The sequence below is a fragment of the Lithobates pipiens genome, unplaced genomic scaffold (assembly GCF_037356315.1).
Source record: "Lithobates pipiens isolate NorthernLeopardFrog02 unplaced genomic scaffold, aLitPip1_a1.2 Scaffold_18, whole genome shotgun sequence".
Taxonomy (NCBI): domain Eukaryota; kingdom Metazoa; phylum Chordata; class Amphibia; order Anura; family Ranidae; genus Lithobates; species Lithobates pipiens.
Window position 1 is genome coordinate 603,795,648 of NW_027507758.1, and position 72,089 is coordinate 603,867,736.

Consider the following 72,089-nt stretch of genomic DNA (forward strand, 5'->3'; position numbering starts at 1 on the left):
TTGGGACCCGGACGTACAAGGGCGGACGCCGATGGGGACCCGGACGTACAAGGGCGGACGCCGATGGGGACCCGGACGTACAAGGGCGGACGCCGATGGGGACCCGGACGTACAAGGGCGGACGCCGATGGGGACCCGGACTTACAAGGGCGGACACCAATGGGGACCCGGACGTAGAAGGAGGACGCCAATGGGGACCCGGACGTAGAAGGGGACGCCAATGGGGACCAAAGGGGGGGCACTGATGAGGTCCATGAGGGAAAGGATGCACGCCAAAGGGGACCTTGGCTTAAGGGAAGGGATGGCACCGATGAGGACTCTGACATAAGGGGATGCCCATGGGGCCCATAACACAAGGGGGGGGCACACACCAATGGGGATCTTGACATAAGGGGGCGGGGGGGTTAGGGGACACCAATAGGAACACTGACATAAGAGCAGACCAACTGCGATTTTCTTTTTAGTCCACCAATATTTTTAAAATATATCACGTGAGCCTCATACTGGAAAGTTTGGAGCCCCCTGCTATAGAATGAGATCTGCATCTTACCCCGCTGGCAGTACGGATGGGTTTTGCCTTTAACTTGGGCAGCAGAAGCTTCTGCGGCGGCACGGCGGCGATGATATCTACAAGCCGGGGCTGGGAGGACAGTCCATACTTGGCCGATGTTTTGGTCTTCAACCTGCGGAAAGAACAGCAAATATTTGAGAGCCGCACGCTATACAGGAGAGCCTTTTAAAGAGTTTTTTTTTTTATTAACTGCGGCGGCTGAACTCCACCGCGCTGTGTGTAGCTGGGGGGGTAAACACAGAAAGCACTTACAAGACGCTCTGCGCACAAATCCAATTACCCGGCATGGCGCTGGCCTCCATCAAAGCACACCACTTTGAACATGTGCCTTCTGATAGCCAGGCTCCAAAATCCATTGTGCTATATCAACTTCCAGCTGATTGGAAAAGTAAAAAAACACATCCCAGGCACCTTTTAGACATGCATGTTACAAGGAGGGAGCTGGGAACTGATGGTGTAGACTACGTTTTCTCAACTGGGGCATCACGATCATGGGACCTAATTTTATCAACATCATGAGTTGCCATGGTGTGGTTAGGTTGGCCGGCCACCAGCACCATAACAACCAATGACAGAGCCGGGCTGCATGGCATCATTTGTTGCTAGGGTGTTGACTGGCTGGCAGCCGGCCTGCTTAAACCATGGTAACGCATGGCATGGATTCAGGGCAGGCAGCATGCGGGCCACCCTCAACATATAAGAGGAAAGAGTGTGGATTCTCCAGAACTGCTCCACCTCCCGCCCTCTGCTGAACAGATTGAGCCAAAAAGTAGGGCACTGATGTGAAGAGAGGACTGTGTTATGGGGGTCACTGACTTAAGGGGGTGGCAACGGTGACGTAAATGGGTGGCAAAAGGGGTGGCACCTGTGACGTAAAGGGGGGGCTCTGACGTAAAGGGGGGGCCTCTGACATAAAGTGGGGGATCCTCTTGCTTTAAATTATTTCATCAAGGCAGTTGTGTTCACTGTCCCAGGCTCGTTTCCCATTGATAAGTAATATTTCCATTTTAGACTGGGGGCCTTAAGATTTTGCATTCTTTTAAAAGTGTGCCTTGACTGAAAAAAAGTTTGAGAAATGCTGGTGTAGACCAATCAGTTGCTTGATTATATTTGCAAACCTGTTTCTGGAACAGTTACCAAGCAACTGATCAGCACGGCTAAAGTCTGCACCATCCAGTAGCAAAGCAGGGAGAAACATGCTCATCTAAAGGGATGCCACAGATGCGTTTTTTTCACCCAGACTCATCAGTTGTCATTGCTTTCACTCTCTGCTCTCAGTGAATCTGAATGGGTGGCTATAAATGGAGATATTGAGAGAGCATGATAAATTGTAGACAGCTATAAATTAATTGGATTCAGATGGGGATCTCTAGAATGATTATACGATATAGATAAGGACTAAATATACACATAAAATTGAAGAAACAGGATGAAGAAATTGAGAATTGAAACTGCGTCACCATTTTGCATTCAACTGCACACCCCATTGCTGTGTCATCGGCAGCTCCTCCCCACAGAAAGAGGATTAGGAGCTGGTAGGCCAGGCTCCTGATCATGTGATCACTGTGGCAGCCAAACACATGATCAGGAAGCACAGAAACACCTTCCCCTTTAAAACGTTAAGATTTAATTTAATGGCCAGCAGATGGGGTTAAAAGGGGACTGAAGACTGGAAGCTGTGCAGGAAAACAGCAGACAAAGGACAAAGGGGTAGTCATTAGGATTGCCAGTGGTTTCTCTGGAGCTGATCCTTTCCACATTACTGAATTATAATGCCTTGTTCTGTATTGTGCGTGTGTGGAGGCAGCAAACTTGGTAGAGGCAGGACTTTGCTTCCAGGTATCAGAGCTGCCCCCCTTAAGATTTGCGATTTGATGACTGGTGGGGTAATGATAGTGGTGGGGGAAGCACGGATCTACAGAAATGATGAAGCAGAAGCAGGGAGATCCTTGCACTGCAGATCTTCAGGTACAACTTCCCCTCCAGCAAGGAGAACAGTGATCAGCACAGCGGCGGCACCACCAAACCTCACTCCAAATCTGGTGAGACTAGCAGATCCACAGAACAGTTGAAGCAGAAGCAGGGAAATCCTTGCACTGTAGTTCCTCGGGTACAGCTTCCTCTGCAGCAAGGAGAACAAGTGAGTATGATGATAGAGGGAGGGTGTGTTGCGCTTCCTTAAATACCAAGAGAAAAATAAATAAACAATAAATAAATAAACATAAACAATAAGCTTATGTGATAAAGAGTGACTGTCAATCGTTCACAAAGTATCAAAAAAACTGTGCAAAAAAGTGCATAGAAATGAACATCTGAAAAAAAAAAATATATATATATATAAGTATATTAATAGTGCATCATACCAGTGCCTATATAATAAAGGACAATAAAAAACGGGGGGGACTCCAACTATGCAGTGTAAAAAGTGGATTGCAATAGCTATATAAAATAGAGTGAATCGTCTAAGATAAAACAGAAAAAGGGGGGAAAAAATCTAACATCTAAAATAAAACTACAAACATTGTATATCAATAGCTTAGTGTAATAAATAGTCCAAAAAAATATCTATGAATGGTTTAAAAGTGCAAAGACCATAGAAACCAACAGTATGATCCTTAGTGAAAAGAAATAAAAATAGCAAAAAATTGTAACGACAAATGGTGAATCTCGATAGTGTCCCATACACAGTCCAATCGTGCAGATCTAAAATGTGATTTCACAACCAAACATAAAGTGCAAATGTGCCAAGGTAGCTCTCCTCCAAGCGGTATCCCGTGTTAATGTGGATAATCCTAAATAATTACCTCACAGCTGTAAGGTTACAGCGAGAAAGTAAATTTGCAGGGGAAATTCCAGGGGATCAGATGAGCTGTGACTGGGACTTCTGACAGTGCCACTCTTCCTTGTAGTTTTAGCCGACCAACAATGCTCAAAATAACAAGTAAAAGATATCCTCCATTGTGTAGTAGTTTTTAAAAGAACAATTTATTTGTAAAACAAACTATATCTACTCACAAACAGGAGCGAATAAACAGGCACACACAACTAGACGGATCGATAAAAGATACGAACGTCACTTCCGATTTCCTACGCGTTACGTCTCGAATGGACTTCAACTGGGATAATTCTAAACGGATCGGAAGAGCTTATATGGGAGTACTGGGCGGATCACGTCCGCCCATTATTTACGTAGTTAGAGTGTGTAAATCAAAATTAAATCAACCTGCATTAGCATAACTCAGGCATGAATTCGTAGGACAGGTAATTCGAATGCCGGAGATATGTACCGTTCTTTATCTCAACTCCCTCCGTACTTAACAATAAATTCGTTAAAAATTAAAAAAAATAATAGCGAGTGGGTACGGACAATCTAGGAAAAAAAGAAAGGCAGCACAACGACCGAATAAAGATTTAAGAGAAATATTATTTTATAATACGAATCCACCGTAAGACTATATGTCTAGGGTAACGATTCGCATCGTATAACGTATTTATGTCACTCTGTCGGACATACGATCACATCGTCGGCCATTTTATCGAAGTCCTAAATTGCCATCAAATATAATGGTCTTTATTCTAGTGACAGTGGCTGAATTAGGATCATCGCAAAGACAGCTATTAAAAAATTATAATTATTTTACTAATTAAAAACACAATCAAACAGCCCGGAATATAAAACCTATTACCTTTAATTATTCCTTTTAAAATTAGGGAATGGTTCAAAACGTTCGTATATATAACTAAATATTAATACGAGTAAAATGTCTTATACTAGTGTCTGTGTAAACAAAGTATTAGATAAAAAGTAGCAATTTAATTAAAAATTATTAAATTAAAAAATTCAATAAAAAGAGATGAGACCAATCACATAGAAAAAAGGGGGGGGGGGGGTTTTCAAGTTCAATTCAGAGGCCTAAAATTAAACGTATAGGGGAATTTCGGAAATGACGTATGTATTTACAGTGCAATTAGCATATAAAAATTCAATCATATTCCATAAATTAATCCTCTAAAATATAATTCCAAATTTTAAGACCAAGAATTAAAAAATTATTAAATTATTAATTTATTAAAATATATATCATAGTGTGTAATTGAGGCAAAAGATATGTAAAAGAGAAGATAAAAACGTTAAAAATTACTGATAAAACAGTTTAAGTCGAACTCAATATTTAATCCTCTGGGGCTGAAAGTGTCAAGCGTGAATATCCACTTCGATTCTATTTGGCTTAGGGTCCTCACTTTATGTCCACCCCTCCAATGTTTAGCATACGGGACAATGCCCCAAAATTTCAAATCCCTGGGGTCTTTTTTGTGATGAGTGGCAAAGTGCTTAGAAACACTATGTTTATCATACCCCTTTAGAATATTCTGTATGTGCTCCTTGAGTCTAATCCTTAAAAGTCTCTTTGTGCGGCCAACATATTGTAGGCCGCAGCTACATTCTAAAACGGAAACCGCACCTTCTGTATTATAGCATATGAAGTCTTTGACTTTATATGAATTACCAGTACTTGTGGACGAAAATTCAAAAACTTTTTCAGGTTTACTTGCTCTTGTGCATGCGTAGCACCTCTTACAGGGATAAAACCCCTTACCTGTGAAGAACGTATAGTTCGTCACAGGGGGATCTGGTATATTTTTTACCAGCATATCTCTCAAGGTTGGGGCACGCCTATAGGTAAAGTGCGGCCTAGGTGGTAAAACCTCATGCAGGTCCCTATCATTCAATAGAATGTGCCAATGTTTTTTTATTATATTTTCAATGCTTTTGTATTGGCTATTATAGTCAAGTATTAATGTCCCTTCTTTACATCTCTTATTTTTGTCCAGTTCTGTGGTTTTTTCTTTCTCTTTAAGAAGATTTTGACGATCGATCTTTTCGACTTCTGCTATTTTTTCCAGAATTATGTCCTTATCATAGCCTTTTTCACAGAATCTCTGTCCCATGGAATTAGCCTGATCCAAAAAAACTTCCTTTTTGCTACAATTTCTCCTCAGTCTCATAAATTGGCCTTTCGAAATGTTGAAGAGCCAATTATGATGGTGGCAACTTGTTACTGGGAGGTAGCTGTTTTTGTCTACGCTTTTGAAATGCGTTTTGGTCTGCAATTTACCTTCTTCCTGTAAAATTGTCAGATCCAAGAAAGTTATTTCTTTTTCATCTGTGTTCCATGTTAGTTTTATATTTAGATCATTAGAGTTCAATTTCTGTTTAAAATCATTTAGGCTAGCGCTGTTTCCTTTCCACAGAATTATTATGTCGTCGATATATCGTCTATACATTACCAACTCGGGTGGTATGTTAGAGAAAACTGTATTTTCCTCCCATTTTGCCATAAATAAACCGGCGACGCTGGGAGCAAATTTTGCTCCCATTGCGACGCCAGTCGCCTGATGATAAAACTTACGGTTGAACCAGAAATAATTATTCTTTAGGCAAAAATCGAGACACTTGACTATAAACTTCCTTTGGGAACAGGTAAATTGAGAGTGGGTTCTCAGACCCCATTTTACAGCTTCGCAGGCCTCATAGTGGGGGATTATCGTATAAAGGGAAGTTACATCTGCTTTCCCGTTTGTGTGATTTACACACTCTAACTACGTAAATAATGGGCGGACGTGATCCGCCCAGTACTCCCATATAAGCTCTTCCGATCCGTTTAGAATTATCCCAGTTGAAGTCCATTCGAGACGTAACGCGTAGGAAATCGGAAGTGACGTTCGTATCTTTTATCGATCCGTCTAGTTGTGTGTGCCTGTTTATTCGCTCCTGTTTGTGAGTAGATATAGTTTGTTTTACAAATAAATTGTTCTTTTAAAAACTACTACACAATGGAGGATATCTTTTACTTGTTATTTTGAGCATTGTTGGTCGGCTAAAACTACAAGGAAGAGTGGCACTGTCAGAAGTCCCAGTCACAGCTCATCTGATCCCCTGGAATTTCCCCTGCAAATTTACTTTCTCGCTGTAACCTTACAGCTGTGAGGTAATTATTTAGGATTATCCACATTAACACGGGATACCGCTTGGAGGAGAGCTACCTTGGCACATTTGCACTTTATGTTTGGTTGTGAAATCACATTTTAGATCTGCACGATTGGACTGTGTATGGGACACTATCGAGATTCACCATTTGTCGTTACAATTTTTTGCTATTTTTATTTCTTTTCACTAAGGATCATACTGTTGGTTTCTATGGTCTTTGCACTTTTAAACCATTCATAGATATTTTTTTGGACTATTTATTACACTAAGCTATTGATATACAATGTTTGTAGTTTTATTTTAGATGTTAGATTTTTTTCCCCCCTTTTTCTGTTTTATCTTAGACGATTCACTCTATTTTATATAGCTATTGCAATCCACTTTTTACACTGCATAGTTGGAGTCCCCCCGTTTTTTATTGTCCTTTATTATATAGGCACTGGTATGATGCACTATTAATATACTTATATATATATATATTTTTTTTTTCAGATGTTCATTTCTATGCACTTTTTTGCACAGTTTTTTTGATACTTTGTGAACGATTGACAGTCACTCTTTATCACATAAGCTTATTGTTTATGTTTATTTATTGTTTATTTATTTTTCTCTTGGTATTTAAGGAAGCGCAACACACCCTCCCTCTATCATTTCTATTTCTATTGAGAGTTCACTCATAACAGTGTCTGCTGCTCCGATTAGAACCTTTTTTTCACTCCACTTCCAAAATTGTTCTTTTTTTGCCATAGAGCGCAGGAGCCTTTTTACATACATACTACCTGACCTAAAACTTTTTACTCCCGCTGCAAATATGGAAGTTTTTTCTTTTTTAGAGAAAAGAACAATTAATTTGGAAGAAGTGTTCAATGCTACCAATATAGAAACTAAAAATAAAAATAACAATGTGGAACATCTGGTAAAAAAACTGAGGTACAACATGGAAAAGAGAGTTAGTCTATGGTGGGACACTACCACCTTTGAACAGTACCTGAAAGATGGTTTGGTCCCTAGACGTCTCAGGTGGGATATCCCACCTAATGACGGACTAATGGATCAGGACTCAGTAGATGAGTGGTTTAGGTTTTTTAATGAAAAAGGGCTAGAATTATTACGGTTTCTACTACATAGAAAACAGAAAAAAATAAAAATAGTAGAGCAAAATATAGAACAAATAAAAAGTGACCTAGAGATCTTCAAAGACTCTACAGAGTTTATTACTCTGACCACACAACTGAATAAGGATTTGATGAAAAAAGATAAGGAAGTACAAACTAGAAAAAGTAAAAAATATACTAGAGATATGGGAGATTTTAAAAACGACCAAGTTTTTAGATGGCAGAGCCAATTAGGACGTGTAGATCCTATCTCCACATACTCTACACCTGAGAGACCAATTAGACCTGAGGTAGCGGCATCTTTGGTGGAGACTGCCTCTGGGTCCCATAAACTACCTCCCCCTAATGTACAAACTAGGAATAAGATAAATGACCCCCCAAAGACAAATAAATTAAATGATGGGCACAATTTCCCGAAACAATCAACTCCCCAACATTTAGAGAGGAGACCGTCACAGAATCCCCATACTCCGAAAAAAGGGTGGAAGAAACCCCATTGGAAAAAAGCCAATAACAAGAGGCCTAACTATGGTGATAACTGGCAACAGCCTCCCTATGATCAATCTCGGGGTCCCTACCATCCACCATATATACGGCATCCGGCACCCCACTATGAGTATAATCGGAGAGAAAGGGATGACTGGGTACCACCCCAGGTGTACCAGCGACCATACGAGCAATACCCCGTCCCTACATACAATCAGTATGCACCTCTTAGAGATTATAGGGATGATGAAAGAGAGGATAACTACTATCAGACCTACTACCCTGATCCATATGAAAATAGGGCTTTTTTAGGGAGAGGTCCAGATCACCACCCCCCAAGGGCAAGAGATGTTCAAGTGGAGAGAGATGTAAGTCCAAAAAGAAGAGAGGCAGAAGAGCGGGAGCGCGAGAACAAGCGAAAAAGAGAATAAAAGGCGAAGGGGTATTCAATCTGAGTGGTATACCCCTAACATCAGAAGAAATGGCCGTATTAGATAGAGGTCTGAAATTTGCGCCTAAAAAGAACTTGGACAAGTTTCAGACATATGTGAATATTCAAAAATATATTAGAGGGCTCAATATCAAGAAATATTTGTGCAATAATCCGATTAAGATCCATGCCCCCCCTCCTAATGAGGTTATACATAGCACCTTAAGAAACAAGTCGGTTTTTAATCCTCAAATTAATAACAACAAATTTGTTGATGTTTTTAAAAAAATTGTTGTTGAGGACTTAAAGGCCCTAGAGGTTAAGAAACAAAAAGAACCAAATTTTATGAAATGCGGAATGAAACGGTTAAGCGAGCGGAAAGACATAGTAATACGCCCGGCCGATAAAGGAGGAGGAATTGTAATACTGTCGAAAATACAATACAATGAAAATATGGCAAATTTACTGAATGATCCTAAAACCTATACTCCATTAGCAAAAAATCCTGTTTTTAAAGGAAGGAAAGAGCTTGAAAAAGTTGTGCATCTAGGTTTAAAAAGATCGATTCTGAATAAAAAAGAGGCTCAGTTCCTTATACCCGAATCTGTAAGGACACCAATCATCTATTATTTGCCTAAAATCCATAAGGATAAAACTAACCCCCCTCCGAGGCCCATAGTAAATGGCATAGACTCGCTTACCACAAGAATAGGTTCTTACATAGATAATTTCTTACAACCAGTAGTTAAAAGGACGAAAGCATACCTCCAGGATACAAAGCACATTCTGCAGATTTTGGAAACTGTCTTGAATGATGGTCCATTTATCTTGACCACAGCAGATGTAACTTCCCTTTATACGATAATCCCCCACTATGAGGCCTGCGAAGCTGTAAAAGGGGGTCTGAGAACCCACTCTCAACTTGCCTGTTCCCAAAGGAAGTTTATAGTCAAGTGTCTCGATTTTTGCCTAAAGAATAATTATTTCTGGTTCAACCGTAAGTTTTATCATCAGGCGACTGGCGTCGCAATGGGAGCAAAATTTGCTCCCAGCGTCGCCGGTTTATTTATGGCAAAATGGGAGGAAAATACAGTTTTCTCTAACATACCACCCGAGTTGGTAATGTATAGACGATATATCGACGACATAATAATTCTGTGGAAAGGAAACAGCGCTAGCCTAAATGATTTTAAACAGAAATTGAACTCTAATGATCTAAATATAAAACTAACATGGAACACAGATGAAAAAGAAATAACTTTCTTGGATCTGACAATTTTACAGGAAGAAGGTAAATTGCAGACCAAAACGCATTTCAAAAGCGTAGACAAAAACAGCTACCTCCCAGTAACAAGTTGCCACCATCATAATTGGCTCTTCAACATTCCGAAAGGCCAATTTATGAGACTGAGGAGAAATTGTAGCAAAAAGGAAGTTTTTTTGGATCAGGCTAATTCCATGGGACAGAGATTCTGTGAAAAAGGCTATGATAAGGACATAATTCTGGAAAAAATAGCAGAAGTCGAAAAGATCGATCGTCGAAATCTTCTTAAAGAGAAAGAAAAAACCACAGAACTGGACAAAAATAAGAGATGTAAAGAAGGGACATTAATACTTGACTATAATAGCCAATACAAAAGCATTGAAAATATAATAAAAAAACATTGGCACATTCTATTGAATGATAGGGACCTGCATGAGGTTTTACCACCTAGGCCGCACTTTACCTATAGGCGTGCCCCAACCTTGAGAGATATGCTGGTAAAAAATATACCAGATCCCCCTGTGACGAACTATACGTTCTTCACAGGTAAGGGGTTTTATCCCTGTAAGAGGTGCTACGCATGCACAAGAGCAAGTAAACCTGAAAAAGTTTTTGAATTTTCGTCCACAAGTACTGGTAATTCATATAAAGTCAAAGACTTCATATGCTATAATACAGAAGGTGCGGTTTACGTTTTAGAATGTAGCTGCGGCCTACAATATGTTGGCCGCACAAAGAGACTTTTAAGGATTAGACTCAAGGAGCACATACAGAATATTCTAAAGGGGTATGATAAACATAGTGTTTCTAAGCACTTTGCCACTCATCACAAAAAAGACCCCAGGGATTTGAAATTTTGGGGCATTGTCCCGTATGCTAAACATTGGAGGGGTGGACATAAAGTGAGGACCCTAAGCCAAATAGAATCAAAGTGGATATTCACGCTTGACACTTTCAGCCCCAGAGGATTAAATATTGAGTTCGACTTAAACTGTTTTATCAGTAATTTTTAACGTTGTTATCTTCTCTTTTACATATCTTTTGCCTCAATTACACACTATGATATATATTTTAATAAATTAATAATTTAATAATTTTTTAATTCTTGGTCTTAAAATTTGGAATTGTATTTTAGAGGATGAATTTATGGAATATGATTGAATTTTTATATGCTAATTGCACTGTAAATACATACGTCATTTCCGAAATTCCCCTATACGTTTAATTTTAGGCCTCTGAATTGAACTTGAAACCCCCCCCCCCTTTTTTTCTATGTGATTGGTCTCATCTCTTTTTATTGAATTTTTTAATTTAATAATTTTTAATTAAATTGCTACTTTTTATCTAATACTTTGTTTACACAGACACTAGTATAAGACATTTTACTCGTATTAATATTTAGTTATATATACGAACGTTTTGAACCATTCCCTAATTTTAAAAGGAATAATTAAAGGTAATAGGTTTTATATTCCGGGATGTTTGATTGTGTTTTTAATTAGTAAAATAATTATAATTTTTTAATAGCTGTCTTTGCGATGATCCTAATTCAGCCACTGTCACTAGAATAAAGACCATTATATTTGATGGCAATTTAGGACTTCGATAAAATGGCCGACGATGTGATCGTATGTCCGACAGAGTGACATAAATACGTTATACGATGCGAATCGTTACCCTAGACATATAGTCTTACGGTGGATTCGTATTATAAAATAATATTTCTCTTAAATCTTTATTCGGTCGTTGTGCTGCCTTTCATTTTTTCCTAGATTGTCCGTACCCACTCGCTATTATTTTTTTTAATTTTTAACGAATTTATTGTTAAGTACGGAGGGAGTTGAGATAAAGAACGGTACATATCTCCGGCATTCGAATTACCTGTCCTACGAATTCATGCCTGAGTTATGCTAATGCAGGTTGATTTAATTTCCCGTTTGTGTGATTTACACACTCTAACTACGTAAATAATGGGCGGACGTGATCCGCCCAGTACTCCCATATAAGCTCTTCCGATCCGTTTAGAATTATCCCAGTTGAAGTCCATTCGAGACGTAACGCGTAGGAAATCGGAAGTGACGTTCGTATCTTTTATCGATCCGTCTAGTTGTGTGTGCCTGTTTATTCGCTCCTGTTTGTGAGTAGATATAGTTTGTTTTACAAATAAATTGTTCTTTTAAAAACTACTACACAATGGAGGATATCTTTTACTTGTTATTTTGAGCATTGTTGGTCGGCTAAAACTACAAGGAAGAGTGGCACTGTCAGAAGTCCCAGTCACAGCTCATCTGATCCCCTGGAATTTCCCCTGCAAATTTACTTTCTCGCTGTAACCTTACAGCTGTGAGGTAATTATTTAGGATTATCCACATTAACACGGGATACCGCTTGGAGGAGAGCTACCTTGGCACATTTGCACTTTATGTTTGGTTGTGAAATCACATTTTAGATCTGCACGATTGGACTGTGTATGGGACACTATCGAGATTCACCATTTGTCGTTACAATTTTTTGCTATTTTTATTTCTTTTCACTAAGGATCATACTGTTGGTTTCTATGGTCTTTGCACTTTTAAACCATTCATAGATATTTTTTTGGACTATTTATTACACTAAGCTATTGATATACAATGTTTGTAGTTTTATTTTAGATGTTAGATTTTTTCCCCCCTTTTTCTGTTTTATCTTAGACGATTCACTCTATTTTATATAGCTATTGCAATCCACTTTTTACACTGCATAGTTGGAGTCCCCCCCGTTTTTTATTGTCCTTTATTATATAGGCACTGGTATGATGCACTATTAATATACTTATATATATATATATATTTTTTTTTTTTCAGATGTTCATTTCTATGCACTTTTTTGCACAGTTTTTTTTATACTTTGTGAACGATTGACAGTCACTCTTTATCACATAAGCTTATTGTTTATGTTTATTTATTTATTGTTTATTTATTTTTCTCTTGGTATTTAAGGAAGCGCAACACACCCTCCCTCTATCATTTCTATTTCTATTGAGAGTTCACTCATAACAGTGTCTGCTGCTCCGATTAGAACCTTTTTTTCACTCCAGTTCCAAAATTGTTCTTTTTTTGCCATAGAGCGCAGGAGCCTTTTTACATACATAATAAGTGAGTATGATGGTAGTGCCCTCACCAATTCTCACTCCAAATCTGCGGAGACTAGCAATCAGAGGCAGCAGACACTGCAGCTCACAGCGGGACTGTTTCAGTGCTGTCAATCCAGAAAGCAGTGGGCGGACCTAGGCGTGTCCAGGTGCTGATTGAAAAGCTACATGTTTTTTGAATCAGCAATGAAAATGCTGATAGCCACACCCCCTGCAAAATCTTTGCCTCCTAATGTAGTTGCAAGCATATATGATGGGGGGCAACAACCCTGCTCTGAATTCAGGAGCAGTGCAGTATTGTTGCCACCCCATCACAGGAAGCTGCATGAGGTGGACTTTGTTGGCGGAGTAAATTTATACATCCAGAAAAAAAAAGACCAACGCATTTTTAGGTAAGTAGTAAGCGGACTGAATTTCCTGTTTAGCTTTTTCTTTCCCTTTACTATTATTTTCTTGTTTTTCTTTATAATTTTGATTTGTTTAGCCGTTGGCATTTAAACTTTTTTTGCATTTTTATTTTCTATTTAAAAAGGCCAGTCTCTTTAATTGGGCTGCAATTCCTCCTTTGATGTACCCTGAGAAATCAAGGCATGTCACAGAGCTGCCTCGTCTCTCTGGAGGTCGGATAACATTATAGGCTGGCAAGTCAATATTTACATGTGACTACAATGGGAACAGACCTGTCACCGGCTTTCCTTTCCTTCCACTCTCTACTGTTTGATGTTCTTCTTTATTTGTCCAAATGTAAATTACAGGACGATCGTATCTAGAAATCCCAACTAACTCAGCAGCCTCGGGGGAAGTTTAATAAAGTTGGCCTGTCATTTGTAGAAAACTTCACCACCTTCATAGACACATCATGGAGGTGGTTCTAGCAGGTTACACAATTAGCAGAGAGGGAGAGAGAGAGAGAGAGAGAGAGAGAGAGAGAGAGAGAGGGAGAGAGAGAAGAGAGAAAGGAGAAAATTCAACACTCCGCCATTAATGTCTAATCCACTGGCAACAAAAGTGAGTACACCCCTAATTGAAAATGTCCAAGTTGGGCCCAAAGTGTCACTATTTTGTGTAGCCACCATTATTTTCCAGCACTGCCTTAACCCTCTCGGGCATGGAGTTCACCAGAGCTTCACAGGTTGCCACTGGAGTCCTCTTCCACTCCTCCATGATGAAATCATGGAGCTGGTGAATGTTAGAGATCTTGCGCTCCACCAACTTCCATTTGAGGATGCCCCACAGATGCTCAATAGAGTTTAGGTCTGGAGACATGCTTGGCCAGTCCATCACCTTCACCCTCAGTCTTTTTAGCAAGGCAGTGGTGTGTTTGGGGTCATTATGTTAGAATACTGGCCTGTGGCCCAGTCTTCGAAGGGAGGGGGATCATGCTCTGCTTCAGTATGTCACAGTACATGTTGGCATTCATGGACCCTCTGAACGCCGACATGTTGTCCCGGAGAGACTTCCGGGTATCGCAAGCTCCGGCGCTGTGATTATCCGGAGCCGCGATGACGTCACTCCGCGCGGGAACTGCACAGTGCAACTAAAGCAACGGGATATAGCGCCATTGCTTCAGTTGTCTTAAGTGCGCATGTGCTGCATGACGTCGGCACATGCAAATACAGGGATATCTTCTAAATCGTGCAGGTTTAGGAGATATCCTTGTTCGCTACAGGTAAGCCTTAATATAGGCTTACCTGTAACATAAAGTTGCAAACAAGGGTTTGTAACCACTTTAATGGCTGTGTGTTGAGTTATTTTGAGGGGACAGCAAATTTACACTGTTATACAAGCTGTACACTCACTACTTTACATTGCAGCAAAGTGTCATTTCTTCAGTGTTGTCACATGAAAAGGTAGAAGAAAATATTTACAAAAATGTGTGGGGTGTACTCACTTTTGTGAGATAGTGTGTGAATATAATTTTTTTTTTTTATTATTTATATATTACTTCTTTTTTTTTTTTTTTTTTATTTACCTTTGGGGAGCTTATTCTTCTAACTATATTACATTACACACATTGCTTCTAGCAGGTTAGAATATTATCATTGAAATAAATAAATACAGTGTGAATGGGAAAAAAAAATGGCCACTTAATGGAGCATGCTTCCTATGATACTCTGCTAAATCTATTGGCTGTAAAGCAATATTTTCCCCATTCATATTTTCTCCTAATGTAATCTAATGTCCTGTGTCAACGGAATGTTGTTTTCAGGCTACATTCTCTGCAGATCGAATGTTTTTTCAACAAAACAATAACAGTGCGAATGGAGAAAAATTGCTGCATTATGGCCACTATTTGGAGCTGAGGAACTTGCCGATTTCCTATGATACTCAGCACCATCTAGTGGCCATAATGCAGTATTATTTTTCTCATTCACACTTCTTTTTCTTTTCTTTATGATTTCCTCTGTGAAAATGGGGCAAAATGTTTTGTGGCTATATTTTCTGCAGTTAAAATATTATTCATTAAATGAAAAATGTGAGAAAATAACAGCATTATTGGCACTAGGTGGTGCTGAGTTTTATCGGAATTATGCTCCTCGGCGATATCTAGGAGGCCATAATAAATTATATTTTCCCCATTCCCCAATTTTTTTAATGTATTCTGTGTGTATGGGGGCAAACATCAAATGTTTCTATATTCTTGGCAGGTCAAATGCTTTGTACCGAAAAACAAAAAATAAATGTGAATGAGGAACGTACTGCACTAGCCTAGATGGACGGTCGTTGGAGTGTCACAAAATAAGTAGTTTGGTGACCATAATGTAATTAATTAAAATCATTTTTTTTCCCCAATTAAATAAAAAAAAAATTCCCTTTATCAAAACTGAGTGATTTATTTATTTTTAATGTAATTAATTTAAATTTAAATTCTCTACAGGCATCTCCCCCCCAGGCTCTGGGGATCATTATTCCAGAGACCTGTTCTGCCATCATTCAGGTCCTGCAGAAGGACTATATGAAGGTAAGTGTTCTCCTTTAACATCAGATTCTATGTATTTAATGATTGCTAATGTCTTGCATTTCTTTTCTCATTCCCCAATTACCATAATTGCAATATTCTCTAATTCATATGCTCTGCCCCTTTGTCCTCATGCATATTTGCCTCACTAACTTCCCCACCATGCTCTTCTTGGCCCATAAAACTATAGTCTAGTCACTTACCAATGTCTTTTGTCAGCTCCATAGTATTGCTTTCCCCTAAACACCCCCTAAAATGTCTACAAGTATGGGGCTGGACTTCTCGTCTCAGACTTGTTAGAGCAGTCACCACTTATGTTGATGAAAAGCGCAAAGCACTCTTTATAATGTACAATCTGAACCTCACTGGGGTTGAAATACTAAATGAGTGGAGACATATATATATATATATATTCATTTTGGAAAGTGAATGTTCACCTTGTTAATGGAATAAGGAAACACGGTTTTCATTCACTAACCTCAGTCAGCATTTACTTTGATATGTCTTTTTTCCTTTTCTAAACCAAATCTGTCGTGTTGACATCTAATAAAGTGTTTGATAGTAGACTGATTGATGTGTATGTGACCATCCCACACACATACCTCTTAGAATATGAAGCATCAACTGCTATGTTGTAATAATCATCTTTAAGCCTTTACCATGTGCTAGCAGTTAGTTAGCACTGCAACTCTGGTTTATGCAGTGAACATCTTCCCTGATTAGGAAGGTTTAAATAGGTTGCTGGACATTTAGCCTGCATCTGATCAATATGTCTGTGTGACCATACTGTGGGGGGATAGCCCCATTGGGAATTACAACAGTAAAGTGAGGAGAAGGCTAGAACCTCTGTTCACGTGATCCCTGTTCTCATTTTTTGTCATCGATAGCTTGACCTATAAATACTACAATCCATCTCATATCCACGGGATCATAAATCCTCAAAGACACCAAGCCGCTCAACCACCCCTCTTCCAGGCCCACCATCCCACATTGCCTAAACTTACTCTTCTCACTTCACCCCTTTTATACTCTTCCCTTAATTCTTGACTCACAAGTGAACCACTCAATGGTTCCTTATTTATAAAGAACTTGAAGTACTGCTCAAAGCAAAACTACTAGTCAGTCCCTGCAGTCCAAAGCACAAAATGGGTACCGTTGTTCTGTCAGATAGTGTCCCCGGTCGGCTAGTGTCCGCTGTGTACTGCGCTTGTGCAGTACACAGGACAAGCAGATTTGAAAATAGCCAAAGATGAACGGTGCCTGCGCCGTGAGTCCAGGTTCTAGCCTCACCATCCAAGTGGACATTGAGTTAGAATAAAAAGAGCCGAGCGATGTGAGGCCGTGCCCGAAGCGTGTCGAGGGGCCCTCTAATATGTGCAGCCCTATGTCCACTTGGATGGCGGGGCTTGCACCTCGACTCACAGCGCAGGCACCGCTCATCTTCAGAGATTTTCCGAATCTCCTATTGCTCCGTACTGGGCAAGCGCTGCGTCTGTGCAGTACGCAGGGGACACTTTTTGATGGCCGGACTCTATATGTCACAACACCGGCATTTAAGCAAGTTCATTAATTCGTCACACTCGAAACATGTCAGAGGAGTGTAGTCAGGAGGGGCTAAGGCTGAAGCCACAACTTCACTCAATGGTTCCTGTTACATTAGGGAACTCGCCTCTACCAAAGGCTTTCTCAACTAGGGTTCCTCCAGAGGTTGCTAGCGGTTCCTTGAGCAATGAGCAATTTCTGCCTCTCAGATAAGTTCCCACCGACACCACTGATCTTTTTATGTGACCAGGGAAAAGTGTGAGGGCCGCTCAGGCTCGATAGGGAATCAGTATGTGTACAGTGCATCTGCAGCTGCTACTAGAGTGCTGACAGTGGATGGAGCCAGTCTTGACTCCTGCAAAGGTTCAAGAAAAGAAGGTTAATCCCTGGAAGTCGCATACCTGTGACGTCCTACTGCAATGAATATTATTACATTGTGTTTGTTTCCTTCCTATGCCTTTTAAATGATGGCCTTTTATTATCTTTATTAACTCAATTCTGGATACTAATCCCTTATAAGGTAGACAACCATGTTGGTTGTAGCTCAGATTAAAGCCACACAGACCACTACCTTATATATAGTCTGATGTTAGGACTCAAATTATTTTCGCGCACAGTTTGATCCCATTAGGGGTGCGTGAGATAATATGGAATTTACAGATTCATTATTACTCTAGTTTGTTACACCTTTTTTTGGTTTCTTATGAGATGTAGGTATGCGACTAATATGACTCCATATATACGCATGTGTTGTTTAAATCAATTTTATCCAGCTTGGAGTAATTTCATCTATATGATAGATATTTACAAGTGTGTTTTTTTTTGTTTAATTTTTATTTTATTGATCTATGCATTTCTATCTTATGCCAAATATCAATTCATATTGTTGCTTTATTTTCAAATTCTGTATTTCATAATTACAATGATATTCAGATTTATGTTTTACTATGTGTATGTAACATGCAATTTTTGTTTTATCAATAATAATCAATAAAAACATTGAAACATTATTATCTTTATTAGTTGTCCACTTATAAGTGTTTCTGAAGTGAGAATTTTGCTTTGCATAGCCAGCCATCTTTTATTAACTCCTCTGGGATGGGGGAACCCCTCATTATGGGCACAGTGGATGTACAGATCTGGAAATTCAGCACATGGATGGTGGGAACCCCTCATAATGGGCACAACAGATGTACAGATCTGGAAATTCAGCACAGGGATGGTGGGAACCACACATAATGGGCACAGGAGGTGTACAGACATTCAGTACAAGGATGGTGGGGACCACTTAGAATGGGCACAGCAGGTATGCAGACCTGGCAACTCAGCTTAGGGATTTTTTCACAAGGATGGTGGGAATCCCTCATAATGGGCACAGTACCCCTGATAATGGGCATAGCAGGTGTACAGACCCAGGAACTCAGCACAGGGATAATAGGAACCCCTCATGACAGGCACAGCACGTGTACAGACCTGGTAACTCAGCACAGGGATGGTGGAAACCCCTCATAATGGGCACAGTATGTGTACAGACCTTTAGTGTAAGGATGGTGGGAACCACTCAGAATGGGCAGAGCAGATATACAGACCTGCAAAGTCAGCTCAGGGAAGGTGGGAAATCCTCATAATAGGCATAGCAAGTGTACAGAATTGGGAACTCAGCACAGGGATGGTGGGAACCCCTCATAACAGGAGTACAGACCTGGAAATTTTGCACAGGGATGATGGGAACCCCTCATAATGGGCACAGCATGTGTGCAGACCTTTAGTGTAAGAATGGTGGGAACCACTCAGAATGGGCAAAGCAGATCTACAGACCTGGAACGTCAGCTCAGAGATGGTGGGAAACTCACATAATGGACACAGCAGGTGTACAGACCTAGAAATTTAGCACAGGGATGGTGAGAACAACTCACAAGGGGCACAGCAGTTATACAGACCCAGGAACTCAGTACAGGGATGGTGGGAACCCCTCATAATGGGCACAGCAGGTGTACAGACCTGGTAACTCAGCACAGGAATGGTGGGAACCCCTCATAATGGGCACAGCAGATATACAGACCAATGAATTCAGCACAGGGATGGTAGGAACCCCTCATAATGGGCTCAGCAGGTGTACAGATCTGGGAACATAGCTCAGGGATGGTGGGAACCCCTCATAATAGGCACAGCAGGTGAACAGATCTGCAAACTCATTATTGGGATGGTGGGAACCCCTCTTTATCAGGACAGCAGGTGTACAGACCTGGGGATTTAGCAGAGATCTCAAGAGATAGCGTCAGGAGTTGGGGCAACATTCACACTTTTGTGCACCTCATTGTAGCATTCATGTGTATTTGTTTGTAAAACAATGTAAACATAAAACATACAAAATATTAAAGTACAAGTAGTATAGTATGGCCAACGCAAAGTTATTCTGAGGATAACTGGTGAATAAATAACAAGGTTTATTACTCAGTAATCTTTACCTCATTACTCGTCACTTTTTCCCATGCCCACCTCCAGAACTTCTCCGGGACCTCTCCCATCCTCTGAAACTCTTTCCCTCAAACTGTCCGACTATCTCCTACTCTATTCCCCTTTATGTGATCCCTAAAGAGGCCTATCCTACTTCTCCATCAATATTCCCTAAAGTTATTATCTTTTGCATCTCACGTGAGCTTTGCTTTTAGATTGTAAGCTCTAACGGAGCAGGGACCTCTCATTCCTCTTGCACTGAATTGCATTGTAACTGTACTGTCTGCTTTCATATTGAAAAGCGCTGTACAAACTGTTGGCCCCATATAAATCCTGTATAATAACAATAATAATTGGGAATTAAAATTAAAATGAACAAAATCAAGATGCGAGTCTTCACTGAAAGGTAAATATTTTATGTCTATTAAAAACACAAAATATACAAAGTAACAGTACAAAATAAACAATATTTAAAAGATAAAACCATATTTAAACAATCCAAAAAACAAAACAAAAAACAGCTTCATCGATCTCTCCTTGGTGGGTTTCTTATTCAAGCTCCATTCACACTTGTTACTCCAAAGCTGCATGATTTCCATTGAAACTTTAGATAGGTGCGACTTTGGCTGTTGACTTTGCTGCACTACTGTCACATTGATACCATTAAAATGCAATTTTCATGCAACATTTCAGAGTTTACATCGCAGTCTATGGCACCCAAGTTGCATGAAGGGTCACAAAGTAGTGCAGGTACCTACTTTAAGTTGCATAGATTTGAACGGCTTCCACTGAAACACATGGGCTGCGACTTGAGGTGTCCAAAGTCCCATGACAAGTCTTACAAGTGTGAATGGAGTCTCACAGCTGTGTAAATTAATCAGAATTTGTAATTGAAATGACTGATTTGGGAGCACATGGCACTAAATAAATGGTACAGAGTAGTGCTTACTTACTAACAGGCCGAAACTGAAGTTCATTTCTGCTTGACACCAATGATATGGAATGCCAGTAAATGGAGTATAAGCATTTCACTATTTGCAATTCGCAAAGAAGGTCATAAAGTTACCTTAGAGACCATGCCTTATAATTGCTGGTTACTCAGTTCTAAAAGAAGGAAATATCTGAATACCTTAAATGTTATTATTAAAATGGTTTGTTTCACTCATTTACAGTACATTCCCCTTGTGGTTAGGGAGGAGAGATCTAACCCCTATCTTGACCAGTGGTCATTGATGCCTAGAGGGCCTGGCAAATTTAGCAGCGTCATGCGTCAGTTAACGTGACAATAAATATTTGACTAATTTGTCTTCCTAAATAATTTTTATATTTAATATATATATATATATCTCAATATTTTTGGTACATGTTTAATAATAACTCTTCTCTTATATTTTATTTTAATACTTTGATTGTATCTGACAATTACAGTATAAAACAGAGGCACACTGCAGTGCCATCTGTAGGTTGAAGGTTTATTTTATCAATGAATCCTTCAGCCTGATCACTATGTCACTAATGATAGACAACTAATTGCCAGTGACAGCAGAGTTTGAGAGGTAGCTCCGGGTACAATGTCCGCTGTTGGCTCTCAAAGTGTGCACCTTTATTAATGTACAGTGTTCCTGGCCCTTGGTATTGTGCTGATGAACAATAATATAGGGACTGCAGACGGAAAGGGGGTAAAAGAGCAAACTTTATTTAGATACAGCAGGGAAGTGACTAATCCTTATTAGCCTGTAATTGTCCCCCACTGGATGGGGTTCCTCGCACTTCCTGTCCAGTGAACAAGTGCCAAGGACGCACACAAGGTTATAATCTCGTCACAGCATCGAACCTGTACCCACTTTGCACAAAACTATAAAAAGAAACTGTTTTGCTGGAGTAACGCTTTCTGGTAGACATCTAATCCAGGACAGCAGACAAAACGTCTATATCAGGGTTCACTAAATGGCGGACCACGTTCGGTCCAGACCCGGACCGAGCAACAGTCCTATCCGGATCGCAGCCATGCTACTTTTCAGCCTGGGTGTTCTCCCTCGGGATCCCGCTATCATACTCACAGCAGGCAGGGGTGAGAGGTACTGAGAGAACACACACAGAACACACACAGATGCTATGTGCCTCTGCCCTGGTAGGACTGTGAAGGGGAGGCTGCAAATGAAAGGGGCACCGTGATGTAAAAGAGGATAAGGGGGCTATGATTGCAAGGGGCCCGGTAATGTGTAAAAGGGGCAAGGTAAGGTGTAAAAGGGGCACTGAAATGTGTAAAGGGGGCTTTGTGGTGTGTAAAGGAGGTACTATATAATGTGAAAGGGAATTGATACGGTTGAACTGCTTTAAAGGGGTGGCTGTGATGTAAAGTGGAGTGGAACTGTGATGTAAAGGGGAGGAGGGGTGATTTGAAGGGAGAGCTGAGGACAGTGTTGTAAAGAGGGCACTATGATGTAAAGGTTAGTCTGAAGACACTGATGTGCAGGGGGGACTGTTATGTTAAGGGCAACTGAGGACACTTTTGAAGTGCTTTAAAGGGGGACTGTGATGTAAAGGGGGACAGTGGACACTGGTGTAAAGGGGGGGGGGGGTTATGGACAGTGATGCAAAGAGGGTGCAGAGATATGAAGGATGGGCTGAAGACACGGATGTATGGGGGGCGGTGATGCAAAGGTGGGGCTGAGGGCGCTTTTGTAAAGAGGGGGACTGTGATTTGAAGGGTAGGCTGAAGACATTCATGTACGGAGGGACTGTGATGTGAAGGGGGGCTGAGGACACTGATGTAAAGAGGGGGACTGATGTGAAGGGTAGGCTGAAGACACTGATGTACAGGGGAGACTGATGTGAAGGGGGCTGAGGACACTAATGTAAAGAGGGGGACAGTGATGTGAAGGGTAGGCTGACGACACTGATGTACAGGGGGGACTGTCATGTAAAGGGGGGATGAGGGCACTTTTGTAAAGAGGGGGACTGTGATGTGAAGGGTAGGCTGAAGACATTCATGTACAGGGGAGACTGTGATGTGAAGGGTAGGCTGAAGACAATGATGTACAGGGGGGACTGTCATGTAAAAAGGGGGGGGGGATGAGGGCACTTTTGTAAAGAGGGGGACTGTCATGCGAAGGGTAGGTTGAAGACATTCAGTACAGGGGGGACTGTGATGTGAAGGGTAGGCTGAAGACACTGATGTACAGGGGGGATGTAAAAGGGGGCTGTGAAGTGTTATAGAGCAGACCTCTACTGGAAAATTTTACCAAGTGGTCCTCTGTAAATTTTAATTCAAGAGGCTTGGCCTACATCTTAAATGCAATTAAATAAATATAGTCCCATAAAAATGGCAGATCTGCTTCCAATTAATTTAGCACGCTCCTAATTTTCATTATGGATATTCCGTTACCATGTCAGAAAATTGCTTACCAGACAGGTCAAACCTGACTTTCATCAAGGTCTACAAAAAGCATAGCTCCACCAAAAACAGGCACCACTCATTCAGGTATTGTTATAGGGTATCCATCTCTACCCGTCTTGGATTTTTTTTCTGCCCCATTCTACAATTCTACAGTCTCCTCTACTCCCTGCACTTCTGTTCAGGCTTTGAGTAAAGCCTTGTACACAAGGACCGAAAAATTGGTCGAAATTAGCAGGAATCAGACAACTTTTACCCAGCGTACAGAGCCGTCTGTTCTACAGAAGCCGATCTCACGACAGAAGATCATTTTTATATTTAAGAATATATTTATGTTTATATATAGAGTTTTCTGGTACACAGTTAATAAAAACGCTTCTCTTATATTATATTTTAATACTTTGATTGTATATGACAATTACAGTATTGAACAGCAGCACACTGGTGCCATCTGTAAGGTGAAGGTTTATTTTGTTAATGAACTCTCCTTTCTGGGTGATTTTTTTTTTTTTACTGTTAAAGACCAATTCTGGCTCAAACCTTCTCATTTTGGGTAAGGAAGAGTCGTCAGGTTTTTATCTCCATCTCGCCAGGAAGTCCCATACCACAAAAAAAAACAACCCAAAAAATTGCTCCTACTCTAATAAAAAAGATTCCTTTACAACCCTTACTCACTTGTCCAATGATGACCGGACTTTTTAAAAAGTCAAAGCTTCTGAATGTGAAATGTGAGTTTTTGGTTGAAGACTTGAACATGTTCTTTAAACCTTAAAGTTAGTAGCAGTCGGTCACATTCTACTGGACTTTTTCTGTAATGTTGAAGACATTTCATAGCTTCTCCAAACCACTTGTTCAGTTCTACTGAGTGCCAGGAAAGCGTGTTTCTATTCACACAAGTAGCAGATAGGTTTCCGACCATGTCCCAGTTTGATGTAGAAGGCATATGTTGTGCCTCTTGTAAACCAGTTATCTTATCTGTCCTAAAAACCATGCACCTTTTCTTTAAAAGTGGATATCTACCCAAAAATTAAAAAGGAGTATGTGCATACTTAAGATGTAACAACCTTTCCTATAAACGTTATATTTCAAAGCTTTGTAATTTTCCTACTATTTGTTGATTCTCTTTATGCATTTAATTACGACAACATTACATTGCTTTAGAATAGTGGTCTCCAGATGTAGCCATTTGCTTGACTTTATCCTTCCCTTGAGGTATTATTACATCCACTGACACAAACACCACATTACTATTCCTCCCAATGACACCATTGATAGGGAACAATTCTTTCCACTGATACCATTGATGGGGCACTACTCCTCCCAATGAAACCAATGATGGGGCAGTACTTCTCCCACTGAAAACAACAATGGGGCACTATTCCTTCCTTGGACACCAATGATGGGGGACGGTTCCTTTTATGGACACCAAACATGGGTCACTAACCTACCACTAACACCAATGATAGGGAACAATCCTTCCCACTGACACCAACGATGGGGCACCATTCTTCTCAATTACACCAACAATGGGACAGTATTCCTACCAATGACACCAATAATGGGGCACCATTTCTCCCAATGACAACAATAGGACACCATTTCCCCCCCCAAGGACACCATTCCTCCCAATGGCACCAAAGATGTGGCATGGTTTACCTGCACTGACACCCGGACATCTTCTACTCCCACTGGCTAGACAGATTCTCCCCCCCCCCAGGTTTGAAGGGCGGTGAACTGGCCATGTGTTTAGAATGTTTGGAGACTCCTGCTTTAAACCAATGGTATAGTGCCTCAGCATTGTCGCCACCCAAAAGTACCTCCACCAAATGGTGCATTGTTGACGTCTGTGTTTTCCTCTAACAGACATGCATACTGATTTTGGTGGAAGCTTTGGCCCCTACAGCATCTACCTGGCTACACTTCTCTGTTACTTACAGAAAGACAACAAAATAACAAAAGCAAAATAAAAAAAAAACACCATAAAAATAAAATTACCCAATGCTTGTGCTTAAACCACATTAAATGAAATGAGGGGAGGCAGACCCCCCCCCCCCCCCCCCAAATGTGTATAATCCACACACTTGGCGAGTGTTAATGGAGGGAAGTCTAGATCGTGTCTGCATGCCATAAAAAGTGTAAGAAAACCAGCCAGTGTGTATCGTTCACAAGGTGAGGGCGCCCCCTGGGATACAATCATCTAGAGTGGATGATCCTCAAGGGGAGGAGCCTCGAGGTGACAGTCCTTTGACATCGGTGCCTCTGGGGGCAGAAAAAGGAACTTGGCTTTACTTTATGTTCTTCAGAAGAGCCGTGCGAGCGTTCACGAGGGCCTTAAAGGCATCTTCGCTTCCTGGTGCCACGCACTTGTCCGGGTGAAGGAGCACAGCCAGCTTGCGATATGCTTTATTCACTTCATCCCTGCAAAAAAAATATATATTCATAGCCCCATAAAAGCTTTACATTTTTTTTTTTTTTTTTTTTTACAAGAAACAACAAAGCAAGGAATGCCCATGCACTCAAGGTGATATATTTTCAGGTACCGGTGGATTCAACACCATGGGCTCTTATATCCTTTGAGGATCCCAGTGATGGGCTCTACCTGCCACATTTTCTGGCTATTTTCCCGCCCACCTTGAAATTCTGAGCATTTCTGTCCAGTCTTTTTGCATTCTCCAAAATACAGATTTACTATATGGCTGACACCGGACTATCACACCTACCATATGCCCGTAGTCGAAGCATTTTCGATTTTCACCTGGTCTTCCTTCTGTTTTCGCTGGATGCGGCGGCTTGAAAGGCTAAGCCGCGATGATGTCACACCCGCACATGGGCGTGGGAGATATGGCCACGGCACACAGCACCGAGGCAACAGCATGGGTATACCCTTCCATTAGAGCACATGCGCGGGTGACGTCACTGGCTGCTGCTCACTGGAATATCTCCTAAAAGTTGCAGGTTTTGGAGATATTTATTGAACCTACACGTAAGGTTTATTATAAGCTTACTTGTTGGTAAAAAAAAAAAAAAAGAAGAAGAAGGGCAGATCCCCCCCCCCCCCTATATATACACAGTATCTTACAGAAGTGAGTACACCACTCACATTTTTGTAAATATTTTCTTATATCTTTTCATGTGACAACACTGAAGAAATTACATTTTGCTACAATGTAAACTAGTGAGTGTACAGTTTGTATAAAAGTGTAAATTTGCTGTCCCCTCAAAATAACTCAACACACAGCCATTAATGTCTAAACTACTGGCAACAAAAGTGAGTACACCCCTAAGTGAAAATGTCCAAATTGGGCCCAATTAGCCATTTCTCTCCCCGGTTAGTGTTACAAAGTCTCAGGTGTGAATGGGGAGCAGGTGCGTTACACTTGGTGTTATCGCTCTCACTCTCTCATACTGGTCACTGGAAGTTCAACATGGCAAAGAACTCTGAGGATCTGTAAAAAAGAATTGTTGCTCTACATAAACGATGGCCTAGGCTATAAGAAGATTGCCAAGACCATGAGACTGAGCTGCAGCATGGTGGCCAAGACCATACAGCGGTATAACAGGTCAGGCTGCACTCAGAACAGGCCTCGTCGTGGTCGACCAGAGCAGTTGACTACACATGCTCAGCGTCATATCCAGAAGTTGTCTTTGGGAAATAGACGTTCCATTGATTTGGCCGCATTATTTAGCGCTATACTCATTTTTGTATATTAATAGCTGTGTGTGTTGAGCTATTTTGAGGGAACAGCAAATTTACAGTTAGTTATACAAGCTGTACACTCAATACTTTACATTGTAGCAAAGTGTAATTTCTTCAGTGTTGTTACATGAAAAGATATAAAAATATATACCAAAATGTGAGGGGTGTAACTCACTTCTGTGAGATACTGTACTAATATGTATGTATATATATATATATATATATATATATACATACATATATATACACATACATATATATATATATATATATATATATATATATATATATATATATATATATATATATATATATATATATATATATATATATATATATATATATATATATATATATACACACACACATACACACACACACAAAGCCCAATCCTGACCCAGTGCTATGCACAAGAGTACCAGCTCTCTTGCTCCTCATAGGTTCAGAGACAGCAGAGAGCGCCATTTGCTCCTGCTGCTGTCAATCACAGCCAGTGAGGAGGAAGCAGGGGACAAGACCAAGATACGCAAAGCTGGTTTAAGAGAGCAGCCCAACGAGTGCCCTCCCTAGCAAGTGGCAGGAAGAGCCTTGGGCAGCGGAGATGCCGGACTTCTGCTTAGGGCTCTGGCTGTCGCTCTGAACCCGATGTTTTCTCTTCGCTTCCTCACCCTCCTGCAATTCGAGAACATTCTTCCAGGCGCAGCCATTCCCGGGTGACGCCACTGTCCTAGCAACCAACCAGAGGCCGCAGCCATCACCATCCACTTAGTGGGAGAACCAAAGCAGTTGCCACGGAGCTATTCCAAGCAGTGTATCCTAATGAAAGAGCATGTGACTTCTCTGTAATTATGGGATCACATTGCATCTAGTAAGCGTGTATTCCCTCCGTATGGTGGTGATGTCACGAGGAACATAATCCTTGCGGGTGGTAAACAATTTGGAGATTTCAACACATCTATTTTGCCACTGAGGAGGAGGAATGGTTTATAAATCTTTTTTATGGTGCACGTTGGACTTTGATCAACATTGCACATTTGGACTTTTATGCTTTTTGCACTTTGAACTTACAACTTTAGGGCCCTGTTGCATGAGCTGTCCAAGCAGGTGCACCTGTCAATTTTTAAGGCCGACCCGACTGGACCCTATAGTCTCCCCTATGGAGCAGCGGTGACATGTCCACTGACATCCGTCGCTATCCAATCCACAAAATCCAGACGGACGGTGGTCCTATTTTCCATCAGGGTAGGGAAACCTCGGCTCTCCAGCCGTTTTGAAACTATAAATCCCATCATGCCTCTGCCTTTAGGAGTCATGCTTGTGATTGTTAGGGTCTTGCAATGTCTCATGGGACTTGTAGTTTCAAAACAGCTGGAGAGCCAAGGTTCCCTACCCCTTGAATATGATCAGATTCAAATGGGCAGGAGGTCAGTTTTCACTCGACAGAGGAGAATGGGGCTGGGTCCGTGTCTGCTTTGCACAGTGAGCGGAGACGTAACCCGTCATCATCCTGCTCAGTGGTGGATCAGCGAAGCGAAGCGATGCCCTGCTGAGCAAGCGGAATTCGTCCCACAGAGGTGCCCGTGTGAAAGGGGCCTTAGTGTGGGTAACTGTTCACATGGGATTCAATCAATTAATTTACATGTTAGCATGACTCTTAATTGTTTAGATAAGGTCTGAAAGAGATATGCCACCAATTCTGACCTTTCTATGAAGCATTTTCAGATAGAGAGATAAGCAATGATGGCCTCTATTCACCCTCAGAAAGTGAATTGATAACGGGGTCCATGTTGGGAAAAGTAATAGGGTTACTCCCCTCTATTGCTGATCCTTCTCTTTCCATGTGCTCTCCAGATGTGGTAGCTGCATTTTTTTTTTACCTAATTATTTTTACCCAGTGATCCTGCCAGTAACACACTTCCTGTCTTAGACTGGCAGTGCTTAGTCACTATACTGTATCAGGACAAGAGAAACCTCCTTTTTTCCTTTGCTTCATAAACACAGAGGGGAGATTTACGTTGTTCCCAGTTTTATTTGAGGACTACAGGACAAGAGTGCAGCACAAGCACAAGAAGTTATCATCAGACAAGATGTCTGGCAGGATCAACAGGTATTTTGTGTGTGCACTTACCTAACGGATGTCACAAAATGCTTTCAATGGTACATGACAGAACAAAAAGGGACAAATAAGAGGCTTCTTGTTGAGGTTTACATACACTTTAAGAATCCGAGTATTGAATGGGCTATAGACCGATTCAGTGCACCCCGATCTCAATCCACACCCAGGGCAGGTGATGGACAGAGAAAGCATCTCTGGATATGTTACCTTGTGGCACCCGGCTTCACACCCAGCATGTCCCAGCTGTCTTTGCTGTTTCGGATACGGCGTATAGAATCCGCCTGCTCTTTAGTAAATCCAACGTTGATGGATGACATGGGCCTCTTTCCTCCGTTGTCACATAAATCCACGATGCCAGAGTAGAAGGCCTTAGAGAGGAGGGAGACGAGGGGTTATTAGCTTGCCAGATGAAAGCAGGAACATTTTGAAATGCTTTCCAAACACATATAGTACCGTGCAAATGTTTTAGGCAGGTGTGCAGCAATGTAATGTAGGAATGCTTTCAATAGCTATCTATACAGAGAATATAGAGATAGATATACACTCACATATACACATAAATAATTATATATATATATATATATATATATATATATATATATATATATATATATATATATATATATATATATATATATATATATATAGTAGTAGGTGAGATGCACACACGTTCAGTGAAACAGGTGTGCCAGCAATCGAGTCCGTCCCAAAGACTCAATATAAAAAAAGTAGAAGAGGGATTGCTGCACAAAGGTAAATTTATAATTCAGGTGACGTTTCGGGGCTAAGCATATCGCCCTTCCTCATGACCACATACCTGCAATAAAAATTGTAACCAACTTCACATATAAAGGCTTATAGCTCACATCTATCATTAATCAATTAGTTACATTCAGCTGGAATCAATCTCCACAAACCACCCCTTGCATCTCTCATACATCATTTTTATATCTATGGGTATAGCTGAACAATAGTTAAAAGACGGGACAAAAGGACACCTTCCCTTGATGATAGTATAGTATAGATAATAAACAAAGAAATCTCATAATGTGGGATTGTATCGGCCAATATCTGGCAGATCGGTCAACACCTATAGAGACTTATACCATCCTATAATCATAAAAATAAAGATCATTATTTTTATGATTATAGGATGGTATAAGTCTCTATATGTGTTGACCGATCTGCCAGATGAGATTTCTTGGTTTGTGGTTTAGTTTTTTTTTATGGTATGTGAATATACAAATTAATTTTGCATATCCATTGATTATGTTTTCTTTGTATTTTTTTGGATGAACTACATGATTCAGCATACTATCAAGGGAAGGCATCCTTTTGTCCCATTTTTTAGCTATTGTTCAGCTATACCCATAGATATAAAAATGATGTATGAGAGATACAAGGGGTGGTTTGTGGAGATTGATTCCAGCTGAATGTAATTAATTGATTAAAGATAGATGTGAGCTATAAGCCTTTAGGCTGGGTTCACACTGCTGCGGAAGCAAAAAACCGGATGCGATTCGCACCGCACTGCAAATCACATCCGATCTCTGTGCGATGCGAGTTCAGCCATACAGATAGTATGGCTGAATTCGCATCGCACCCGCCGCAAACTCGCACGGGACCCTTTTTTTGGTCCGCATTGCAGGTATGTGGTCATGAGGAAGGGCGATATCATGCTTAGCCCCGAAACTTCACCTGAATTATACCTGATATGATGTAAATTTTATCAGTAAATTTACTTTTGTTCATGCAGCAATCCCTCTTCTGCTTTTTTACATACATACACTAATAGAGAGATAGATAGAGGTGTATTATATATATATATATCTATATCTATATCTATATCTATCTATATCTATATCTATATCTATATCTATATCTATATATATACACACCTCTATCTATATATATCTATACACCAAAAGTATTGGGACACCTGCCTTTACACGTACATTGATGGCATCCCAGTCTTAGTCTAAGGTTCAATATTGAGTTGGCCCACCCTTACACAGATTTTTATATAAATAATATATAAATAATATATATATATATATATATATATATATATATATATATATATATATATATATATATATATATATATATATATATATATATATATATATATATATATATATATATATATATCTCACACACACACACAGAGTTATATATATTTATATTACTAAAAGTATTGGGACGCCTGCCTTTACACGCACATGAACGTTGATGGCATCCCAGTCTTAGTCCGTAGGGTTCAATATTGAGTTGGCCCACCTTTTGCAGCTATAAAAGCTTCAACTCCTCTGGGAAGGCTGTCCACAAGGTTTAGGAGTGTGTCTATGGGAATGTTTGACCATTCTTTCAGAAGAGCATTTGTGAGGTCAGGCACTGATGTTGGACAAGGCGGACTGGCTCGTAGTCTCCGCTCTAATTCATCCCAAAGGTGTTCTATCGGGTTGAGGACAGTCAAGTTCCTCCACCCCAGACTCGCTCATCCATGTCTTTATGGACCTTGCTTTGTGCACTGGTCCAAATCATTTGGTGGAGGGGGGATTATAGTGTGGCGTTGTTTTTCAGGAGTTGGGCTTGGCCTCTTGGTTCCAGTGAAGGGAATTCTTAAGGCCTCAGCATACTAAGACATTTTGGACAATTTCATGCTTCCAACTTTGTGGGAATAGTTTGGGGATGGCCCCTTCCTGTTCCAACATGACTGCACAAAGCAAGGTCCGTAAAGACATGGTTGAGCGAGTTTGGGGTGGAGGAACTTGACTGGCCTGCACAGAGTCCCAACCTCAACACGATAGAACACCTTTGGGATGAATTAGAGAGGAGACCGCAAGCCAAGCCTTCTCATTCACATCAGTAACTGACCTCACAAATGCCCTTTTGGAAGAATGGTCAAACATTCCCATTGACTAGAATGTACTTTTTGGCATCCCAAATACCAGTTTGCTGGCTGGGGGCAGGATGATAACTTAGATCCTATAGTACAATTGGTATCTTTGTCTAGCCCTATTTTAAAAGCTGGCTCCCATATAGAGATGGACCTGCCGAGTACACCCCCGATGGCTACTCTCCTTAGCAAAGTATGGTGAGCAGCTCAAGAGGCACTGTCTGTTAAGGGCCCTTTAGAGTTCACCCCTCCGTGGAATAATCCGAAATACCCCAAATTGAACAAATTACATGGATTTTCTACATGGAGCCAAAATTAGGTTTGATTTTTTTTTTCCCACAGCTGTATACTGGTGATGTGTTGAAGTCATTTGCTCAGTTGTGCACAGAATTCAGGCTTTCTAAGTGCTGTTATCAATTCCGTCAGCTCAGACATGCTATACAGATACAAAAGCAAACACTTAACCATATCTACCTCTTCTCTGCTGCTGGAGGTATGCCAGGCTGATGCTTGGAAGGGCCTAATATCTAGGGTGTATTTAGCATTCTCGTCTTCCATTCAGGATTATGCATCTGTAAAATGCAGGTCTTGATGGGTGACTGAAATTGGGGATATAGATGGAGACCAGTGGGATATGGCTTTGGAATCAATTTCTGTAGTTTTCTGTCTCAGCCTCCCATAAATTCTCGCAATTGCCTATCCTGCACAGAGTCCATCGGATGCCTGAGAGATTATATAAATGGGGCCAGAAAGATTCTCCCCTGTGACCAAAGTGTAAGGTGCACCAAGGCGACTTTATTCATATGATCTGGCAATGCTCAAAACGTAAATGCCATTGGGCTGACGCGTACTGAAGCTTATCTCTGATCTAGCCCAGGTGCCTATACCTTCAACCCCTTTGTTGTGCCTTCTAGGAGCAATTGGTGTATCCAAAGGATGTATATATCATAACTAGTAGGTTACTGTAGTTGATAGCCCGGCACTAGATAGCGTCTACCGTGCCTACCAAAAAAACAATGGGTTGCCTGTGAAATCCCCCCTTCTCAGGGAATAACTGGCCTACCTTCATAGGAATGCTGCGTCAAAGTTTAACCTCACCTGGCAGCCTTGGCTGGATAACTCTAGTATTGCCCCATCACAGCTAGTGATGGATAGACTTCTACGTCTCTAACTCACCCGAGAGTCACAAAACGTTCTCTCTCCTTTTTGCTCTGTTTTGTTTAACCACTTAAGGACCAGGCCTACAAGTTAAAATAATCTTTTGTTTGCTAGAAAATTACTTAGAACCCCCAAACACCATTATTTTTTTCCCCAGACATCCTAGAGAATAAAATAGCGATCGTTGCGCACAGTATTTGCGCAGTGGTCTTACAAGCGCAATATTTTTTGGAAAAAATACACTTTTTGAATTACAAAATAACAGTAAAAAGTTTGTTTTAAAAAAAAAATTTTTTTAATAGTGCGAAAGATAATGTTACGCCGAGTAAATTGATACCCAATATGCCACGCTTCAAAATTGCGCCCATTCGTGGAATGGTGACAAACTTTGACCCTTAAAGAGCTTTCTTTTGGTGATATTTAATCAAAGCTGGGATTTTTATTTTTTGCTAAACAAAAAAAGATGGAAAATTTTGAAGAAAAAAAAAAAAAAAATCATGTTTCATAGTTTGTTATAAAATTTTGCAAACAGGTAATTTTTCTCCTTCATGGATATTCGCTGAGGCTGCACTGATGGGCAAAGATAAGGCGACACTGATGAGGCAGCCCTGATATGTGGCACTGATGAGGCAGCAATGGTGATGGGGCACTGATTGGTGACATTTATAGGTGGTACCGATATGTGGCACTGTTAGGTGGTGCTGGTAGGCACAGATGACTCTGCAGAGGCTCTCCACGATTGGGACGGATGTCCCTTTCACAGCCGCCAGTGTTGGGCTTTTTTTTCTCTCCTCACACTGAAAAATAGCCAGTTACCGCCTCTGTTTACATCACATGATCAGCTGTCATTGGCTGACAGCTAATCACGTGGTAAGGGAGCGGGATCAACCCCTTACACCAATCTGTCGAGTCTCAAACTCGCTGATCACAGAGCGCGCCTCAAGCGCCCAGGCCGCTTGAGCACAGGAGGATGTCTTCTGACGCCCTCCCGGCAAAGTAGGTCCGTGCTGTAGCCGTCATTCGGCTATAGCGCGGATGGGAAGAGGTTAATCCCATTAACCACTTGACCACTGGGCACTTAAACACCCTTAACAGACTAATTTTCAGCTTTCGGTGCTCTCACATTTTGAATGACAATTACTCAGTCATGCAACACTGTACCCATATCAAATTTTTGTCCTTTTTTTCACACAAATAGAGCTTTCTTTTGGTGGTATTTAATCACCGCTGGGTTTTTAAATTTTTTGTGCTATAAAAAAAAAAAAAAAAAAAAGACCGAAAATTCTGTAAAAAAAATGAATTTTTCTTCGTTTCAGTTATAAAATTTGGCAGATTAGTAATTTTTTCTTCATAAATTTTGGCCAAAATTTATACTACTACATATCTTTGGTAAAAATAAGTACAAATTGTCCACAAGCTATGGTGCCAATATCTGAAAATTGATCACACCTGAAGTACTGACGGCCTATTTCAATTCTTGAGACCCTAACATGCCAGAAAAGTACAAATACCCCCCAAATGACCCCTTTTTGGAAAGAAGACATTCCAAGGTATTTAGTAAGAGGCATGATGAGGTTTTTGAAGTTGTAATTTTTTCCCACAATTCTTTGAAAAATCAAGATTTTTTTTCCTTTTTTTTTTTCTCCACAAAATTGTCATATTATCAGTTTATTTCTCACACACAGCATATGCATACCACAAATTACACCCCAAAACACATTCTGCTATTACTTCCAAGTATGGCGATACCACATGTGTGAGACTTTTACACAGCGTGGCCACATACAGAGGCCCAACATGCAGGGAGCACCATCAGGCGTTCTGGAGCACCCAGGCCAATTCTGACATTTCTCCCCTACATGTAAAAATCATCATTTATTTGCTAGAAAATTACATAGAATCCCAAAACATTATATATGTTTTTTTAGCAAAGAGAATACAATGGTGGTCGTTGCAACTTTTTATCACTCACGGTATTTGCGCAGCAATTTTGCGAATGCGTTTTTTTGGGAAAACACGTTTTGTGCTTAAAAAACAAACAAAAAAAAAAAACAGTAAAGTTAGCCCAATTTTTGCATAATGTGAAAGATGAAGTTATGCTGAGTAAACAGATACCTAACATGTCACTCTTCAAAATTGCACACGCTCGTGGAATGGCGCCAAACGTCGCTACTTAAAAATCCCCATAGGCGACGCTTTAAATTTTTTTTTACTGGTTACATGTTTTGAGTTACAGAGGAGGTCTAGGGCTAGAATTATTGCTCTCGCTCTAACGTTCGCAGCGATACCTCACATGTGGTTTGAACACAGTTTTCATATGTGGGCGGGACTTACGTATATGCGTTCACTTCTGCTTGCGAGCACATGGGGACAGGGGCGCTTTAAAAAAATATATATTTTTATTGTTCATTTTACTTTATTTAGTTTGACATTTTTTCCCCCAAAAATAAATTTTTGATCACTTTTATTCCTATTACAAGGAATGTAAACATCCCTTGTAATAGGAATATGGCATGGACAGGTCCTCTTTACAGTGAGATATGGGGTCAATAAGACCCCGCATGTCACCTCTAGGCTGGAGAAGCCTGAAATTAAAAAATAAATAAATAAATTCTGGCTTTGATCGTATTGGTGAGTCTGTAGAAGCACCGGAGGGTGGGGGGGGGGGACGTCTATGGCTGGGTATTGCAGGGTATCACCGAGTATAGCTGAGTATTGCAGGGTATCACCGAGTATAGCAGAGTATTGCAGAGTATCTCCAAGTATGGCTGGGTATGACAATTTATGGCAGAGTATTGGCGGGTATTGCAGAGTATTATCGGCAGAGTATTGCAGAGTATTATCGGCAGGGTATTGCAGAGTATTATCGGCAGGGTATTGAGGGGTTAAATTTCGGTGAGCAGCGATGTGGGCACTGCAGATGCAGCCCACAGCGCTGCTGACACAGATCTCTTCTCCCTCCGCTGTACCGATGGGTACAGAGAGGGGAGGGAGGAACCGGCGTCATAACATGACGCCGGTTTGTTTACAAGTGATCACTCTGTCATTTGACGGAGCGATCACATGGTAAACGGCCGCGATGAGCGGCCGTTTACCGTGATGCGCCGGATCCTGTGGACCCAGCGGTCACGGATGCTCTCGAGTGCGCGATCCAGGGGTCGCGCGAGAGCAGCATTCTGGGAGGACGTCATATGACGGCCTCCCAGAGTTAAGAAACCGCCCTGTAGCCGTCATTTGGCTATAGGGCGGTTGTTAAGTGGGTAAGAACTTGTGGTTAATTCACAAGAGTCGTGTGAACAACAAAAAAAAACCCCCAAAAACGGATAAAACTTCAAGCAGTGATTAGTGCCATTAGTCAGGATGTGGACCAGAAGTTGATTGACAACATGCCATGGAGAATTGCAGAGGTATTGATAAAGAAAGGTCAACACAAATATTGACTTTTTGCATAAACTTCATGCAAATGTCAATAAAAGCCTTCGACAACTATGAAATGCTTGTAATTATACTTCAGTATACCATAGTAACATCTGACAAAAAGATCTAAAAACACTGAGACTTTGTGAAAACTCATATTTACGGCATTCTCAAAACTTTTGGGCACGGCTGTAGTATGTATGGCAGTCGGGAAGGGGGTAATACGGAGCTTAATTCTCCTTGCTACCCATGTCACCCAGCAGGAGTGCTGGATCTCCCCCCCCGGTGAACATCGCTGTCATAATGTAGCATGTCAGACTGGCACGGTACAGTCTAAACAGCGGGAGGAAGAGGTACAGTAACAATGTCACTAGTACAAAGCTCTGGGGCTCAGTCTCCCCCATCACTGGGGGCTCTGCAGGCAAGGTGAAGCAAAGCAGGAGAACCCACAATCCAGATGCGGACAGTACCTGGAACATCTCATTAATCCCCTCTCCGCTCTGTGCTGAGGTCTCGAAGTACAGGAAGCCGCGGCTCTCCGCCCACAGCCGACCCTCACTTTCGTCCACGCAGCGATGCTTTGCGCAGTCAATCTGGAAGAAGCAGACAGATTACATACTGTAAGAGCCAGATATCTAATGTAGACATCAAATTAAACCTCGTACCCAACTTTTAGCCATTCAGATCGTCCTTTATAGATTGCATTTGTTCTCTAGCTACTTACCATGTCGGCTCTCATACATGTACACTAGTGTTAATTTCGTTGATAAAAATTACAAAGTGACATTTAAGTCTTTTTTTATTGTTTAACAATAACAAACATGTTATACTTACCTGCTCTTTGTAGCAGTTTTGCACAGAGTAGACCAGATCCTCCTCTTCTCAGGTCCCTAGATTGCGCTTCTGACCCTCCCTCCTGCCCCACACAGCAAGCAGCTCACTATAGGGGCTCCCAAGCCGAACTGCTGCTCTGTGTGTCCATTCAGACATGGAGCAAGGCTGGGCCCCACCCCTTCTCTCTGACTGACTTTGATTGACAGCAGCGGGAGCCAATGACGCCCACTGCTGTGTCTCAGCAAATCAGGAGGGTAGTCCCGGACAGCCAACACTCCGTGCAACATCCCTGGATAGAGAATGGGCTAAGTTAAAGTGATTCTAAAGGCAGAAGTTTTTTTGGGGGTTTTTTTTATTGATTTTAAAAGGGGTTGTAAAGGCAGGTGTTTTTTTTTTATCTTAAAGCGGAGTTCCACCCAAAAAAATGGAACTTCCACTTTTCGGAATCTCCCCCCCCCCCCGGCACATTTGGCACCTTTCAGGGGGGTGGGAGGAGATACCTGTCTAATACAGGTATTTTGCACCCACTTCCGGGCATAGATAGCCGAGCCACCCACAGGTATCTAGGCCACTTCTGGTGCCTTCTCTCTTCTCTCCCCCCCCCCCCACCCCCGCTGTCTTCTGGGAGACACACAGGTCCCAGAAGACAGAGGACCAGTGGGATCGCGCAGCGTAAGTTGCACAGTAGGGAAGGCAAGGCTTCACTTCCCGATTCCTTTACTGAAGATGGCGGCGCCTCTACCCAAGAGCCGAGGAGCCGGTCTGTTTCGGGTGCCGATATCGCGGGCGCCCTGGACAGGTAAGTGTCCTTATTTTAAAAGTCAACAGCTGCAGTATTTGTAGCTGCTGACTTTAAAAAAAGTAAATAAAATTAGGCGGAACTCCACTTTAATGCATTCTGCAATACGGCACTGTTTTATTTTCACTAACAATTGCAAAGTTGTGTGACGCTGTACCCAAATAAAATTTTTCCCCATAAATAGGAGCTTTCTTTTGGTGGTATTTGATCACCTCTGGTTTTTATTTTTTGCGCTATAAACAAAAAAATAAATAATATTTTTTACTTTCTGCTATAAAACGCATCCAATAAAAAAAAAAAAAAAGTAAAAAAAAAATAAATAAATAAATCTAAATTTCTTCATAAAATTAGGGCAATATGTATTCTACTACATATTTTTGGTAAAAAAAAAAAAAAAAAATCCCAATAAATGTATATTGATTGGCTTGTGTAAAAGTTATAACGTCTACAAACTGTTGGATTTTTTTTTTTAACTACTAATGGTGGCGATCTGCATCTGGTTCAAGAATGGTAAAGAAAAAAGGTAGCTGGCAACTTCAGAATCCAGCAAAATAAATAATCTTTATTACTACTGTATATATAGGTGGATAAAAACAGCTACGCGTTTCAGCACAATGCCTCGATCACAACAGGTGATGATTTGGCCTCCAAATTCTCCAGATCTCAACCCAATCGAGCATTTGTGGGATGTGCTGGAAAAACAATTCCGATTCATAGGAGGTCCCACCTCACAGCTTACAGGACTTATAGGATCTGCTACTGACGGCTTGGTGGCAGATACCACAGCATACCTTCAGAGGTCTAGAGTCCAAGCCTTGATGGGTCAGGGCTGTTATGGCAGCAATACAGGGACCTAGTCAATATTAAATGAGTGGTCAAAAGGTTATGGCTGATTGGTGTATATTTTATTCTAGAATTTGTATGGTTTAAAAAAGGACACTAAAATCACGTTTCTGAACTACTACTGTCTGCCACTGGAAATGCAAACTTAACACAAAGCTCCACTCAAAAGGGGAAGCTCTGCTTATTTGCATACTCCCCCCTCCAATGCCACATTTCAGGCACCCACTCCCACTTCTGACTGACTTTGCCACACCGAGCGAGGTCATCCAAAAGTTCATCCCCTCCCCTTTCGCCGGGCCATTTACAAAGCACATCACTTTTTGAGCATGCTCAGTAGGGAACAGACTGCGAAGCCACAAGGCTTCACTGCTGCTTTCTTTTACATGAGGTGGCTGTGTCAGCTCCCGAGAGCCGTTTGAAAAATCGGCTCGGATGAAGACACCGCTGGATTCCTGGACAGGTAAGTGTCCTAATATTAAAAAATTCAGCCCTGCCTCTACCAAGATGGCCTTCTCCACACACAGAGCGTTATGGAATGGGACGGAGAGGTGGATCCGAGTTTCCTCCACCTCTTCTGCTGCTTCTTCATCCATACCCCACCAGTCATTAGAAGGGCAGATCTGACATGAGGAAGCAAAGCCCTGCCTCTACTAAGATGGCCTCCTCCACACAGAGACAAGCACTGGAAAGAGAAAAGGTGGATCTGTGCTTCACTATTATCCCACCAGTCATTAGAAGGGCAGATCTGACATGAGGAAGCAAAGCCCTGCCTCTACTAAGATGGCCTCCTCCACACAGAGACAAGCACTGGAAAGAGAAAAGGTGGATCTGTGCTTCACCATTATCCCACCAGTCATTAGAAGGGCAGATCTAACATGAGGAAGCAAAGCCCTGCCTCTACCAAAATGGCCTCCTCCAGAGAGTTGCTGGAAAGGGGAGGAGGGAAGAAATCTCCAACAACCACCGGATGACCAAGTGTCTAAAAACCTTTGAACACAAAGTGTAGCTATGACATCAATTATGGTCTTTAACCCTCGCTCACCTTGTTCGCACAGACGGCAAAGACGACATTCTCAATGTTCCCCTGAGGGCCCAGCTCCTGCTTCATCTCTGCTAGCCAGGCATCCAGGCTATCGAAGGACTCTTTTAGGCCCACGTCATACACCAGAATCACACCCTGCGTGTCCTTATAGAATTCATTCCGTACCTGGAGGGGGGGGGGGAGAGAGTTCCCGGAGAGAGAAGAATGAGAACATCTAAAACCTCCTCTGAAGGACAATCAGCTGCATAATACATAGAATTGGTAATAATAAAAAAAGTCCACTCATTGAATTTTTCAACAACTCCATGACTTGGTTAGTAGCTCTGCAACACTTCTATTGATATTGTGGAAGCAATCCATAGTGTTGCAAGTTTCATTCACAAAATGCAATGTAAACAGTGTGATGCGTAAAAAAAGTTACCATGCAAACAAAGGGGTCTACATAGAAAAAACATTTTCCCCAACGTTTTTCCCAACTTCTTGTCTTGTTCAGGGGCAACCAGAAAGCTTACACCCACCCGATCCTCTGCTCCAGCAGCAAAACAGCGCACCCCCACAATCCAGTGATGGACTGTTCCTGACCTCCTCACGTTCAGAGCAGTTTTATAGGCTTGATGACGTCAGGAACAATCCCAGAATTGGGGGGGGGGGGGGGGGGGCGCAACAGGAGCCGAAGTTTTGTGTGAGGAGGATTGGAGGACTAGGCATCTATTTTCTCTTCTCCCCTAGACAAAAACGAGCAGTGAAACATTGCAGTGGGGCTGTGCTAAGAGTTTTCTTGCTCGGAGTTGGGCTTTAAGCAATCATGGAGGCGCAATAAATTCTCACCATATTATTTGTACTATAATTATCTTCAGTAATTGTCCGCTCCCTCTAGTGGCCAAAAAGTTTTTTTGTTTTTTTCGATCTTTGAGGTAACTCATGCCACTAGATGGAGCTGATGATCATAGGAGATAATCATATTACAAATAATGCGTTGATAACTCGTTGTGTCGTTGTCAATGCTCAAGACATACATATGGAATTTATTTTATGCATAGAGAAGAACCGGATGCCACAAATACATTGTTCACAGTTACCGATGGAATAAATCCCTGGCATTGTTACAGCTTCCAACTTTATTTGTAGCCTGCAGCATTCTAGCTGAACAGATGTAACATTTAACCAGCTGTATGTCACCATAGAAATCGAAAGTAGGATACTGTTTGTTTTGACGTGGACCTCCGACCTTCCCTTCAGCCTTGCAGAGTTGCAGCGGCTCCTCTCCTGGACTGAAATGGTTTACTCCTGATATCACTGCACACTGTGAGCTTCTGGTAACGTGCATTAGAAGCTGCAGCAAGCCACATACAGTCCCCTTAATTTTCTGGCTAAAGGACGTCCAGCATCATCTAGCGCTTTCCTCCCCCAGCCTGACCGTCCCTGGCCCATCCCTTTCATTCCATCGTGGAGGCTCAGCATCATTTGCACGCAAATAACGCATGCCTATGAATGTTCACTCGTCCAGGCTGATGATTTATACCCAGCAAACCTATGTACAGCACCATGCTGGGGCTGGGCCCGCCCCCGCCCCACCAACTGCGATCTGCCTGCATTGCATAGAGAAGCACAGAAACCCAGTGATGATGTCATTAGGACCAAATGAAGGAATGTAATGAAAACAGGAGGCTTTGTTTAATCAATTTATTAGCATGCTGATGCATGATTGTTCTGGGACTGTAATAAGAAAAAATAAAAAAAAAGCAACTAAGCACGCATTTTTCTCTGTAATTCAAAAAAAAAGCAACTAAAAACACACATTTTTCTATTTTTTGCAGGAAAAAATTAACATTTTTTTTCACAGGAGCTTGCTGACTGTGGTTCCAATGGCAATTTTGAAGATGGTGTAAAGTTCATAAATGGTTATAAAATGGTTCTAAATTCTTACGAGTTTATTAACCTTAATGCATTGTATGCATTAAGGTAACAAAAAAAAACAACAACACACATTTGTGTCAAGGACCCCCCCCCCCCAAATCTTGACTCGGTCCAGCGCTGTGCATGAGAGCAGCAGCTCTCTCCCACCTCACAAAGTAGACCGATGACAGCAGCAGCGGCTGATGGCTCCCGCTGCTAATTAAATCTTATGCCAAGGGAGCAGGGGGCTGTCCGTCTATGGATGCAGGCAGCGGCCCTCGCGAGCAAGCCTGCATGAGTACACCCTTTAGCAAATCGGCCTGCTGTGGAGGGGGCACTTGGAAGAGCCAGGACCACTGATGGGAAAACCCAGAATAGGAGTATCCGAGCTGCTCTGTGCAAAACCATTGCACAGAGCAGGCGAGTACGACAGCTTTATTATTTAGAAAAAATATATAAAAGGTTTAGAATTACTTTAAAATCTCCAAAATGTTCTGCATTTTCTGAGAGCAGACTAAATAATAAAATGGGGGTAGTTACACAATGGTATTGCAACCGTTTACGAAACCCAAAAATTCAGCAAAAAATACACAAAAGTTTATTTTAGGTTCCATTCACATCTGAGCGTAGCAGCTGCTGCGCTGCTTTTTTTTTTTAAAGCTATTGTCATGGCTTTGCTCAGCCCTTCCTTCTCTGAGCTGGCCACTCAGCTGTAGGCCAATTGCCAGCTCCTATCTCTCCACAGTTACTCAGCTGTTGCCGATATCCTGCTCGTCAGTCCTGCCTTCTTAAGCCGCCCAGTCCAGAGGATCTCTGCCTTTGCCTTGGTCAACATCACAGAGACATTCTCCTGCAATCCTGTTCAAGACTTGCTTTGCCGACATCCCTTCTGGCTCCAGATCCTGCTTGCTGTTCCACTACATTGATCCCCGACTTCTGGCTTGGCTGACTATCCGTTCCGGTTACTGAACTTTGGCTATGTTTTGACTAAGTTTGTTCTTTTTACTTATATTATTAAACAAGTGTGATTTTACTGTATTTCTGTCTCGGTCTGATTTCATGGTTTCTTACAGCTATTTTGTGGAGCGGCACACCATTCAATTGAATGGGCCGCCCTCTGCTCTAAAAACGCCCATGTACCAAATTTTGGCAGAGAGCCAGGAGCATTTGGTGACATTTGTGGCAAAAATCACACCGCGTTTGGGGTGCCATTAAGAAATCTAGAAAAAAAAAAATGAGGCCCCAAGGCCAACATAGCGCTAGAAAATGTATGAAAACAATATAACACGTGAAATGAATCAAACAGCTGCTAGCACTAAAAGTCTAAATACAAAACAATTCAAATAGGTAGGTATACAAGGTAAATGCAGCGCTGATGCAATCTGTGATCAATAAAACAAGTGATATAAACATTTGGTGAAAAAGGAAACCTAAAACAAAGTCCCAAATGTTCATTGAAGAAAAACAGGGTGAAAAAAGAAAACAAAAGCAAAGTCCCAATGGGATTAGAGTCCATATAGAACACCCATCCAGATAAGTGTGAGGATTTGCAGTGAGGAAATCTTTCATACAAGTGCTTCTAGCTCCACACCCAGGTAAGAAAATAATCTGCTTACCAGAACTCAATGATCACTAATCTCACCAAACATAGGGAATGATTAGGTCTCCCTAAGACCATTAAAGATTGCCTAGAACTATAGCTGGTGCCGATGGTTCTCAAAAAACATATGAAAGAAAAGCTTCCATAGCATAATAATGTAGAAAAGGGTTTAATAAAACAAACGTGCACTTACAAAGTAGAAGCTGTTTGAAAGCAGTACAATGCTTGTAGATTAAAAATGGACCACGTCATCTCCAAAAAAATTGTGCTCACTTCCTGTGTAGTTCACCCATTCCCCTCCAGAGAGTAAAAGCCTGATGACGTCACCATCGTAGGCTCCTCCCTACGCGTTTCGTCACTAGCGGACATCAACTGGGGAAAGACCAATGAAATGTCTGGACTTTGTTTTGGTTTTCATCAAATTTTTTATATCACTTGGTTTAATGATCACAGAGTGCATCAGCGCTGCATTTTTCTTGTATACCTGTCATTAAGAATGGCATCAAATCGCTTAGGTGTGAACAGAATTTTTTTTGGGGTAAAATATAAAGGGTTGCACTGAATAAACAGATACCCAACAAGCCAAGGCTTAAAGGAGAAGTACAGACAAAGCTCTTTTGGTTGTGCTTCTCCTGTGGATCACAAGAGTGGAGTTCGTTCTGCACCCCTGTGACCCGTCTGACGTCACAGACTCGGTCCAGGCTTGGGGAAGATAACGACCATATGTTCAGGAATGTTCGGGATCTCGAACGATTGATCTCCGGTGCGCACAGTGATAGGCAATGTGTAGTGCAAGTGATGTACCTTTCAACTACTTCCCGCCCATAGGACGTCCATGGACATCCTTAGATTGGTTATACAGGGATGATGCCTGCAGCTATAAGCATCATCCCGGTATCATTTTTCTCAGCCAGCAAATCCTTTTTTGTAAAAGCCATCCTAGCAGCTGATTAGCTGTTAGATTACTTTTACAGGCAGAGAGACAGGACACCCCCCCCCCCGCCACTTCAAACTCCCCCGTGTGACTGGAAACCCCAGGATCCAATACGGCACTTCTGTCGGGTTACCGCAGAGCCGGCCATGGACAAGATCATCCCCGGGCCATCTCTATGCTCCTAGGAGGCTGGAAACTACTCCCACTGACACCAAGACGTGGCCACAGTTCAGCCCCACTAAAGTTTGAAGGACAATAAACTGGCCCTTTATTTAGAAAGTTTGGAGACCCCAGATCTATGGGGAAAGAAGAAACAGTTTTACTTGCCTAAACCTCTGCTCCCTCAGTAGATGGCGCTCCCCGGTGGACAGTCCGAAGGCGTCACCACATCCAATACAGGGTTACGGACCCTGCTTTTGTCTTGAGGACATCAGATTCCGAGACCTCTGGAACATGGGGGGGGGATAAGCCGCTGCGGGGGATGAGCGGAGGATCGGGTAATTCAATTTTCTTCCCCCCTAGACCAAAATAAGAAATTAAGTCTTGGGGTGCAGGTACAGGCCACTCTATTCTTTTTCTTTCCCCCCAGAAATGGGCTTTAACGTGAACTGCAGGAGAAGCAGCAGATTAATGAGCTCCTTAGTCACTCTGCTCTCTCCTATCAGCAAGCTCCTTGCAATTCAGGAGTTTACTGGCAGGTTGTACTGCTGCTCTGAGCTTTATTGTACAGGGCCTGTAAGATTTAGGTACTACCCTTGACCAAAATAAAAACAATATATAAAAATCAAATCACAATACCTATGAATATAGAAATGTGATATTGTGTCTTATATCTGCCTGATGTTCAGCTGTAGTTTATATGTTAGTACTGGGATATATAGCTGGTACTGACAGTACAGAGTGGGCGAGGCTCGGGATTGACTGCAACAAATCTTGGGGCTGAAAGTCTGAAAACCTTCAATTTATACTAGAGAACCGTATCCAGTCCTACCTCATAGAAGAAGGGGTGTCCTGCCATATCAAATATATTGACCTTAATTTCTCGATCTCTGATTTGTACTCTGGAGAAAAAAATAAAATATAAATAAATCAGATCAGAGTCTATTCAGTCTTCTGCACAAAGGATTTTATATTATATCGTCATACATGACATCATGATAAACTCAACAAACCACAAGAGTGACCTCATCCAATGTGGCTGGAGCTATGCCAGAACTGATCTCTGCTACAGGAGATGGGCAGAGAGTGCAGGCATGGTACAGGAGATGGGCAGAGAGTGCAGGCATGGTACAGGAGATGGGCAGAGAGTGCAGACATTATATATTATACAGGATTTATATAGCGCCAACAGTTTGCACAGTGCTTTACAACATGGGGGCACACAGTACACTTAGAAATACAAATCAATACAGGAGGAATTAGCGGGCACTGCTCATTAGAGCTTACAATCTAGAAGGGAGGGTCAAGTGGAACAAAAAAGGTAATAAGTGTGGGGGGTGAGCTGATGGAGAAAATGAAAATACTGTTGTTGGTTGTAGGTAGGATAGGCTTCTCTGAAGAGAAGGGTTTTCAGGGATTGTCTAAAAGCCAATAGAGTAGAAGATAACTGGACCGATTGGGGTAAGGAGTTCCATAGGATTGGAGAGGCTCTGGAAAAGTCCTGGAGGTGAACATGGGAGGAGGTGACAATGGAGTTAGAGAGCAGGAGGTCTTGAGAAGAACAAAGAGAATGATTAGGTTGGTATTTTGAGACTAGGTCAGTGATGTAGCTTGGGGGCAGAGTTGTGGATGGCTTTGTAAGTTTTTAGTATTTTGAATTTAATTTGTTGGGTGAGCCTGGAGACAGGAGATGGTCAGACACTGCAGACATGGAGACAGAAGATGATCATTGACTGCAGATATGATACAGGAGATGGTCAAATTCTGTTGACACGTTACATAAGCCTGATAAAAGAAAAAAAAAAAAAAAAAGCTATTACAGGGCAATAGGAAAGCAGACTATTGTCTGCAGGGACCCTGAAGGCCCCACAAAAATTGCAAAAGGGGGCCACAGGTTGGGCACCAGGGAACTCATTCATGTCCTGTAATTATGTTTTTATTTTACCGCAACATCCACACAAGGCTTGTAAATGTCTTGTAGCAGCAGCAAACTCATTTCCTACTGACACCCCCAGAACTACATCTCTCAAAAGCCTATTCCTTACACAGTTTATAAGAAGCTGCACTGTTTTATGATGGAAGACGTGGCTTTTATTCAAACTATTCACTTACTTTGTGACACCGTAATCGATTCCGATGGTGGCCTGGTACTTGGGGACAAATCTTTTTTCACAGTAACGCTTAATGATGCAACTCTGCAGAGACGAGAGGAAAAACACGTCAGGGTTATCAAGAATTCCAGTATTTAAATATTCTTACTCTGATTTCACTGCACACTGTGAGCTTCTCAAAACAAAGCTGGTTGTCTGGAGTCACACTTTAAACGTTGGGCACAGTTCTAACCAATATACAGCATCAAAATAATTGAAAAACCATTTGCCGACCTCTAGCGAGTGTAGAGCTTGTATAACAGCGTAAATTTGCTGTCCCCTCAAAGTAACACAGCCATTAATGTCTAAACCACTGGAAACAAAAGTGAGTACACCCCTAAGTTAAAATGTCCAAATTGGGCCCAAAGTGTCAATATTTTGTGTGGCCACCATTATTTTCCAACTGCCTTAACCCTCTTGGGCATGGAGTTCATCAGAGCTTCACAGGTTGGCACTGGAGTCCTCTTCCACTCCTCCATAATGACATCACAGAGCTGGTGGATGTTAGAGACCTTGCGCTCCTCCACCTTCTGTTTGAGGATGCCCCACAGATGCTCAATATTGTTTAGGTCTGGAGACATGCTTAGCCAGTCCATCACCTTTACCCTCAGCTTCTTTAGCAAGGCAGTGGTCGTCTTGGAGGTGTGCTTGGGGTCGTTATGTTTAAATACTGCCCTGCGGCCCAGTCTCTGAAGGGAGGTGATCATGCTTTGCTTCAGTATGTCACAGTACATGTTGGCATTCATGGTTCCCTCAATGAATTGTAGCTCCCCAGTTCCGGCAGCACTCATGCAGCCCCAGACCATGACACTCACCACCATGCTTGACTGTAAGACAAACTTGACTTTGTACTCCTCACCTGGTTGCTGCCACACACGCTTGACACCATCTGAACCAAATAAGTTCATATTGGTCTCATCGGACCACAGGACATGGTTCCAGTAATCCATGCCCTTAGTCTGCTTGTCTTCAGAAAACTGAGGGTGGGTTTTCTTGTGCATTATCTTTAGAAGAGGCTTCCTTCTGGGACGACAGCCATGCAGACCTGCAGAATTGATGCAGTGTGCGGCATATGGTCTGAGCCCTGACAGGGTGACCCCCCCCCCCCCCCCCCCACCCCTTCAACCTCTGCAGCAATGCTGGCAGCACTCGTAGCAACCACTAGATATGATGCCGAGCAAGTGCACTTAACTTGTTTGGTCGACCATGGCTAGGCCTGTTCCGAGTGGAACATTTGGACATTTTCACTTAGAGGTGTACTCACTTTTGTTGCCAGCGGTTTAGACATTAACTACTTCAATATTGGGCACTTATACACCTTCCTGCCCAGACCAATTTTCAGCTTTCAGCGCTGTCACACTCTGAATGACAATTGTGTCATGCTACACTGTACCCAAACTAGATTTTTATCATTTTGTTCCCACAAATAGAGCTTTCTTTTGGTGGCATTTGACCACCTCTGTAGTTTTTATTTTCTGCTAAACAAAAAAATTAAAAAAAAAAGAGACAGAAAATCTTGAAAAAAAAAAGTTTTTTGTTTCAGTTACAAAACTTTGTAAATAAGTATGTTTACTCCTTCACTGATAAGGCGGCACCGATCAGGTGGCACGGATGGGCACTAATATACGGCACGGATGGGCATGGATAGGCCGCACTAATGTACTGTAACATATGGTACTGATGGATGCCAGTACCAAACAATGCCTGCCAATCAGTGATGCCCATTCAGAGAAGCAACCGATCGTCTCTCCTCTATTCGCATCTGACAGACGCGAGTGAGGAAAAGCTGATCACCGGCTCTTCCCGTTTACATCATGATTGGACACGGCTGATCACGTGGTAAAGAGTCTCCGCCAGAGGCTCTTTACCTAGATCGGAGTTGTGGTGTGTCAGTCTGACACACCGCAACAACGATCGCTGCGATGCGCGCCCCCGGCTTAATATCCTGAAGACGTCACAGGATGTCTGGTCAGGTTATTTAAACCCCTTTGCCACCATCATTTTGCTATATGGCAGGCGGCAAGTGGTTAATGGCTATGTGTTGCGTTATTTTGAGGGGACAGCAAGTTAACACTGTTATACAAGCTGTACACTCACTACTTAATATTGTAGCAAAGTGTCATTTCTTCAGTGTTGTCACATGAAAAGATAAAATTTACATAAAAAAAAAAAAAAAAGTGTGAGGAGTGTACTCACTTTTGTGAGATACTGTATATTTTGCAGTTTGCAAGTGGTTTACCGGGGTTAGGGCTGAAGTTTTCAACTATAAACCTCAGTATTTTTTTTTTAGCCAGCGACTGGCTTTCGCACGAGAGTGGTCCGAGAGGCTAATTAGCCGCTGGACTGCTTTCAGAAGAGAACCCCCCCATTGGTATTCCTTGAGCTGTTTTTTTTTTACCACCGCACCTGAAAAACGATGTGTCGCGCAGGTGGTCATAGAGGGGACTGAGAGAGATTGATTGCTGGGCCCTCAGGTGGCAATCAAAACTCCCCCACAGCAAAGTGCCACATACTACTAATAATTTTGGAAAGTAGAAGAAATGGACTTTGGAGGCACATAATTATAACAAATTTTAATAGTGCACAACTCATATATACAAATACACATTAATCTAAACACCTGAGTTTAAAAAAAAACAAAAAGAAAATGAAAAAAGGAGAATAAAAGAAACAAGAAGGACCCATACTTACGGCATCCATGTTTTGGGGTTGATCAATGGGTCTGATCGGGTCAAAAACAATGAAAACTAAGAACAAGAGAAACAAGAAGGACCTTGTTTTTGTTTCTCTTATTCTTTTTCATCGTTTTCTTTTTGCACTCAGGTGTCTAGATTAATGTGTATATAAGTTGTGAACTATTAAAATTTGTTATTTTTATGTGCCTCCAAAGTCCATTTCATCTTCTACTTTCCATAGAGGTGACCAGAAGGTCTCTAATCACCTCTATGATCTTGGAGGACCAGAGTGACGTTGCGACTTCACTTACGGTCTGGGGCGAAAGTAAACTTTTTGTAGCTTAAGCGATTCCTGACCACCTGCCGTCATACTGCGCTAGGTGGCTCATTCCTGCAAATTCGCCGTAGCTGTACGTCGGTCGCTTTTGTGGGCGCACGAGCGCTCCTATTGCCCAGCGTGGGGAGCAAATCAGTAGGTCCAGCGGACTCTGTCTGCCGGACACCCGCAATCGTTCCCTGCAGTGACAGAACGGGGATCTGCCTGTGTAAATAAGGTAGATCTCTGTTCTGACAGGGGAGATCACACAGATCCTGTCTGTTGTGTTCCGCCAGACAGCCCAACCCCCATGCAGTTAGAACACACCTGAGGGTGTTTCGTCAGATTAGACAACCTGTCAGAATGTGTAACGTTAGTGATGTTCCATTGCGGCCACCTTGCTACACCCCGCACTCCTCCATAATTTAACCCCTTTGAGCACCCCTGATGTTAACCGCTTCCCTGCCAGTGTCGTTAGTACAATACCAGTGCATATTATTGTGATTTTTTTTTACCAAAAATATGTAGCAGAATACATATCCGCCTAAACGAATGAAGAAATTATTATTTTTTTCACTTCTTTTGGAAATGTTTTATAGCAGAAAGTGAAATTTATTTTTTTTCAAAATTGTTGCTTTTTTTGCTTACAGCGCAAAAAAAGCAAACGCAGAGGTGATCAAATACCTGCAGGAAACTCATTTCCTACTGACATCCCCAGAACTACATCTCTCAAAAGCCCATTCCTTACACAGTGTGTAAGAAGCTGCAGGGAAAGAAATCAATGTACGCATATGGAGAGAGACAGAGAGAGGTGGGCGGAGTTCAAGAAGAACCATTTGTGGGGTGGGGAGGAGACATCAATTTTATTTGGGTACAGCGTCACACGACCGTGCAATTGTCAGTTAAAGTGACGCAGTGCCAGTTCGTAGTTTCTGGACATTCCATGACCATGCACAATTTTAAAGTGTAGCATGTTAGGTATCTATTTACTCAATGTTTTCTTTTGCATCAACATTCTTAAAAGGTGTATTTTTCAAAAAAAAATTCATTTGAAAGACCCCTGCAAAAATACAGTGTGCCGTAAAATACTGCAATGATCGCCATTTTATTCGCTAGGTTCTCTGCTAAAAAATATATAATATTTGTGGGTTCTAAGTAATTGATCTGCCCAGTAACACACCTCATGTATTAGAGCGCCCCTACCCTGGATAAAGGAGCACAGGGGGCACCTCTGGAGAGCATCATTGTCAGTCTGGGGGGGGGGGGGGTGGTGTGTTTGATGTATTAGCTGGTTTAGATACACTTACAAATTGAAGCCAAACTCCATCTAACACTTTATAATCAGTTACAGGAAACATTTTGGGAAAATTGTTTAAATTAATCAAAGCTGATCGTTATAAGCACCCCCGCCAGCGTTAAATAGTTTGTCTCTTTCATGCAATGGGTACATTCTTCTGGAGAGCTTGTTTGAAAAGTAACAGACTTACTGGCTGTATCAACAGATGAAATTATGAGAGATTTTCCTCAAAATTCTACAACCAATACCCCATAATGACATTGTGAAAGAAGTTTGTTTGAAATCTTTGCAAATTTATTAAAAAAAAAAAAAAAAAAAAAACATGAACAAGAAAAAAATCCCATGAACATAAATTGTGTTTATGTACAAAAAGTCTTTTTGAGTATGATACTACAAGCTCTGCACCTTTTTGGGCAGTTTCTCCCATTCTTCTTTACAAGACCTCTCGAGCACCATTAGGTTGGATGGGGAGCGTCGGTGCACAGCCATTTTCAGGTTTCTCCAGAGATGTTCAATCGGGTTCAAGTCTGGGCTCTAGCTGGGCCACTCGAGGACAATCACAGAGTTGTTACATTCATCTTTCCCTCGATCCTGACTAGTCTCCCAGTTCCTGCCACTGAAAAACATCCCCACAGCATAATGCTGCCGCCACCATGCTTTATTGTAGGGATGGTAGTGGCCAGGTGATGAGCAGTGCCTGGTTTCCTTCAAACATGACGCTTGCCAATCAGGCCAAAGAGTTCAATCTTTGTTTCATTAGACCAGAGAATTTTGTTTCTCATGGTCTGAGAGTCCTTCAAACTCCAGGTGGGCCGTCATGTGCCTTTTACTGAGGAGTGGCTTCCGTCTGGCCACTCTACCATACAGGCCTGATTGGTGGAGTGCTGCAGAGATGGTTGTTCTTCTGGAAGTTTCTCCTTTCTCCACAGAGAAACACTGGAGCTTTCTCAGAGGGACCATCGGGTTCTTGGTCACCTCCCTGACTAAGGCCCTTCTCCCCCGATCACTCAGTTTGGCGGGCGGCCCGCTCTAGGAAGAGTTCTGGTGGGCCCAAACTTCTTCCATTTATGGGTGATGGAGGCCACTGTGCTCATTGGGACCTTCAATGTTGCAGAATTTTTCCTGTATCCTTCCTGAGATCTGTGCCTCCATACAATCCTGTCTCGAAGGTCTACAGACAATTCCTTGGACTTCATGGCCTGGTTTGTGCTCTGCTAACTGTGGGACCTTATATAGACAGGTGTGTGCCTTTCCAAATCATGTCCAATCAACTGAACTTACCACAGGTGGACTCCAATCAAGTTGCAGAAACATCTCAAGGATGATCAGTGGAAACAGGAGGCACCTGAGCTCAGTTTTGTGTGTCATGGCAAAAGCTGTGAATACTTATGTACATGGGATTTTTTAAAAGTTATTTTTGATTCTTAATAAATTTGCAAAGATTTCAAACAAACGTCTTTCACGTTGTCATGATGGGGTATTGTTTGTAGAATTTTAAAGGAAAACAACGAATGGAATCCATTTTGGAATAAGGATGTAACATAAAATGTGGAAAAAGTGAAGTGCTGTGAATACTTTCCGGATGGCACTGTAACAGGCAGTACAAATGTGACAGCCACATTATTAGTGATCTGTAAGTAACTTTAACTCTCTTGCTCTTACTAGCTGAAAGCATGAGGGTTTCCCTTTCCTAGGAAATGTATAGCCTTAGGATGAAAGCAGCATGAAAGCCTACAATTAAATAATTCAGATAAAACATCCCGCTCTGTAAATAATGCAGATGATGAACAAAAGTTTCAGTAAATGTTTAATCTTGGCACAGTGGATGCCATTCCTGCTAAAAAGCAATGATATGAATAATACATAGAGAAATCAGAGATTTATCACTAATCATTACAGATCCAATACGGTTTATCAGATGGATGACACAGGTCAGACACTAGAGGGCACTCAAGGCTTAGACTCTAGGCCAGAGTTTCCCAACTAGGGTTCCTCCAAAGGATTCTTAGGGGTTTCTTGAGTAATGAGCAATTTCTGCCTCTCAGATAAGTTCCCACTGACACTATGGATCCTTTTATCTATCTGTAAGGGGGGAATTCTTCCCAATGACCACAAGTGTAAGGAGAATTCTTCGCACTGATCATCACACTAACGTATCCCGAGTTGTAGATCTAGGAATTTTTAGCAGGGGTTCCCCGAGACTGTAAAGTTATTTCAAGGGTTCCTCTGGTTGAGAAAGACTTCTCTAGGCAAAGACGCCAGGGGTCGCTCAGACTGTAGAAGCTAAAGGGCGCATAGGACGTAAATACTGGGTATAGACGCCAAAGGGCTCTCAGGACGTAGACACTAAGTAGAGCAGTGGCGGCTGGTGCTCAAAATTTTTGGGGAGGGCGCAAACAAACTGAAAATAACCCCGTCAAATGCAGCCTCACTGTGCCCCGTCATACGCAGCCTCACTGTGCCCCGTCATACGCAGCCTCACTGTGCCCCGTCATACGCAGCCTCACTGTGCCCCGTCATACGCAGCCTCACTGTGCCATATCAAATGCTGCTAGTGTGCCACCCACCCACCATCTGTACTTACCCTGTCTTGGTGGTGGTGGGGCAGCTCTTCCATGTCTTTTCCAATCCTCTGCTATGATTGGATGGCTGATAGGCATCCAATCACAGTGTCTGTTTCAGCCAATCAAGTGACGGGTAACAGATCCGAACACCTGGCGGAGAGGCGGTTTAGTGTTAGGAAAGTGAATATTCACAGCTACCTTTTTTGACTCCTATTAGAGCCTATGCCGCTGTAATTCAGGTGCTCGGAAAGGGTCCAGGCGCATGATATAAGGGGTGGCAGAGGCGGCCATAGATAGATTCATACAATGCATGAATCTATTGGTGCTAAAGGGGGAGGTGCCAGTGCGCCCTTATGGACGCACCGCCACCGAGGTACAGAGACTAGAGGGCTCTTAGATTGTAGACCAGTGATTCTCAACCAGGGTTCAGTGGAACACTAGGGTTCCTCCAAAGGTTGCTAGGGGTTCCTTCAGCATTGGGCAATTTTTGCCTCTCAGATGAGTTTCCACTGACACCATTGATCTTTTTATCTCTCTGTAAGGAGATAATTTTTCCCAATGACCACAAGTGTAAGGACCATTCTTCCCACTGACCATCACACTATTGTATCATAAATTGTAGGTTTCTCATTTTTAGTAGGGGTTCCCCGAGTCCAGAGAACTATTTCAAGGGTTCCTCTGTGTTGGAAAGGTTGAGAAAGGCTGTTGTAGAAGCTAAGGGGCGTATAGGACGTAGACACTCAGGACCTAGGTACCAGAGGGTGTTCAGACTGTAGAAAAGAGTGCTTAGGATGTAGACATTAGATATAGATTTTTAAAATGTAAACAAGGGAAACGGGGCCAACTTCAAACGAATGCAATAATATAAGCCCGTGCTGCTCCGAAAATTAGTGAATACTAATAAATAATGAAAAAGTAACAAAGGGCGCTAACTGGACAATCTAATGATATGTGAACCAAAGTGATTAACTGAATGAATAGCAAATAAATTGATAAGTAAATAATTACATGAATAAATAAATTAAAACATCCAATATATGATCAAATTCATGCGATTAGGACGTGCAAAAATGATCAAATGTCCAACCAATACAATGTGTAATAAATCATCAAAGTTCATTTCTCTGTGCGGTCACTCTGAATATAATTCTCCAACACCGTGATCCTAAAAAAGTGCTTCAATGCCCCAAAAAACCAAGTGCTCCCCCCAAAGTGAGATATGAATTGCACTCACCAGATGTATCCGGCCAACAAGTGACCATCGAGCGTGGGTGAAGCGGCATTTCTATTAATCAATTCATAGGTCATTTACCCTTCCACCTCTTCTCCTCATATGGTATATGGATGGATACGGCCACGGGCAGATCACCATAAAGCACGAGTGTGCAAATCAAAGCTCTCCATTCTGATGTATCATCTACAACATTTAGTATCTATTTCCTTCTCCCATCAAAAAAACTCCATGAAGTGATCATATATTGGATGTTTTAACTTATTTATGTAATTATTTACTTATCAATTTATTTAGGTTATTCGTTCACTTAAGCTGGCCATACACCTATAGATTATCTGCAGATTTTCTATGGTTAGATGGAAAAAGTGGGAGATTCCTCCATCTATACAGTTTAGCAAACATGGAGAAATCTGTTGCACTTTTTCCATCTAACCATAGAAAATCTGCAGATAATCTATAGGCGTATGGCCAGCTTTAATCACTTTGGTTCACATATGAAATGAACGGTCCGCATGTGGGAAAGGGGCCTTTAACCACTTCAGCCCCGGAAGAATTTACCCCCTTCCTTCCTGACCAGAGCACTTTTTGAGATTCGGCACTGCGCCGACTTAACTGACAATTTCGCGTGCGACGTGGCTACCAAACAAAAATTGACGTCCTTTTTTTTCCCCCACAAATAGAGCTTTCTTTTGGTGGTGTGCGATAAACAAAAAAAAAAAAAAAAATGCATTCATTTTGAAAAATGTTGCTATAATAAATATCACCCAAAAATATATAAAAGAAAGTTTTTCCCTCAGTTTAGGCCGATAGGTATTCTTCTACATTTTTTTTTTTTTTTTACCAAAAATAAGCGCAATAAGCGATTGATTGGTTTGCGCAAAAGTTATAGCGTTTACAAAATAGGGGATAGTTTTATGGCATTTTTATCAGCGATTTTTAATCTGGACTGTGACATTATGGCGGACACATCGGACATTTTTGACACATTTTTGGGACCATTGTCATTTATACAGCAATCAGTGCTATACAAATGCACCGATTCCTGTGTAAATGACACTGGCAGTGAAGGGGTTAACCACTAGGTGGCAGGGTAAGGGTTAAGTGTGTCCTGGGGCATGTTTCTAACTGTGGGGGGGCGTGGCTAAGTGTGACACGTCACTGATCTCTCCTCCGATTACAGGGAGCAGAGATCAGTGACACTGTCACTAAGCAGAAGGGGGAGATGCTTGTTTACATTCGCATCTCCCCGTTCTTCCTCCCCGTGAGGCGATCGTGGGTATCCCCACAGCGATCGAGTCCGTAAGGATCCGCGACCCGACTCACGGAGCTTGCCATGCCTTTAAGAGGTGGCCTGCTGGCCGCCTCTTAAAGGGCAACGTACAGGTACATGATTCTGCCTGTACGAGCCCTTCTGCCGACGTATATCGGCATGAGGCGGTCGGCAAGCGTAAAAAAAAAAAAAAAAAAGAAAGAAATAAATCCCCTATTTTGTAGACGCGATAACTTATGCGTGTACCAACATACGTTTATTGGGATTTTTTTTAACAAAAATATGTAGCAGAAGACATATTGTTCTAAATTGATGAAGAAATTTGATGTTTTACTTTTTTTTTTATAGCAGAAAGTGAAAAAAAAATAGTTTTTTTTATTCAAAATTGTCTATTTTGCTTATAGCGCTAAAAATAAAAACCGCAAAGGTGATCAAAATACCAAAAGAAAGCTCTACTTGTGGGGGGAAAAAGGACATACATTTTATTTGGGTACAGTGTCACATGACCACGCCATTGTCAGTTAAAGTACCGCAGTGCCGTATCACAAAAAACGTCCTGGTCAGGAAGGGGGTAAAACCTCCCGGGGGACAGAAGTGGTTAAATTTAACAAAAAAAATGTTAATGGAATTAAATATTATTAATATTAGTATTATTACTACTTCTACAAAAAATATTAATACCACCCTCTATAAACACAAGCAATTTCTTTATCTATAACTTGAGAGGAATATTTCAGTAACAGAAGAATAGGATTGTGTTTTAGTGTGGTGGTGAATGTGTCAGGACAAGTCGGTGTACACAGCAGCCGGAAACTATTCAATAACCGCGTATACCAGGCGACAGGGGGCAGAGGAATACCCGACACCGTGCTCCCCGACACCCCCCACCACCACATTCCAGGTTGTAAAAACTACGACATACCAGGATACCATCACCAAGCCTGTTATGTCCGATTATCTGATGCACAAAACAATATACAACTTTTACAACACATTTTTTAATGAAAATATAAACAATTCCACACATTTATCACACTAGCCTAAGCAATCTGTACATTGGTTATCTTATGACAAAATGGACAGCTCCCTACAAATCCAAATCCTTCTGCCCTTAAAAAACGATCCTTGTATGGAGGGCACTGATAATCGATACCTGTAGAGAGCACCATTCTGGAATATTCAGTAATGGAGGGAAAGGACATTGAGACCAGACTGAAGATCCCTTGAAAAGGTAAGTACTGTACATTTTCTGAAATGCACATTTTTTTTGCAACTCTCAAAACCAACAGATCAGTTAGAGGCTTCCCTGCCCCCTGCAGGACTCTACTGGATTTGCAATTTAAAAACTACCTCTGGGCAGCAATAAAACCTCCTGGTCCCACCTATGCACAATTTTACTTATCCGTAATCACCTTCATGTGACCCTCCGTGACACCCCTTCTGGCAGTGGAGACAAGTGTTCCAGGCCTACCAACTAGTCTCGTTGTCAATTCTCGCAACCGGACATCATGACGTCGTCGTTTGAAATTGAGGGCCCCTCTAACCTTCAGGACCCTGTGTGAACCCAGCCAATAGGAAGTGCTTGCGTCAACAGAGATCAACATACACAAGTGCAGAAGGCCCCTTCCGCATTGCATTCAGGAAGAAAGAAGACCCTGGACCCAGCCTGTCACATGACTGCATTTTTGAGGGAAAATTTAAGGCTTTTTTTTTTAACCAGTTGCTGACCGTGCTATGGCCGATGACCGCTAAAGATCGGCCGACCAGTTCTCGGAGGGTAGTCATAGGACACAGTTGATCATAGATCAAGGGCCAATCACGGCGGCCCTTTACCATGTGATCAGCTTTGTCCAATCACAGTTGATCACATTGTAAACATAAGTCTGTTATCAGCACTCCTTTCCTCATGCTGACAGCAGGAGAGGAGAGCCGATAATTGGCCTGTGCGAAAGGGACATCTAAACTGATAAGAAGGTCACCGATTATCAGTGTCGTGATTATCAGTGCAGTCCCTACACGCATGATGTGTTGGGCCTCTAACATAGGAAAATGCTGACTGTCCTACATGTTATAGATCACTGCTCACGCCGGAGTGAGAGCAATAACTTTCACACCAGAGCTCCTTCGTAATTCTAAACTGAAGACCTGCGGGGGTTTTGAAGTGTTGCCTATGAAAAAAATATAGGGTACTGAAGTTTTTCACCGTTTCACGGCCACGTGCAATTTTAAAGTGGAGCTCTACCCAAAAGGGGAAGCTCCACTAGCTTGCCTTCCCGTTGACACATTTGGCACCTTTGGGGGGGGGTGGGTACCTGGATTTGACAGGTGCCGCTTCCACTTCCGGCTGACTTTGCTGTAGAGAACTCAGCCGGAAGTTCAGCCCCCCTCCACCTTCCCCTGCCATTCGCATGCGTAGTAGGGAACCAGCTGTGAAGGCGCAAGGCTTCACTCCTGGATGTCCTTTAGCTGAGATGGTGACGGCAGCACCCAAGATCCAATTGAAAAATTGGCTTGGGTGAAGACACCGCTGGATTCATGGACAGGTTAAGTGTCTATATATTAAAAAAGTCAGATACAGTAATTGTAGCTGCTGACTTTTAATTACTTCTGAAGGAGCCTAGAGCAGCGCCTTAAGGTTTGACATGTTGGGTATCTATTTACTCACCACAACCTCGTCTTTTATACATTCTACCTAAAAATTGGGTAATAAATTACATTTAGGTATCAAAATATTTAGTGCATTTTATTTTTTTTTTAACTAGGAAACGTTTAGAAAAATACATTTTACTTTCATTTTTTTTATGGATCTCACAACATATTTTATATATATATATATAAAAAGTCAATTTAATTCTCATTTTTTCTCTGTAGTGTGTGTGTGTGTGTGTGTGTGTGTATATATATATATATATATATATATGTAAACACACACACACAAAAAAAAGGGGGGGGATTAAATTGACATTTAAGCGCCAATACATTGATGGGGGTTCAGAGTCTCACCCCTGTTCCTACCTTGCCTACTTCAGCATTGCCCATACTGATGACTTTAATCCGCAGCGCCTTGCGGCTCTCCTTCCTCTTCTGCAGGTTGGCCTCCATGTCTTGTTCAGGATCGCAGTGACGGCAGTGTGAGGGCGACGGGAGACACACACGGCATAGGGACTCCACACACCTGCATAAAGCACATACATGAGCAGGAGGAAGATATAAAGAAGAAGGGGTCAGTAGGTGTATATAGGGGTCATTAGGAGTATATGGGGGTCAGTAGGAGTATAGGTGAGTCGGTAGGTGTATATAGGGGTCATTAGGAGTATATGGGGGTCAGTAGGAGTATAGGTGAGTCGGTAGGTGTATATAGGGGTCATTAGGAGTATAGGGGGTCAGGAGTATAAGGGGGCCAGTAGGTGTATATAGGGGTCATTAGGAGTAAAAGGGGGGTCAGGAGGAGTATAGGTGAGTTGGTAGGTGTATATAGGGGTCATTAGGAGTATAGGGGGTCAGGAGTATAAGGGGGCCAGTAGGTGTATATAGGGGTCATTAGGAGTAAAGGGGGGTCAGGAGGAGTATAGGTGAGTCGGTAGGTGTATATAGGGGGTCAGGAGTATAGAGGGGCCGGTAGGTGTATATAGGGGTCATTCGGAGTATAGGGGGGTCAGTAGGAGTATAGGTGAGTCGGTAGGTGTATATAGGGGCCGGTAGGTGTATATAGGGGTCATTCGGAGTATAGGGGGGTCAGTAGGAGTAAAGGTGGGTCGGTAGGTGTATATAGGGGTCATTAGGAGTATAGGGGGGGTCAGTAGTATAGGTAGGTGTATATAGGAGTCATTAGCAGTATAGGGGGGTCAGTAGTATAGGGGGTAGGTATATAGGTAAGAGTAGGGGGGGGGGGGTTGATAGGTGTATTAGGTAGGAGTAGACGGAGGGTACGTAGGAGTATAGGGGGTTTGGTAGGTGTATAAGGGGGTAGGTAGGAGGGTTTATAGGTGGCAGTAGGCGTATAGGGGGGTAGGTAGGTGTATTAGGTAGGAGTATGGGGGGTAGGTAGGAGTATGGGGTGGTAGGTAGATTTATAGGGGTAGGTATGAGTATAGGTAGGTGTATTAGGGGGGTAGGTCGGCAGGTGTATTGGGAGTAGGTAGGTGTATATGGTGGGGTCGGTAGGTGTATTAGGAATGAGTAGATGAGGGGTGTACAGTGCGGTGATATAACGATCGGTATTATAACACTCCGCTCGGTATCGGTGGGGTTCTCACCGCTCTCACGGTTCCCCTCGGCCGGTCCGCTCTCCCCCTCCGCTCTCCTCCATGTCAAACCAACCGGAGCTCCCCGGACAAGGGGGCGTGGACACATGACATCATACCTAGCGCAAACAAGCCGCTATCGAGCCAGTGGGAGGAACTCCCTCATCTCTCCGCCCTGCTGGAGACACGTGATCTCCATAGCCACGCCTGCCCTGTCGAATCACCTTGCTCGGTCACAGAAGGGAGGGGAAGGGGGCTGGTTTGGCGCCGTATCCTAGCAACAGTGTGCAATCAGGTTGCTATGGCGGCTGGTGTTAAATATTTTTTCAGGGGGCGCAAACAAACTGAAATAAAAACATACATTGCAGCCTCACTGTGCCCATCAAATGCCGCTATGTGCCCATCAAATGCCACCACTGTGCCCATCAAATGCAGCCACTGTGCCCATCAATTGCAGCCACTGTGCCCATCAAATGCCATCACTTTGCCCATCAAATGCCACCAGTATGCCCATCAAATGCCGCCTATGTGCCCATCAAATGCCACCACTGTACCCATCAAATGCAACCACTGTGCCCATCAATTGCCGCCACTGTACCCCACTGTGCCCATCAAATACCACCACGGTGCCATCAATTGCATCAAATGCAGCCATTGTGCCCAGCTGTCACAGTCTTGAATCTCTCACACTAATAGGCATATGTAGGTCAGTATTTGTGGATCTATCTTACCTTCAGGATTAGGGATGAGCTTCGTGTTCGAGTTGAACATCAGCTGTTCGCCCGTTCGACGAATACCGAACGTTATGGGCCGTTGGCGCCAAATTCGTGTGGCGCTCACGGCCCACAATGCACTGCGTCATCGCAGTGCATTGCTGGCTCATGATTGGCCAAGCATGCACTGTGACCCCGCATGCTTGGCCAATCACAGCACCGGCAGCGAGGAGAGCCTGCCTGTGGCCAATCATAGCTCAGGCTAGGGTTGCCACCTGTCCAGGATTCACCCGGACAGTTCGGGTTTGGAATCATTCGTCCAGGTTTCAGACTGTCTGAAACCCGGACACATTATTTAGACTGGACTATGGATTCCCAGCAGCCTCAGATCCATCTGGATGAGAGGTGCTGACTGCCAAGTGAGCTCACCATCCATCTGTCTGTGACTGAAGTCTCCCCCTTCTCTCTCTTGCCTGAATGAGTACACTAAGGCAAATCAGGGTTCTCAGAGCACCCCTTACATCAGAGTTCCCCTTTACATCAGAGGCCACAGTGTTTCCCCTTACATCAGAATCCTCTCCGTACATCAGAGTTCTCTGTATTTCCCCTTAAATCAGGGTTCCCAAAGATCTCCCTTACATCAGAGTCTGCAGAGTCCCCCCTGACAGTGAATGGGAACTCTGCGAGTTCAGACTTAAAGGGGAACTCTGTGGACTTTGATGTAAAGGGGGACTCTTGTTATTAACTTCATATGACTGGAAATGTTATTTAGTAGCAAAATATATGTATAGTTTATACTATAAAAAAAATTGCTGTGCACCACTAAAGTGTTCGGGTTTGACTTGAAGAAAAGGTGGCAACCCTAGCTCAGGCTGTGTAGTACACGCCCCACACTATATAAGGCCACCAGCGCGCCAGCCTTGTGTAGTGTGTTGGCGTCTGTAGGAGTTAGTGGGTGTTCTGTGTACCTTCAACACAGTATACACCGTTCATTATCGGCCGATTTTGCATTCTTGCTCATCTGTAGTGGTTGTTGTCTGAGTGCCCTGACCGCAGTATACACCATTATATCCACCTATATAGCTAGCTATCTTGCTCTTTTTAAATAGATCTTGCAGTCAGTTGTAGGAGATTGTGCGTGCTGTCTGCGTGCCCTGACCGCAGAATACACCATTATATCCACCTATATAGCTAGCTATCTTGCTCTTTTTAAATAGAGCTAGCAGTCAGCTGTTGGAGATTGTGCGTGCTGTCTGCGTGCCCTGACCGCAGAATACACTGTTATATCCACCTATATAGCTAGCTATCTTGCTCTTTTTAAATAGAGCTTGCAGTCAGCTGTAGGAGATTGTGCGTGCTGTCTTCATGTCCTGACCGCAGAATACACCGTTATATCCACCTATATAGCTAGCTATCTTGCTCTTTTTAAATAGAGCTTGCAGTCAGCTGTAGGAGATTGTGCGTGCTGTCTGCGTGCCCTGACCTCAGCATACACCGTTATATCCACCTACATAGCTCTTCTCTAATTGAGCCATCTGCCATCTTCAGGAGTTAGTGGGTGTTGTGTGTGCCTCCAGCACAATATACATTACCCAATTGCTGGTTTTCCCATCTCCCTTCAGGCCATTACCATGTCTGGAAGGCCAGCAAGGAGAGGCAGACAGGCGCAAGCCGATAAAAGATGGCAAGCAGGCTCTGTGTCTAGAGACAACAGTGCTGGTCGTGGACGCGGTGCATCGTCATCATCAGCACGTGGCCATGGTACACGCTTGTCCTTCTTTTCGGCAGCTGGACATGTTGAGCCGCAACATGCCGAAGACTTGGTAGAGTGGATGACCAAGCCCTCTTCATCCTCCTCATCCTCTCTCACCCAGTCTCAGGGTACTAGCAAAGCAGCTGCCAGCGCATCGTCTTCCCTCGTCTCAATGTCATCATCAGTGACTCCTTCCCTAGACCCACCACGTCCTCCTGAGGAGTCTCCAGAACTCTTTGAGCACAGTGTTGGGTACATGCTCCAGGAGGATGCCCAGTGTTTTGTAGGCTCTGATCATGATACTCAGCTAGAGGAAGGCAGTAGCATGAGCACAGAGAGAGGGGATGCTCAAGAAGGACAGAAATCTGGCAGTCATGTTCCACAAGCTGCAGCATACTGCCAGGTTTGCTCCAGCGATGAAGAGGGAGGGGATGATGAGGGCACTGACTCCACGTGGGTGCCTGATAGGAGAGAGGAGGAGGAGAAACATGTCCAACGAGGCAGGATGCCCTTCGGGGGCCAGCTTAGGGGCAGCACACTGACTGAATCACACCGCAGAGCTCCGCCTGTGCAGGGCGCTGCCACTGCGCGTTATTCTAAAAGTTCTTTGGTGTGGGCCTTTTTTGAGATGAGTGCATCAGATCGCACCGCTGCTATTTGCAACATATGTCTCAAGCGTATCTCGCGTGGCCAAAACATCAGCCGCTTGGGCACCACATGCTTGACCAGACATATGTTGACCTGCCATGCAGCTCGTTGGCAAGCGTACCTCAAAGACCCACACCAAAGAACAAAGCAGACCTCTCCTTGCTCCTCATCAGCTGGCATCTCCAACCCCACTAGACCTTCAGTCCTCTCTGAAACCTGCTCTGAGAGGAATGAAGGTGTAGAATTAGGTGTGTCACAGCCAAGTGCTTCCGGGCACTCTGCTAGCAGTACACCCACGTCCGATTATAGCAGGCAAATGTCCCTGCCCCAGCTGCTGGACCGGCAAAAGAAGTTCACTCCCAGCCATCCACATGCCCAGCGGTTGAATGCTAGCTTGGCTAAATTGCTAGCACTTCAACTGCTTCCTTTTCAGTTGGTAGACTCGGCCCCCTTCCGTGAGTTAGTACTATGTGCGGTTCCTCAGTGGCAGGTCCCCAAACGCCACTTTTTCTCACGGAAGACGATTCCTGCTCTCTACCGGCATGTGGAAGGCAATGTCCTTGCCTCGCTGGACAGGGCGGTCAGCGGTAAGGTGCATATTACCGCTGACTCATGGTCCAGCAGGCATGGACAGGGACGTTACCTGTCTTTCACGGCCCATTGGGTCACTCTTCTGGCAGCTGGGAAGGATGCAGGACAAGGTGCAGTAGTGTTGGAGGTTGTTCCCCCACCATGCCTCCAAAATGCTACTATTGGTTGTGACACACCTCTCTCCTCCACCCCCTCCTCTTCTTCTTCCTCCATGGCCTCTTCCAGTGCTCTGTCCTCAGAACCAGCGGTGCTCCGTAGGCGTTCCAGGGGCTACGCAAGTACGCAGGCAAAACTATGCCATGCTGTGCTTGCGCTGGTTTGTTTGGGGGACAGGAGCCACACTGGGGCAGATGTTTTGTCAGCTCTGCAGGGGCAGGCCGAGAGGTGGTTGACGCCACGCCAGCTTAAGCCAGGAATGGTGGTTTGCGACAATGGCACCAACCTCCTCTTCGCCCTCCGACAGGGACAACTGACCCATGTGCCCTGTGTGGCTCACGTCCTTAACCTGGTGGTGCAGCGGTTCTTGGGCAGGTACACGGGCTTACAGGATGTCCTGAAGCAGGCCAGGAAAGTCTGTGTGCATTTCCGGTGATCATTTAATGCCTGTGCTCGGCTGGCTGAGCTCCAAAAGGAGTTGAACCTGCCCAAGAACCGCCTTATATGTGACATGCCCACCAGGTGGAACTCAACGTTGGCCATGCTGCAGCAGCTGCACACGCAGCAGAGGGCCATCAATGAGTACCTGTGTGACTATGGCACCAGGACAGGGTCAGGGGAGCTCGGTTTTTCTCACCATGCCAGTGGGGCATGATCAGGGATGCATGCACTGTCCTGTCACCGTTTGAGGAGGCCACAAGGATGGTGAGCAGTGACAGTGCATGCATCAGTGACACTGTACCTCTTGTCCACCTCTTGGAGCATACGCTGTGTGGAATAATGGACAGGGCACTTGAGGCAGAACAGAGGCAGGAAGAGGAGGACTTCCTTGCCTCTCAAGGCCCCCTTTATCCAGACAGTGTTCCTGCTGTGCCACCCATCACACAGGAAGAGGATGAGGAGGAGGAGGAGGAGGAGGAGGAGGAGGAGGATGATTGTGTCAGCATGGAGGTGGAGGCTGGCACTCAGCATCAGCAGCAGCAGCAGCAGTCTTGTAGGGATGATTTACAGTCCCAAGAAACCCGTGGACTTGTACGTGGCTGGGAGGAGGTAGCTGCGGATCATGTTGTCCTTAGTGACCCAGAGGACTCCGGACCGAATGCCTCAGCTAACCTACGCTGCATGGCCTCCCTGATCCTGCAAAGCCTGCGGAAGAATCCTCGCATTCTTCGGATCAAGGAGAGGGACCATTACTGGCTGGCCACTCTCCTTGATCCACGGTACAAGGGTAAGGTTGCCGACCTTATCTTGCCGTTGCAGAGGGAGCAGAGGATAAGACATCTCCGGGAGGCCTTGCAGAAAGGTCTGTGCAACGCGTTCCCAGAGACTGGGAGGTTACAAACTCCTGGTTCTGGACAATGTGTTACTGAGGCATCGGTCAGAAGGAGCAGTGGAGAAGGTGGGCGTCTGACCGATGCGTTCAGATAATTTTTTAGCCTGCAGCCCCAAGGTATGATCGGTTCCAGCAACCATCGCCAGCGTCTGATTTACATGGTGCAGGAATACCTAGGGGCAAGGTCAGACTTGGACACCTTTCCCACCGAAAATCCTCTGGCTTACTGGGTCTTGAGGATGGATCACTGGCCAGAGCTTGCACAGTATGCAATTGAGACAGTGGCCTGTCTTGCATCCAGCGTTCTTTCGGAACGCACCTTCAGTGCTGCTGGTGGCTTTGTTACCGATCACAGGGTGTGCCTGTCCACTGACTCAGTTGATCGATTGACCTTCATCAAGATGAATCAGTCTTGGATCACCACCAGCTACCAAGCACCTGAAGCTGAGGTAACCGAATAATTTTTTTTAAATATCACATCCCTTCAAGACTGCCTATGCTAATGCTGAGTGACTGTCCTGTTATGTTGATTGTCTATCCTCTTCCACCTCCGCTGATATGTTGGAAGAACATTTTTGGTTCTGGGTGATGCCACCAGCCCAATTTTTCTGCCCCTGTTTAACAGGGGCGTTTAATTACAATTTTTGATGCAATGCTTTGCAGCAGGGCTCATTCCTGCACTACAACTAGAGTATATGGGAGAGGTTGCAGTGTCATAGCACCAGCACCAGTGCCTAAGGCCCAATTTTTCTGCCCCTGTTTAACAGGGGCGTTTAATTACAATTTTTGATGCAATGCTTTGCAGCAGGGCTCATTCCTGCACTACAACTAGAGTATATGGGAGAGGTTGCAGTGTCGTGGCACCAGCGCCTAAGGCCCAATTTTTCTGCCCCTGTTTAACAGGGGCGTTTAATTACAATTTTTGATGCAATGCTTTACAGCAGGGCTCATTCCTGCACTACAACTAGAGTATATGGGAGAGGTTGCAGTGTCGTGGCACCAGCGCCTAAGGCCCAATTTTTCTGCCCCTGTTTAACAGGGGCGTTTAATTACAATTTTTGATGCAATGCTTTGTAGCAGGGCTCATTCCTGCACTACAACTAGAGTATATGGGAGAGGTTGCAGTATCATGGCACCAGCACCATTGCCTAAGGCCCAACTTTTCTGCCCCTATTTAACAGGGGCGTTTAATTACAATCTTTGATGCAATGCTTTGCAGCAGGGCTCATTCCTGCACTACAACTAGAGTATATGGGAGAGGTTGCAGTGTTGTGGCACCAGCACCAGTGCCAGCAGCCCAATTTTTCAGCCCCTGTTTAACAGGGGCATGTAATTACAATTCTTGATATAATATTTCACAGGAGGGCCCGTTCCTGTGCCCACTCAGAGTAACTGTGAGGACTTATAGCGTTGTGGCACCAGCACCACAACCACCAAAGGTCAATTTTTCTACCACTGTTCAACAATGGCATGTAATTACAATTCTTGATATAATTGTTTACAGCAGGGCGCTCCAGCGCCCACCAAGAGTCACTTTGAGGGCTTACAATGTTGTGGCAAAACCAACACCTTGTTCCGCCATTTCTGCAGAGCATATAGGGCAGGCCCTTACTTTCAAACATCCAACTTACAAACGTCTCCTACTTGCAAACGGAAGGAGACAGCAGCAAGTGAGATGAAAAAAGACAGACGGCAAGACAAATTATACAGGGGTGATAACCCTTCCCTATGTTTTCCAAAAAGCTTAAAAATAGATTTTTTGACTGGAGCTACACTTTAAAAATGTACCAGTTGAAAATTACAAACAGATTCTACTTAACACAACAAACCTACACAGTCACTGTCTTGTTTGCACCGCCTGTATACTGCTGTTCTGAATATATAGGGCCTGGGGGCCACACATATTTCCTTTTTTTAATATGGGTATGGGGTTTCCCTTAACCACTTGGGTACCGCGCTATTGCCGAATGACGGCATTAGCGCGGACCTAGATTTCCGGGACTACGTCTATTGACGTCGTCCCGGTTACGAGCGGCCTGCGCGCCCCCTGAGGGGCGCGCGCGGCGCGCTCTGTGATCGGCGAGTCCGTGAGACTCGCCTGATCACCGATCCGTGTAAGGGGTCGATCCCGACCCCTTATCACGTGATCAGCTGTCAGCCAATGACAGCTGATCATGTGATAGAACGGAGCCGGTAATCGGCTATTATTCCTCCTCGCGCTGACAGCGCGAGGAGAAAAAAAAAAAGCCGATCACCGGCGGCCGTGATCGGGACATCAGTCCCGATCACGGGCAGCAATGCAAGGCACCACATGCCACCTGCCAGTGCCCACCTGCCTCCCGCAGTGCCATCCTGAAGTATAAGTAAAAGTAAGTGCCCCCGTCTGTGCCCATAGTGCCCACAGTGCCACCCACAGTGCCACCCACAGTGCCACCCACAGTGCCACCCCACAGTGCCACCCACAGTGCCATCCACAGTGCCACCCAATCTGCCTCAAAGGTGCTGCACCCCAGTGCCGCCCATCAGTGCCCAGCAGTGCCGCCCATCAGTGCCCAGCAGTGCCACCTATCAGAGCCACCTATCAGTGCCACCTATCAGTGCCCATCAGTCCCATCTATCTGTGGTACCTATCAGTGCCCATCCGTGCCACCCATCCGTGCCACTTATCCGTGCCACCCATCCGTGCCATCTTATCTGTGCCCATCTTTGCCCATCAGTGCCGCCTTATCTGTGCCCATCGGTGCCGCCTTATCTGTGCCTATTAGTGCCGCCTTAACTATGCCTATCAGTGCCCACCAGTGCAGCCTATCAGTGCCCACCAATGCAGCCTATCAGTGCCCACCAATGCAGCCCATCAGTGCCCACCAATGCAGCCTATCAGTGCCGCCTTATCAGCGCACTTCAATGAAGGAGAAAAATGACCCGTTTGCAAAATTTTATAACAAACTATTAAAACATGATTTTTTTTTTTTTTTTTTGCATCTTTTTTTGTTTGTTTAGCAAAAAATAAAACTCCGAGCTGTAACTAAATACCACCAAAAGAAAGCTCTATTTGTGGGGAAAAAATGATAAAAATTTCATTTGGGTACAGTGTTGTATGCCCGCGCAATTGTCATTCAAAGTGCATCAGCGCTGAAAGCTGAAAATTGGTCTGGGACTGAGGGGGGTTTAAGTGCCCAGTAAGCAAGTGGTTAATATCCGTACAAGACCCAAAGGGGCTGGTAATGGGCAGGGGGGGGCTACCCATGCCATTTTTCTCAATGATCTTCATCCATATTGCCGGAACCAGATATACAGTGCCTTGCGAAAGTATTCGGCCCCCTTGAACTTTTCAACCTTTTGCCACATTTCAGGCTTCAAACATAAAGATATAAAATTTTAATTTTTTGTGAAGAATCACCAACAAGTGGGACACAATTGTGAAGTGGAACGAAATCTATTGGATATTTTAAACTTTTTTAGCAAATAAAAAACTGAAAAGTGGTGCGTGCAAAATTATTCGGCCCCTTTACTTTCAGTGCAGCAAACTCACTCCAGAAGTTCAGCGAGGATCTCTGAATGATCCAATGTTGTCCTAAATGACTGATGGTGATAAATAGAATCCACCTGTGTGTAATCAAGTCTCTGTATAAATGCACCTGCTCTGTGATAGTCTCAGGGTACTGTTGAAAGCGCAGAGAGCATCATGAAGACCAAGGAACACACCAGGCAGGTCCGTAATACTGTTGTGGAGAAGTTTAAAGCCGGATTTGGATACAAAAAGATTTCCCAAGCTTTAAACATCCCAAGGAGCACTGTGCAAGCGATCATTTTGAAATGGAAGGAGTATCAGACCACTGCAAATCTACCAAGACCTGGCCGTCCCTCTAAACTTTCAGCTCAGACAAGGAGAAGACTGATCAGAGATGCAGCCAAGAGGCCCATGATCACTCTGGATGAACTGCAGAGAACTACAGCTGAGGTGGGAGAGTCTGTCCATAGGACAACAATCAGTCATATATATATATATATATATATATATATATATATATATTATAGCGGCTCACAAAGTATTGCATATATTGTATGTACTATGGACTATGTACCATAAAGTCTTTTGTTTTATTTAACCATGCCCTGTTAAGCCCCTCCCACTATTAATGCAATTTGGCCACACCCACTGTTCACCGTGGCTCGCTAAGCGCGCCACATCAATACTGTCCCTGGGGCACCCTCAAAGGTGTCCCAGGGCTTTTACAATCCTATAGTGTATACTACTGCAAAAAAAAAAAATGCTGGGCATCGCTAAAGTGTTCAGGATTGGCTTGAAGAAAAGGTGACAACCTTAAGTGGAACACAGATCGTTGTACCAAACCGCTGTGCGCGGCTCTAGTACCATGTGACTACTGTGACCAATCATAGTGATCAGTTGTAAACAATGGCTTTCATTCATAGTCAGTGTACTATTGTGATGATTTCTGTGACTGCTCGAAGCAGTTACATGGTACAGGGCCAATCACAGGGACCTGTACCATGCGAACGCTGTGGCCAATCACAGCTATTATAATTGTACACAATGCAGCATAAATGAACAGCATTCACAGTTTTGCAAACAAAATATTGTTTATACAGTGATCATTACTGTACTAAGCAAGCATAGTGTAAAAAGAAAAAAATTCTGATCCCCTCCCCAGAGCAATACAATGTCATTATGGTGACACTGCACCATACCGCCCAACGGTCCTTGATTCAGTGAGACTGTCCCGAGATTTCAATTAAGTCTTGGGGTCTCAGAGCCCAAAGCTAAAACAAGTTCCGGGGGAGTTTTCCCAGTTGATGCTATACATACTTTCACATACTGCACCATTCCTGCTCTCCAACCCCCACCCCCCCACCCCCTTTCAATCCTCCTTTCAGTCATTGGTTGCTAGGACCACTGGCATCCTAGTAACCCTTGACACACTTTGCAGGCACACACACTAGGAAGAAGCTACCTCCCAGCTCTGCCCCCCAACTTCAGCTCCTGCTTCCTACCTTCCAGAGTTTCTCGCCCGGTAAGGGGACTCTGAAATGTATGCCCACAGCAGTGGGGGGATTTGTGTCGGGAGGCAGAATTTAGGTGGAGAGGATAGATTTGTGCTAGAAGGAGGGATTGGGGGACTATTTGTGCTGTGATTTGGGAGAGAAGGTACTAGCGATGGCGAAACTTGGCACCCCAGATGTTTTGAAACTACATTTCCCATGATGCTCAACTACACTGCAGAGTGCCTGAGTATCATGGGAAATGTAGTTCCAAAACATCTGGGGTGCCAAGGTTCGCCATCACTTTTATAGACTGTATAAAAAAATAAAAAAAAGCCCAACAGGTAACTGAACGGGCAGATACAGCAAGTGGACAATGCTGCTAGTAATTGTGGGGCAAATAAATGTAAAATTCATGCCTTTTCTGGCCTATAGTTGGCTGCGAGGTGAGTGCTGAAGGGGTTAACATTGGGTAGGCAAAGAAATCAAAGTATACTGGACATTCTGCTCTTTTCTTTTTTTTTAATTTCATAATCTTTATTCATTTTCATCATTATTTTACATGATAAAAGCAAGAGAAACATTCTCTATAGCACGTATAACACTTATTTCACCCTAACAAATACAGTAGTTCTCTAGAGCAGAATAAAGCCTTAAGTAAGCATTCCTATCCATAATGTGTCGACAACTCTTCCATCTGGCCCCCCTTTTCACTCACTACCCAGGTATTCTTCCTTCCCCTTTTTCCTTCCACTCTCTCTACCCGTCCTCCTCCTCTCCCATACCTCACACTGGGTAGCCCATTCTATCCAACCAGGGTTTCCACATCTTTTTAAATTCTTTAAAATTTCCTCTCCTTAAATATATCGCCCTCTCTTTCCATATTGTTTCCATAATTACTAGCTGCCAGTCCGCTACTGAAGGGGCATTTTTTGCTTGCCACCTTTGTGCTAACAATTTTCTTGCCTGAAACAAACACCTCAGTATTGCTATATTTGTATATCGTGAACTTCCCATTACTTCTCCCAGGCCCAGCACACATATCCTGGGATCCCCCTTGATCGCCACTCTAAATATTTCATTCAGAGTGGTAACAATCTCTGACCAGTAGCGGAACAATTTTGGGCATCGCCAGAACATGTGCGCCAGGTCTCCAGACTCTTGGCATCTAGGGCATTTATCATCTGCTCTACAACCGAAGCTAAACAGTCTTTTTGGTGTATAATAGGCTCTATGTAGCAGCATTAAATGTGACATCTTCTGGGCAGGAGAAACTGAAATTGAATATCCATCCTCCAGTATTTTCATCCACTGTACATCTGTAAGGATTCCAAATTCCTCCTCCCATTTCCTTCTGCATTTAAACCTTTCTGGACTCCCTATACTTCCTTCGCATATAGCTGGATATAC

The 72,089-nt window shown here is 43.1% G+C and overlaps 1 protein-coding gene across 1 annotated transcript; it reads right to left on the bottom strand.

Moving 5' to 3' along the window:
• Nucleotides 1-20,338: 20,338 nt before the first annotated feature.
• LOC143989207 (dnaJ homolog subfamily C member 27-A) lies at nt 20,339-60,619 on the bottom strand. The gene is made up of 8 exons (XM_077489257.1): nt 60,497-60,619; nt 59,256-59,415; nt 46,847-46,929; nt 45,567-45,636; nt 40,146-40,310; nt 37,098-37,220; nt 29,361-29,521; nt 20,339-25,758 (listed from the first exon to the last, which is right to left on the bottom strand). Exons 2-8 carry the CDS (start codon nt 59,340-59,342, stop codon nt 25,626-25,628), a joined length of 822 nt encoding a protein of 273 aa, XP_077345383.1. The 5' UTR covers nt 59,343-59,415; nt 60,497-60,619; the 3' UTR covers nt 20,339-25,625.
• Between the last annotated feature and the right edge of the window lie 11,470 nt (nt 60,620-72,089).

What these genes read in the sequence shown, in the direction of transcription:
- LOC143989207 (XM_077489257.1), bottom strand. Translation starts at nt 59,342, where the DNA reads ATGGAGGCCAACCTGCAGAAGAGGAAGGAGAGCCGCAAGGCGCTGCGG. An exon ending in GCAATGCTGAAGTAGGCAAG is followed by an intron (nt 46,930 to 59,255) that starts GTAGGAACAGGG and finishes TCGTCTCTGCAG; the next exon opens with AGTTGCATCATTAAGCGTTA. An exon ending in TTGCCGTCTGTGCGAACAAG is followed by an intron (nt 37,221 to 40,145) that starts GTGAGCGAGGGT and finishes TGCTTCTTCCAG; the next exon opens with ATTGACTGCGCAAAGCATCG.